This window comes from Lontra canadensis, unplaced genomic scaffold (genome assembly GCF_010015895.1).
Source record: "Lontra canadensis isolate GAN:19392208 unplaced genomic scaffold, GSC_riverotter_1.0 scaffold14, whole genome shotgun sequence".
In the NCBI taxonomy this organism is placed as follows: Eukaryota; Metazoa; Chordata; class Mammalia; order Carnivora; family Mustelidae; genus Lontra; species Lontra canadensis.
In genome coordinates, this window is record NW_022631008.1 from 7366921 (window position 1) to 7438764 (window position 71844).

Below are 71844 nucleotides of genomic sequence, written 5' to 3' on the forward strand. Positions count from 1 at the left end.
ACTGTGATATCATTCTATGCCTAAAGCCATAGTGACCGCTCAGAGCCCTTCAGGGAATGTGCTGGGATGAAAGAGGGGGGTGTTGATGTGGGGGTCCCCTCAGTGGCACTTTGTGGTCTGAGGGCTGAATGCAAAACACAAGGACTTCTTTCATCTGCCCAAAGCCACCCAACCGCTGGGTAACTCCAGCCTGCAGCTAAACGGTCCTGTGGCATTTACAAAACATTTTACCTCTGTGGTTCCATTTGGCCCCAAGACTCGGCCCCGGAAGTTGGCACAGCAGATTACTACGTCTACTTCATGGATGAGGAGGCTGAGGCCCCAACACATTCAGTTATTTTCCGCAGGACATGTGGTTAATAAACAGGAAAACTTGGGCTTCTGATCCCAAAGCCTGTGCTTTTCCATTGACTCTAACTCCTCCCTCTGCCTGAAATGGCTGGTGTGTGTGCGAAAAGATTTGTCACACAGTCTTCTTATCTAACATGTTGTCCAAGGCATTTTGAAGACATCTTAGATATTTTAGTTAATTAGTTCCAGATTATTCCCTGCTAATTAGGGGAAATGATCCATTTAAACGAAAGAAGGCTTTTTGGCCATGGTAAGAATGAATTCTTTGAATGAGAAGCCACATTTGGAGCTCTTCAACTCTTAAAGAAAAAGAATGTAATTTAATCTTATAAAATAAACAACAGGCATAGGCTGAATTCAGCAACAGAAAAAAAGGAAATAATAGTTGTGCAATGTAATGTATGACTATTGGACTTTTTTCAGCATGAGACTGTCTTGACTTACAGATTAACTTTGGTTGCATATAATTCCTTAAAAATAAGCTGACACAAATTCCACTCTCTTTGAATCTGTGGAAAAATCAAAACAAAATAGCCAGCCTCACCGTGTATTCCTTTGTTTCCACTTTTTCCAGTGACTTGGTTCTTTGCTTTAAGGAGAGAGAAAACACTGGGGATCCTTAAAAGTCAGTGAAATGAATGCTTTTTGTGGATTTGTGTCCACTTACTGTCCTCTGACTGTCAGGGTTGGCTTTCTTTAGGGCCTTCTTTTTTTTTTTTTTTTTAATTTTTTTTTTTAAGATTTTGTTTTTGAGAGAGAGAATGCACAATCAGGGGTAACAGCAGTCTCCCCACTGAGCGAGGAGCCCAATGCAGGGACTCGATCTCAGGACCCTGGGATCATGACCTGAGCCGAAGGCAGATGCTTAACCGACTGAGCCACCCAGGCACCCCACTTTAGGGGCTTCTGAAATCACCCTGGATCTTGCTCCACACCCTGCTATCCCACCAGGAGAACATCCAGGACAGCTCCAAGATGAATACAAAGGACAGGTTTGTAGAGTATTGTCGTCCCTAACTGTTGGTGGCATCTCCTAGAATCATGACTCTACCAGCTGGAGGAGGTGTTAGTGCTCTCCAAATTAATTTACTTCATTTAGGAACAGAAAACAGGTCCAGATGGGTAATTTGGTTTGGGTCGCTTTTCCCAAGTGGCTACAAAGTTGTAGGAGGTTCTTGCAGTCATTAGCTCCATTTCGGTACACCTGGTAATTTCCTGTTTTAGTCAATGCTGAAGATACGGCCAGCCAATCCCTGGTGATGTGGTTTTAGAGCCCATGACTCCTGCTTCTAATTATTCTGTAGAAAATGCTAAAGAAAGAAGCACAGGTGGTTTTCTCAGCAGGTTCTTCTAGAGTTGAATGTTCAGTTTCGGGAGTCGCTGAGTTAAGCTTCACCCAACTTTAGAACTTCCACAGCTCACACTCCGAAACCTCAGTGTTAGGGACATGTAATATTTTAGACAACCATGATAATTCTGCTTAAAAACTGAACTTTACTTTTGGGTCCATCTGAAGGTATCAGTTAGTATTAATTAACAATGTTATTGTATTTTATTTATTTTGTTTTATTTTATTTTTAAAGTTTTTATGTATTCATTCATTCATTTAAGTAATCTCTACACCCAACGTAGAGCTCAAACTCATGACCCTGAGATCAAGGGATCCATGTTCTTCGGACTGAGTCACCTAGGTGCCCCCCGCTTTTTAAAGAGTGGTCCCTGGTAATTTCAAAAGAAAAAAGAGAAAGAAATGCTGTGCTGCCCGCCCACGCACCTCCCCCGTCCCCACCCAGTCATGCAAGGAGCCTTCCAACTCAGTTATCCACAGCCTCAGATAAAAGAGGGTTTAACCTAAGGTGCAAGAGTGGTCTACGAGAAGCAAGGCCAAATGTCCAGGTGAGGACAGAGACATTCCAGTAAGTGACCAAAGGGCCTTGGACACGGGGATGCTTCCTTCTCAGCATTCAGGGCTACAGCGTGCTTCCCAGCTCAGATGTGTCCCGGGAAAGACGGCCTCAAGTAGGAGCTCCCAGGATCTGTTCTGTCCTGCGGGTGGCTCTGATTGTCTCATAGAGTATTTGCTGAGGGCGTGGCTGACCCGGCAGTCTCCCTGCAAACTCCAGAAAGACCAATATGGGAAATCCCTGAGATTTTAGGCAAGCTTTCAGCTTCCTTCTTGTATCTTATAGAGAGCAGGCCAACAAATCTGAATATAGCAGCCCTCCCACAAGGAAATAAAGGCTGTGGATGTAGACAATTACTGTAAAGTGAGCTGTAGGGAGGAGGTATAATGACATCTTTTTAGAAAGGCAGATGGTACAATAGTAACAGCTCAGATTCATGCCAGCTCTACGGATTAAAATCCCATGTATGCCATTTATACCCGTGTGGTCTCTGCGCCTCAAGCTCTTCATCTGGAAAATGGGAATGATAGCAATAGTATTTACCTCTTAGGAAGGTAAATGAGTTAATAAATTTAAAAAAAAAGCATAACACATGTGAAATACTCCACTGCCATCTTTTGAGGGAAACCTGTGTGATTGTGTCACCGACAACACTAGCACTTTGCACTCACACAAAGCTTTGAGCTGATAGATTCTTTGCATGCATTCTCTCATTTGCTTCTCAAAAAAACAAAAACAAAAAACTTGTGAGGGAGGAACTAGTGTCTCCATTTTACACATAAGAAAACTAAGGGTCCAAGAATTTTCTCCACTGTAAAATGGAGCCATTAATAGCCCATCAGGAGTGACTCGTCTCTAAATTATAAAATTCATTTTCAAGCCAAGCCTACATTCTTCATTTGATGGCAATTGGTAGATAACAACTTTTTTAAAGTGTGTGGATTGGTAATGTTTCGCTTTGTCCCACCATCTTCCGTGATTCCTCACTCAATCCCGAATCTACACGAGGCACAGTTCCGGTTGCGACTTTGCTACCTCTGAGCTTAACGGAGTATCTTTGAGGCACATGTTTCTGTGATAAGTCAGGCACATACTCACACATCTCTGTCAGCTCCTTTATTTATAAGTTATACATTTATTATTTATGCACTTAGTTAAATTATTATAACTATTATAAAAAGCTTTACTTCTCCAAACTGAAAATGACCTAAATGTCTATCAACAGGAGAATGGATCCAGAAATCACGGTTTATTCATACCATGGGATACCCCTCAGCAGTAGATAGGACTGAGCGGTCGATATTTGCCACACCATGAAGGAATCTCCAAAATGGCCGCTGAATGGAAAAAGCCAGACACAAAAGACAACATGCTTTATGATTCCATTTACACGAAGTTTTTGAATTGACAAAACAAATCTAATGGTGACAGATCCCAGAACAGTGGTTGTGAGGTCAGGGAAAGGCAGACGTGAGGGACTGACTGGAAAGAAGGCACTAGAGAATTCTCTGTGAGGTGTCAGAAATGTCTCCTGACAGGAAGTCAGGTTAGAGGGTATATGCGCTTGTTAAAACTCGCTGAACCGTTCTCACCTTAAGATGGGTGCATTCGTACTGCAGTGACCTCAATAAAAGCTGTGGGCCATAGGTAATTTATACAGTTATCTAATAATAAATACTTTATTAAAAGGTAGCTTTTTGAATTAAAATAAAAATTAAACAAACAATAAATAAATAAATAAAAGGTACCTTTTCCAGAAATACAGATACGACTAGCCATGCCCACCATTTAGCTACCCATATCCCCGTGGACTATTGGTTAACATGAAGGAGACAAAAACAGAAGAGTATTGTAGAAAACGAAAGATGCCTTTGTTTTTGGACATTATGACCTCAAGGTAGGCAGTAACTTGAACCACAGGCACACAAATGGTCCAGATTACTAAACTATTAACTAACAACACACTGCGAATCACATTATGTTGTTTTTAAATGTAGTCTTGTTTCTTTTATCAAGAAAGAGCCTCCAGGGGCTCCTGGGTGGCTCAGTAGGTTAAGTGTTTACCCAGTGGGCATGACCAGGGTCCTGGGAGGAGGCCCAGCATCATCGGGCTCCCTGCTCAGCAGGGAGCCTGCTTCTCCCTCTCCCTCTCCATCTGCCTGTTGCTCTGCCTACTTGTGCGCTCTCTCGATCTATCAAATAAATAAATTCAATTCAATTAAAAAAAGAGCCTCTGGAACAATAAGCCTCAGCTCCTCACCTCACTCTGACATTATTATTAATACATGTATGTCATATTTACTTATCGACTCAATGTCTAAAGCTATCCCAACTCAGAAGAAGCTCTCCTCTGTGTCCCCTTTACATCCTTTAGATCAGAGGGAGATCTCAAAACAATGTCCTACTGTTAACTAAGAGGATGGGGGTGACTCATGGCAAACCCTTCATTATTCCTGGGAAAACAACCCCAGAATAAGAATCACCTCAGAGGCTTTGTTTTGTTTTCTTGCCTCTAATAATCGAGGCCCCCTTAGAGTGTGGGGAGGGCAGGCCAGCACAGCCTCTGGAGAGAGAAGTCATGTGGTGGGGGGTGGGGGGTGGGAATGAGTGGCAGGAGGAGCTTGAGGCTTTTACCATCCAAGGAGAATTACCTTGGACTTGCAGACCCCGTTTGCTTGTCCCTAAAATCGGCAGTTGGGGTAAAGGAAAACTCCTGCCCTCTTTCAAAATAAATGATGGCAGGGACTCAGTGCCCAGGTCCTATTTCTAGGCATAGAAACATTCCAAGACTCTGAGCTCAGTAGTAACAGAAGCTTCTGGCATTAACACAATTCTTTAGAAAGACCCATGTATCTCTACCCTGCTTCACACTTGAGATAGGAACAAGAGTTATCTGGGTGAGGGGGGAGGGATGGAGCCAGGCAATGGCTGAACATTTTGTCCTTACTTATGACCTTCCTAACTCTTCTCAGCTGGGGCTTCATAGAAACAAGTGGGGGTGTTCTTGGGTGGTATGGCAGGAGCTGCTCTTTTCTACACTATATGTTTTTCCTTTTCTTCCAGAATTCCTTATTTTTAGCTAAGTATATGCTTATTCAGAGTAAATTTCCCAGCATTCTTTGCAGCTAGATGTGGCCATGGGACCAAGTTCTAGCCAAAGAGAAAGTGTGTGACAGCCTCCTGGAACTTTCCTTGAAAGATAGGTTTCATTGAAAGGATGCTCCATTTTTCCTTCTTCCTCCCCTTAAGCGTCCTGCTTCTTCAGTTGCAGAAACGACTGCTAGGATTCCTACCACCATCTTGGACCATGAGGTCAAAGGTCAGAGGGTCTCACTAAAAGCAAATGTATTGATCTGGATAATATTCAACAACATCAAGCAATTTTTTTTCAAAGGAGCTTTCCCGAGCCCAGAGCTATGCTCTAGGAAGCTCAGTGAAAAGCATGATTCAGTGAATTATGAGACGTGAGACGTGACCCATCTTATCATTCTAACTTCGTAGAAAATACATGAAGTCTGGGCACTCATAGGTGTCCCAAGGGGTCGGAAGGCTGAGAGGACGGAATCTCTGGCCAAAAGAGGTCTTAACCCAGGTCATATGCTGTTACAAATTCATGTCATTTGATGAATATTAACTAATTTAAATTCTGTACCTGGCAAAAGAGAGTATCTGGGTAAACATTTTTCCTCTAAAAACTATCTGTCTGCCATTATGCAAGCTACTCAACCTCCCTGGGTTTGTTCTTTCCGCGGCAAAATGAAGAACGAGTCCTCCTCTTGGAAAGATGGTACCCAAGAGCACCAACTGGTCCATGACAAAGTTTTCATCTGTCCTTGTGAGGAAAATGTGTGGGTAAAATGCAAACTGGGTTCTCTTGTGAGGAATTTTATATACTCTGAGATCAGGTCAGTGTTAAAATTTTTGTTGTTTTAGAAATTATTGCAATTACAGATGGAAGGGATAGTTTGGGCTGTAGGGCAATTTTAAATGTTTTCTTCCTTCCTCTCCTTTGCCTTCTTCACCTTCCTCCTCCTCATGCCCTCTCCTGTTCCTCTCCTTGTCTATCTCTGGGTTGGGCCCTGGACTGAGGACTTTGAACACATTAACTTACTCTTCATATCCAACCAAAGAGACCAGAATTACTGCCTTTTTTTTTTCCAGATGGAGAAACTAAAGCTCAGAGAGATCAAGTACAGTGTTCAATGTCACTCAGCTCGCAAAATGCATTCACTGAATCTCCAGACTCCTGCCTCCATACCGAGCATGAATAAGACATTTCCGTAGCTGACAGGAAATGACATTGTGCAAGTAAAGCAGCCAGCATGACATCAGGCACATAATGGGTACTTAACAAAGAGTAGTTAGTCATTCATTCCTTCCACCAATATTTGCTGAGCATCGACCATGTACCAAGCACCGTTAAATGCCCTAAGACACAGCAATTAAGAATACAGATGGAAACCCCTGTCCCTTGGAGCTTAATTCTGGGGCTTATTACATGTGTGATTCTGTCCTCTGTTGCAGCTTTCACCCGCACGCACTCTCTCTGCTCACAGGAGGAATGAAAAAGGGCTGTGGCCATGTTGCGCTTTCCAGCCCTACAATGGCAGAGCGGGCATCAGGGGAGAAAGGGGGCTATTGTGCCAGCTGCTGTCAGCTTCCAGAGGTGGAGCTGTGGTGTTCTCTTAGGGAAGAGGCAGGTGATTGGGACAGGGAGAAGAGGGTGAAGGCTGGCAGCCAGAAGACCAGGCACAAGGCTGGGCACTTCTTTAGGGGCAAATCTGAAGTCAGTTCAGAGGCCCAAAGTTCTGTGGGCCCTTGGTGCCTGCTTGTCCCTCCCAATCTCTAACCTCCTCCACCTGGGCCACCAGGAAGCCAGGTACCTTCTGGATTGATCCGAGCAGTGCTAATGGGAGAAGACTGAGGCTTCCCTGGGGGTCTTTGTTTCTTGGACCCCACAGCCTTCCTGCAGGGAACCATGAAAACTGAAAGGACTTGGGGTCAGTAGTCCTGATTCAGTCCTGGCCCTGTAACTTGCTATCTTTCCCTCTTATCTCCTCTGTGAACTGTACTTCATGGGGTTCTTGAAAGGATTAAAAGGGCACTTGCTCATAGTGGGTATTCTTTGTTGGGCTGGTTGGTTTACTCAAGAGCAGCATGAAAAAGTTGTTGGGAAAAGAGGAAAGGTGAGCTTCTCTTCCTTCCTCACTGTCCCCCCCATTCTGGCTGGGTCCATTGCCTTGTTCCAGGGGACCATTGCTTGGCCAAAGCTAGGAAAACATGGATTAAAGAGGATAATCACAATGTAAAGGAAATTTCTTAATGCTCAAATGCCCACAAAGTGCTTTGGGAGCACCAGTAACATAGTAATTGATTCTGCTTTGGGAAGGAAGATGTCAGGAAACCAACAGAGGGGAGGTGACATTTAAGCTCAACTTTAAAGGATGAGCAGAGGTCCCTAGGGTTTTGTCGTTTGAAGCGTGGCCTGCCGACCAGCAAAGTGAACATCTGCAAGGTGCTTGTTGGGAATGCACAATCCTGGGTGCCCCTCCCCCAACCATGTGTGTGTGTTTGTTCCTGAGACCCCTGGGGTATTCATATGGACAGCAGAGTTTGAGAGGCCTTAGACTAAATGGACAAGGTGGAGAAGAGCATTGTCACCATAAACCTGGTCAGTTTAGATTAAACAATGGTTTTCTACAGCCAAGGTTTATTTTTCATTTTCTCTTTTAAAATAAATCCCAAACCTAATGTTCTCAGTGGCTGACCCAAATGTCATTTCATAATGACATTGGAAGGTCTGAGGGTGAGGATTGAGTGCTTTATCCAATCTGCTAATGGGGAATGTTTTTATACTGCTGGTGCAGATGCTCACCCGTAGCTCTGGGGCTTGGACAAGCTAGGACATAGGACCCTCCTGGCACGGGATTTAGGTCTCTGTGCAAACAGGCCACTGCATCAGAGGGGTTGCGCGCTCAGCCTTCCTTGTGGGAACAATTTTGACTCATGTCACATTTCCTAGTGGTTGGTGTGGGGGTGGAAATGGGGGTTCCAGCTGCTTCCAGTCCAGTGTAAATCCCACAACCACAGGTGTCTGCTCTTTGACAATGGGAGGAAAAGGGGAAGAACTCTCCAGGGGTTGTGGTGGGGATATGAATTCTCCTGGTCTGTACCTTTTTTATTTTTTAATATATTTTTTTAAGATTTTATTTAAGAGAGAGAGAGAGAGCATGAGAAGTGGGAGGGTCAGAGGGAGAAGCAGACTCCCTGCCGAGCAGGGAGCCCTATGCGGGACTCCATCCCAGGACTCCAGGATCATGACCTGAGCCGAAGGCAGTCACTCAACTAACTGAGCCACCCAGGAGTCCCTGGTCTGTACCTTTTAAACAGGACACAAAATCCCCCCAATATAGCTTACTGACTATTTCAAGATTAAGGAATTTGAGAAGCGGTTTGTGCAGGAAGGAGTTTCCACCATCCCCTGAAGCAGGTCATATTATGAGACACCGTCCTCTCCACACCCAGAGGAAAGGAGCACTCTTATCTCCAAAGATGAAGGGACACAGAGAGAAATCTGAAGAAACAGGCCTTGCTAAGTCCCCCACACCCCCCAATTTACTACACTTACCTCATACCCTTTGTCCTATGACATCTTCCCACCACTCTTCACTCTTCATCAAATCAAGCACAAAAACACTCAGGTTTAACCATTTCCTTGGGTCTTCATGTCTTTACAAAGGTTCGGTGTCACATGAGACTTGTATTAGATATTAGTGGGGATGTAATAGGGGCAATCCTTCCCATCTTAGCGGGGTTTACATGAAAATCATATTGGGAATCATATATCCTATCCTCACCATGGTGCCAAGCACAAACAATACACTCAATACTTGGCCCTTTATACAACGAGGTTGCTTTAACATCTGCTCTATCTTCTGCAATAGAGGCAGTAGCCACACTGTCTCCTGGAGGTGTCCACCCCATGCATGCAGGGACAGAGGATGGTACAAGTCCTCAAGACTGTTCCTTGTCCACAGACCTGGTGACCAGGTTATAAACACTGTTTTTTCAGACCAGTCCCCTAAATTCCAATAGAATAGTTTAGAGAACCAACAACTGAGACCACAACCCTCAACCAGTCACCATGTTATTTTAAAATCCTCTAAGAAAACAAGTCCAGAATATTCTTTCCATCATAAATAGTCATAATCCTTGGAGCATTTCCCCTTCTATCTACAAAAATCAGGTAAGAGAAGGTACTTACTTACAGGTAAGAGAAGGGTCCCTCTTCTTTAACATGCAGCGTGTGCTTGATCCCACCGAACCTCTGGCCTCCATCTTGCCTTGTCTGTTCAGTCTTTACCCTTCTCAACTGTTATGGTTAATATTGCCCTCAGCTGAACTCTCCTCCATTTGAACATTTCTTCCATTTTCCATGACACAACAGTCTTCTTGTTCTCCTTCTACTTCCCTGATCAGTCCTTCTCTCCCTGCATAAATATATACTCCTAAGGTTTTGTCTGCAGACCTCCTCTCTTCTGCTTTGCTCCTGGAGTTTCATCCACTTGGATAGTTTCATATAGGAGGGCAGTCCCAAATGCTTACCTCCCTCCAGCCCCAGACTAACATTTATAACTTTCATTCACATCTATCTCTACCTGTCTGCAAGTCCCAAACTCCTCACCTTCCCCATGGAATAGCTATTTTCCCCTGGTTTCCCAGGCTCTGTTATGTCAGCACGTGGCCTGTAGCTCTCACACATAACTGAATTATCATTCTTTTTTGCCTTATTGGTTTCCTTAAACTCTGCAGCTTTCCATTTTTTGAATTCCCGGTTCTCCCTTCGACAGATGTTTACAAAGAGATGGAACCAAAATCTAATGTTTTTGAAAAGTTCTAACCTTCCTTTTTTTTTTTTTTAAGATTTTATTTATTTATTTGCCAGAGAGGGCTCGTGCGCACACACACAAGCAGGGAGAGCTGCTGGCAGAGCAGGCAGAGGAGAAGCAGACTCCCTATTGAGCAAAGAGCCTGATGCAGGACTCAATCCCAGGACCCTGGGATCATGACCTGAGCCGAAGGCAGATGCTTGATTGACTGAGCCACCCAGGAGTCCCAAGTTCTAACATTCTAAATGTACACAAAACACAGAACTCTCATCATCTTCAACATGTGTGACTCAGAATGGACCAGACAAATTTCTTCCCTGCGTTTATTCCTCCCCCGCCCCTTTTAAAAAAGATTTACTTAAGAGAGAAAGAGAGGCACAGAGGGACAAGGAGAGAAGCTCAAGCAGACTCCGTGCTGAGCACAGAGCCCAAAGTGGGGCTCAACCTCACAACCCCGAGATCACAACTTGAGCTGAAACCAAGAATTGGATGCTCAACCAACTGCATCACCCAGGCGCCCCAACTTTCCCAGGTTTATTCTAAGTGGAATGAACCTGAAAGGACCATTGATTCCAGGGTCAAGAACTAGGAGGATGAGAACATGAGACTTTTGTATATTTGGTAGGGTATCTGCCCATTGCCTTCTGAACACAGCTCAGCTTTCCTTCTGCCATGTTACCATCCCCTTCCCACCTTTTCCACTAGCTGAAATTATATCTATCCGTTGTTCAGAATTGACCACAAATAGGATCTATTCCTCAAAGCCTATGATCTCTTCCTCCTTTGAAATACACCCACTGTAAGCTTCTTAATCCCTGAAAGTGTTTCCTTTTTCTTTCTTTCTTTTTTTTTTTAAGATTTTATTTATTTATTAGAGAGAGAGAGAGAAGAGGGGAGGAGTAGAGGGAAAGGGAGAAGCGGCTCCCCAGTGAGCAGGGAGCCCGACGCAGGGCTCTGAGACCTAGAGATCATGACCTTAGCTGAAGGCAGATGCCTAACTGACTAAGCCACCGAGGTGCCCCTCCCATTTATTTCTTTATCTGCCATCACCCCATCCCTGACCTGGACACAAGACCCCAAAGACAAGAGCCTAGTAACTCTTGGCTCCATGGTGTCAAAGAAGTATGTCCAATCACCAGCTTTTGTATAATGCCTATTTCTTTTATTCTAACATGCATAATCTTTCACAATTCAACATTGGTAAAATCGGGACTCATAATCACTGGCATGCTACAATTTACTTAGTAGCATTTTTTCTTAATAATACATAAAATATAGGTGCATCGCACACTGATGGTACCATAGATTCAGTGAAATAAAGTATCATTCCAGCCTCCCTGATTACAATTATGTTTACTCCTGTCTTCCTGTCTCAAATCATTCCGTGTTCTCAACATTTCCTTAGTTCCTTTTTTTGTACTCCTACTATTGTCTCCTCTTTCCCTCCTTTAATTTTCTCCTTTTCTCAAATAGAGTCAGACTCTTTTACACTGCAATAAGGCAGTGCTAAATACAGTGGTTTCACTGTATCATGGTCCCCCATGAAAAAATGCTGTTTATGATCATGAATATGTTAATTGTATAAGCTAGTTATATATATATATATCTTTATTTTTTTGAAGTGTGAATGGGCCACCATATTATACGAGCCTCAATTTATGAAGACAATGTTGCCAGAAGCAGAGTAGTGTTGGAATTAAAGAAGACAACAATAGTAATAGAATATATTTAATAACAACATAATTATCATTCTTTGAGCTCCATTGTGGCCTAAGAGAGTCTATAGAGAGTAAAAACTTTTAAACAAGTCCAGATGCCCTGTACCATCCAATAATCTTTGTTTACATAGTTTCATTCTTCATCTGTGGACAAGGCTGGGAAATCCAGTGGTTTGGGGCCAGACAGCTCCATGGAGTGGAAGCTGTCCTCATTGGCACTGGCATTGGGGAACCTGCCATGATATCTAGTGTTGTGGAAAGGGCTAGTCTTTCACTTCCTCTTCTCATAGCCTAGGATCCAGTCAAAACGGGGATGACTTGTCCCACAAACCCTATACTCTGCAACACCAAACTTTCCTGCCTTTCTCATGTCTTTGCTCAGACCGAACTTTTCATCTACAATGTCATTATCTAATGACAACTGTCTGTGTTTATGGAAATATTCTATGGGTCTGCACTATCCAATACAACAGCCACTAGCCACATGTGGCTATCGAACAGAGCACTTGAAACATGGCCAGTGCAGTAGCAAGAACTGCACTTTTAATTTTACTTTAAATTTAAATAGCTACATGGCTAGTGGCTACCATATTGGACAGCACAGATCTAGAATGTATTTTCTTTTTTCTGTCCTTTTTTTTTTTTTTTAGAGAGGTGGGGAGAGAGAGCAGGGATGGGGGATGAGGGAGTGGGGAGGAGCAGAGGATGAGGGAAAGAAAGAATCTCCAGCAGACTCCCTGCTGAGCGCAGAGCCTGATGCAGGGCTCCATCTCACCACCCTGAGATCATGATCTGAGCTGAAATGAAAAGTTGGATAGCATGTACTTTTTCAATATGTATGTCTAGCATGTACATCTTCTAGAAATCTCCAGTCTTCAAGGGGTACCTCAGGGGCTGTTTTCTCCACAAGATCCTCTCTTCCCAGTGGAAATCATTCTTTCCCCAGAACTCCCACTACACTTTGAACCACTACAGTAGCGCTTAACCTTTTTACTTTGTAGGTATTTGTATACCCTGTTCTTTACCAGTCCCCTTTCCCACAGCTGGACTATCTCCTATTCTGGATCAGGACATCTGGTGCTGGGATGCTTTAAGATGTTAGTGCATGGATCTATAGTAGCAGCAAAGCAATCAACATCACCAATAAACAATTGTCAATAAACAATTGCTGTGCAGTGAACAATCAGCCTTGACTAAAGAAAAGATTCAGGCCATGGCCTCGGCTTCTGGGAGATCATTTCTAAGCCCTTAGAGGAGGCTCTAATAGGAGGGTCTTTGTTTAGCTGGAAGCCTTGGGCCATACCAGATAGTCTATACAGACGATGTGATTTATGGTTGAGACCTTAGGCTAAGAGTTGTCAGCTCAGCCTCTGGAAGGGCTGGAAACTAAGGCGAGCCAGGCAAGCAGTTAGATGGACCCATGTCCATACCTTGCTGGACGTGGGTATGTTCCCCGGTTGGCAGTACTCGGTGCATATTGTCACACATCACATCTGGGAGAAAGCAGCACTGACTGCACAGCTGTACTGGGTAAGAGTTGAAGTTTAAGTTCTCTGCCTGGTTTCTCCCATACCCTGCCGTAAAGGCTGCTTTCCTTTGCTGATTTTAATCTGTATCCTTTCACCATGTTAAACCATAACCTGAGTTTAATGGCTTTTCTGAGTTCTGAGAGTCCTCCCAGTTAAATATTAAAACCTGAGAGTGGTCTTGGGAACTTCCCAAACTGGCCACTGCCGAGATAACTTGTGCCATGCTGTTGCCTAGAGCCCATCCTCCTGAGAGTTGATCTCCTCAAATCCCTGCCCCGATCACACCAGCTCTGGGCCGGTGGGCTGCAGGCCACACTTCAGATCAGGGCTGGTAGCCAGAGAGCGGAGTCTGGCCCTCCACATGGGCGATGGAGTGGTGAAGCAAGGAGGTGTCTGGGACCAGGATCGCACAAGGTATGGGAACAGAGGTGTGTAGGGAGGCTGCTGAGAATAAAGAGTGGAAAAGCTGGGATGCATAGGGCAACTGGGTGGCAGTTGTGGTGAGCCGGGAGAGGATCAGGCATCTACGGGCCCCTGTCTTGAAACTTCTGGAGGCTCTTCTGCTCTAATCCTCAGGAACTAAAAAATCCCTGCCCCCCGGGGGGCAGGAGCTGTGGAGCAGACTGCACGGGCCAGAGCTCACCTGACCTAAGGCAGGGTTATCCTCTCTTTTGCTGCACCATTCGTACGCTCGTGACCAAAGAACCAGACCCCCAGACCCTGGGCAGGAAGGTGGAAGGGGCAGTAGGTAAGAGGGAAAGAGCAGAACAACCTCTTTTATTTAGCAAGACCTCTGAGCTGGACACCAAAACAGCCCTCTGATTCCAAGCGCTATAACGCAAACCGAAGGCCCCCTTCTCAAAATCATGTTCTTTATCTTTCCATAAATACTACCAATTGGGGGTTCGCTTGAGTTAACTAGCAAACACCTAAATTAGGGTTAAGAGAAATGGTCATTCACGACCTTCAGTAGTTTCAATTAATCAGATTGCTTTCCTAATCTGAGCTTAGCTACATTAGAGGAAAGTCACTACCTTGTGGAAGGGAGAAACCATTCGAGGATGTGGAGCATTTCTGGTTAGAGAGTTCCGGGGGTGGGGGCAGGGCTCAGACACAGGGACCATTAAGGACATCTGTCTGCTGGGGGAGAAGCTCAGAAAGAGAGGTAGGATGGCATACAGAACACAATTCAACAGCAGACCCAGGCTCCTTCCTCCCCAAGACGAAGTTCTGTTATTACCAATTCTCAAGCCCCTGGCCCTCTCCCCAGCACAGGACTTGTCTTACGTGGAGATTTCAGGAAAGAAGGATTAAGTTGGCTTCAGGAGGATCTCCTAAGAGACTGGAGGTGCTTTTCTAGACAGACCTAGGGAGTAAAAGCACCAGCAAACAGAATGGATCTGTGGGATCAGTGGGGGTTGAGGGAGAGAGAAGGGTGGAAGTACCCTCTGCCATACACAGAATGAGTGCAGGCTTAGAGAAGTTTCTCTAAGAAAAGAGACTTCTATTTGTTCATTTCCACAGGACCTGGCACAGGGTGGGTACTCAATATTTAATGAATGGTTGAATGGATTGCAAAATCACGAGAGTTGCCAGACTCACCCAGGACTCGTTTCCTATCTGGGATCTGAGCATGTTTTCCTTCCTAGGTAGGCACTTAATCTAGTGGTATGGGTTTACAGTTTTTTTTAAATTTCCTCTTTTGAATCCTATTTCTCATCTCCTATCCAGAAAACCTCTAAGTTTGCCCTTTATTCTTCCTTGTCCCTTCACAACTGAATTGTAGGCTTCATTAGGGTCTCAGAATATCTAGGAGGCATTTGAGTCATTTTATAGGGGTGGGGGCTCTTATGAACCTGTTTACACACAAGAACAGAAGAAGTCCCAGAAAGGTATTAATTAGGACACAGAACACAGCATTAATGAGGAGCAAACCCACGAGGTCAGGGGAAGGGCAGCTGGAGGGCCCCTAAGGAAGGGGGCGCTGCCATGGTGGCCCAGGAGCTACAGCTCCGTCTGCTGAGGGGAGCATGGTCAGCGGGTCCATTGCGGACGGCTGGCCAGGCCCCGTAGATATCTATGTCCTTTTCCAGGCAGGGCCTCGGGGCCCCTAGGAAAACACTGACCAATAAATTAAGTTGAAAAATATGTAGGAGGCAGGAAATATCAGCCTGGAGTATTTGTCAATGGCGTGTGTGTTCTGGAAGATGCGAAGACCCACGTGACCCTTCAGAAACCCCTTCTTCCTGGAGGAGTTGGATTCATTGCTCAGAGCCAGGTGGACCACTATTTTGTCTTGTCTTTCTTCCTCTGTCAGAATATGGCTTCTCGGATACCCGGCAAGGCTGTTGGCCTCAGACTCACTGTAGCTTCCGTCCAGCATCATGGTTCTTGAGGGAAGCATTCCAGACATGCACGGGAACTGCGGGCAGGAAACACAAGGAAGGTGTCAGTCATGGTTAGGCCTTGTGGAGGGGCTGAGGCAGTGGCCTGGGCCCAGATCAAAGCCCTTTGGCTACTCAGAACCATAGAAAGGCAGAACTAGAAGGATCTCCAGAGATCAGTCCAATGATTCTCTGCATATTAGAATCGCCCGGGAGCTCTTTAAAATGGCCACATTGAGGCTTCAGTCTCAGCTAATCAATTTGAAGCTCCCCAGGTGATTCTACCATTCATTTGAGGGCCCAGAATGACTGACTGAGTCTAAACGCCCTCAATTGCAGAAGCAAAAACTAAGAACCAGTGAGGCTATACAATTCTCCTGAGATTACACAGCTAGTGTCAGAGTCAGGAATTTAAACCCATGCCTTCTGGGGCACCTGGATGGATCAGTCAGTTGAGCCTCTAACTTGATTTCAGCTCAGGTCATGATCTCAGGGTCGCTGGATTGAGCCCCACATCAGGGTCCACACTCAGCTCAGAATCTGCTTGAGATTCTTCCTCTTCCTCTCCCTTAGCTCCTTCCCTGCTCGTTCTTTCTTTCTGTCTCTCAAATAAATAAATAAAATCTTTTAAAAATATATTTAAAAAAATAAGAAACCCATACATTCTGATTCCAGTTGTGGGTCTCCACGTCTTTGTGCATGAATCAAAAGATGACTAGGGAGGAGAGTGTCCTTATTCTAAAGAGTTACAGTCAAGCATTAAAGTTCCCGGTGCCAGCAATGCATTTCTAAATGGTTCAACTGCACAGACAAAAATACATTTATATGGAGAAAGAGCTCACAGAAAAAATGGCAAAACGGTAACAAGTGTTGAGTATAAGTGCAGAGTCTATGGACGTGCCTGCTTCTGCAAGTATGAAAATGTTTCTAAAGGGCACCTGGGTGGCTCAGTGAGTTAAAGCCTCTGCCTTCAGCTCAGGTCATGATCCCTGGGTCCTGGGATCGAGCCCCGAATCGGGCTCTCTGCTCTGCAGGGAGCCTGCTTCCCCCCACTCTCTCTCTCTGCCTGCCTCTCTGCCTACTTGTGATCTGTCTGTCAAATAAATAAATAAAATCTTTTAAAAAAATGTTTCTAAGAAATTATGAGTTGGGAGGAAGGAAATGGTTACCCTTCCCCTCACAATATGAGTCAGCAAAGAGTGGGCTTCCAGCTGGCACCGGCTTACAATTCATGGGCCCATACTTGTCAGGTGAAGGCTTGCTATTTTTCCAACAGCTCTAGACAGGAAAGTTCATTGGCTTATAAATCAAAATTTGTGTTTAAATATAATCCAAAAGTGCTTGACAATGACCAATGTGCAGATTATTGAAAATTTGAATGAATATTCAAATGCTAAAGTGAAAAAGGTTTGAATAGAATTTATTAAACAAATTCTTAAACAGTCTAGCCTATTTGGAGACAATGTAGAAATATTTAGAATATATGTAGAATATTTAGAACTATATATAGGTTTACTATAATATATTTAGGTATAATGTGGGCATTGAAAGACTGTTTTTGGAAAGGTAACACATCCTCTTTTCCGAAAATTTAAAGCTCCCTTATGTTAAGGAGCTACCAGCCACCTAGATGTGCATAAATGTGGGATTTTCATGTCCCCTGATTTTTATAACTTCTAGCTAAACACCCATTTTGATTAGCGCAATGGTGACCAATGATTTGGTAACAAGTTGGCATTTTATTTCTTACTGTGAAGAAGAAGAATCTGAATATGAATGGAACGGACTTTCCCTCCCTTTATCAAAGGCCCACACGCACTGCCCAAATTCCCCATTTGTATTCTCTCGCATAACTACCATAGGTTAATATAGGATAGTGCAGTATGGTATAGGTAGCATAGTATTTCCAAAGATTCTAAAGGCTAAAATTGTATGCGCCTGAGTTTTCACTGGGTCAGAGTACAGATAAATACAGGGGTTCTTAATTCTAGAACTCTCTCCTTGTCTGGTCATAGGATCTGCAGGTACCTTCCCTAAGCTTGTCCAATAGTAATAGTGATACCTTATGTCTGTCCAGAACCCCACAGTTCCAGGACAACTTTTGCATACATTACCTCCTGTGACCCTTACAACAACCCTGGGAGGAAGGTGAGCTGAGAGTTCCTCTGTACTTTTTTTTTTTTTTAATTTTATTTATTTATTTGACAGACAGAGATCACAAGTAGGCAGAGAGGCAGGCAGAGAGAGAGAGGAGGAAGCAGGCTCCCTGCCGAGCAAAGAGCCCGACGTGGGGCTCAATCCCAGGACCCTGGGATCACGACCTGAGCCGAAGGCAGAGGTTTCAACCCACTGAGCCACCCAGGCGCCCCCCACTGAGCCACCCAAGTGCCCCCCTCTCTACCTTTTTTACAGATGAGGAAACAGAGGCCCAGCGGAAGCGGCAGAGTTGGACCTGAGAACCCAAGTCTTCCTATCCCTAGTCTTGGTCTAAAGACTTTTTGCCTTGTGGGATCCTTAGTGGTAGAAGCTAGAACCTAGTCTAACAGAGATCCTCCCTCATTTTGCACAAACATGCCTTGCTCTACACATCCCCCTCCGCCCCCGCCACTCTCGTGGAACCAGCCTGGGCCCCCGCAGGAGGTGAATGAAGCTTGTCTCGCCTTCTCGCGCAGCTTGCGCTCCTTGCGCTCCTGCACGGTGGTCAGGTAGTTGACGGCTGCGTACTCCAGCACTGACAGGAACACGAACACGAAGCTGACCCACAGGTAGATGTCCACCGCCTTGATGTAGGAGACGCGGGGCATGGAGGCGTTCACACCCGTGATGATGGTGGACATGGTCAGCACGGTGGTGATACCTGCAACAGGCTGCGTTAGGTCAGCTGCTGACGAGGGTACACACTGTCCCCCACCATGTGTCACGCAGTCACCATTTTACATCCTCCCTAAAACCCAGCAAGAAATCCCCCGGGGCATGGAAACATCCAGGCTGCAGATCTGCTCCACTAGGGGCAGGCGGCTCCCCTCCTGGCCTGCTCCAGGCTGCTGGTCTCCTTTGCCTGTCAGCCCCCTCGGGGCCTTGGTGTTGGTGGTGTGGCTGATTGGATGAGCAAAGGACCCCGTCAGACGTGGAATGCGAAACAGTGACTGAAGGACACCTCTGAAGGAAACTGCCCACACCACAGGGAATGGCCTCATTCCCTCTCTGAGCCATATTTATTCAGTCTCTGAAGACTGTGGAAATTCCTGGAGTCCTGTCATGCTAGCTGCTTCATTGTGCCTTGCTCGGTTAAACCTTCACATTTCTCGGATCCCAGGCTGATTTCCTCCAAGTTGACAATGACAAGCTGTTACCGTTCCCTCTGGAATTTTGGGTCTGCAAGGACTAAAACCACAACTCCAGGGAGTACAGCCCTCTCCCTCCCCCAAATCCCCTAACCCCGCCCTACCTTCAGACTCTCAGTCTGTCCAACCAAGGCCAACAAACACAATTTTTGTATTTACAAAATAAGGTTTTGGCATTTGCAGAATTATCTTATTTATTGAAGTACTGGGCCCTGAGACTGCTGGTGGGGGAAGTCCATCCCCCAAACAGGCTTGATTTTTCTGAAGTCACTGGAGCAAAGCTGACAGAGTTTTAGCTCCCTGTGGTTTTCATGAAGGAGTCTAGGAAACAGAGAGCAGCGTGCAAATGGTGAAGGCGGCAGGCAGGAGGAACGTTTGCTCCTTCTGGCTCTGGCAGCCCATCAGTTAAGAACTCTGAATGATGATTTTACCTTTTCTCTTTATAGTGACCAGCTGAAGAAAGAAACCACCCTCCCACACCCCAACACATGCTTTTACCCAGAGAAACTCTGGCAGGCACAGCTCTGCGGTCGATCCAGAAGGACACCCAGGACAGCATGACCATCAGGGTGGCAGGGAAATAGGTTTGGAGCAAGAAGAAGAAGATGTGGCGTCGCAACGTGAAGTTAATGTACAGACGGTTGTACCAGCCTGGGGGACACAGGAAGAAGCCAGTGAGGTTCAGTTCGAGAGGCAAGAACAAACTGTTCCTTAGGAGACCCCAATCCCCCATTGCTCTGATCTTCAGGAGAAAGTTAATGATCCGTTGACTTACTCTACTACATCTCCTCCCTAATATCTAAGCCCTCTCTCCTATCAATAAGGATCTTGCCACTACCTAATGTGTGTTGTGTTTTATTCAACATTACCTAACCTCTTTTCTCTTCCCCTAACATTTTGGGGGAAGGTAGAGAGAGAGCTAGGGTTAGTTGCTTGTTTGGTATTTGTTATTTTCCACCCACAACCGTATTTCCTGAGGACTCACTACTCAGGAGGCTAAGAAGCGGGACTGGTTCCATTTTGTTGAAGCCAATACCACTGGGACAGGAGCCAGCAGAGCTGCCATATGACGGTCCCCTTTGTCATACGTTGTGTCAGCTCAGCCTGTCTCCACATGCGTCACCAGATGAATGGTTGTCAACAAGGACTAAAACGGTAAGGCGTCCAATGAGCCACAGGATCGATACCCAACCACTGGGACCAAAGATGGTGTCAAGGACAGTACAAATGTTGAAATTAGACTACAGCTGTGTGCACACACCCACCCCTCTCCAGCTCAGGGCAGCCTGGGATAATGACTCGGGCTGCCCCCCAGAAAAACGCTGCTGAGGGAACAAAGTCTACCTGACTGTCATGGAAGGTTACTACTGAGTCAGGTGAGGGGAGGGTTGGATCCATAGTGAGAGGCTGGAATGATAGGCTGGGTCCAGACAAGCTTGACACACGGTTACTCTGTAGGTCCCTCGGTGGTTTGAATGAGATAGGGGCTTTTAGTGGAGTGGGAAAAGAGACAGTGATCTGCAGATATGACAGAAACTCCTAATCATTCATTCATCCCACCACCTTTGCCCTGTCATCTCAGCATTATTTTCCCTACTTAAATTGGCACCCATGAAGCAAATCATATTGTTCCTTAGGTTTGTACAGAGTCTTTCTGGAAAGGCTGAGAGTTGCCTTCATTCTGTTAAGGACTATTCCACTATCCTTTCCTTGTAAGAAAACCAGGGAGAGTTGCCTTGGAAACAGTAAGAGGGAACCAAGAGCTTTAAAAATGTACACTCTGTGTTCCAAACAGAGCACTCTGTGGTGAGATCGCAGCCCCTGGTGGTTGGGGCGGGGGGTGGGGGGCAGGGATGATAAAGCTCCTTGTTGGTACATAATAAATAATGGGAGAAGAAGATGCATTTTAATCTGGACTCCAGAAAGGAGCGGGGACAAGATAAACAAACAAACCAGCTTCTCTTTCAATACAGAAAACATCCAAGAGGAGAGCACAGAGTGACTAAGGCAAATTGTCTGGCCACCTGCTAGCTGTGTGACTTCAATAAGCAACTTAATCCTTCTGAGTCTCAGTTTTCTCACCTATAAATCAGGCATAATAATAACTACATCATAGGTTTGTTGAGTAGAAATTATTAATTCATTTAAAGCACTCAAAACAATGACACATAGTAAAAAGTTATAGAAGACATTCTTAAGAATGGTTTTAGAAAGAGAGTAGGTTTGAACTTGCCAAGAAGAGATGAGAAAAGAAGATTGGGTGACAATAGGCACCAGCGGAGAAGGGAAGAGGGACGAGGACGAGCACTGTGGGCATAAAGTGAAGCCGGATTGCGTGGTTCGGAGACTCACACCACTTTGACTGAGGCTCGGTCTTTTTCAGGGCTTGATGTTGGGGGCACAGGGGTGTGCATGGGGACAGGGGAACGGGGAGATAGATGGCAGCCGTGCAGGGGCAAAAAAGCTCCGCATGGAAGGGCCTGGGCTTCTCGGCATGCGGGCAAGGGGGAATGAAGTGAGACGTCCTTAGAGTCCTGTAGCTACTGCAGGGTTGTCACGGGGTAAACTGTGTCCCTTAGATGTGCTGAAGTCCTAACTCCCACTTTCTGTGAATGTGACCTTATTCAGAAATAAGGTCTTTTCGCATGGAGCCAAGATGAGATGAGGGCATATTGGGTTAGGGTGGGCCATAATCCAATGACTGACTGGTAGCCTTACAGAGGAGGGAAATTCCGTGACACAGACATACAGGAATGGCAGCATTTGAAGACACAGAGAGGGACACAGGGAGAAGGCCACGTGACGACAGAGGCAGGCATTAGAGCAACGCAGCGCCACCAGAACCTAGTGAGAGACAAGGAAGGGTTCCTTCCTACAGCCTAAGCGGGGAGCGTGGTCTGCAGCTTCCTGGCCTCCAGAACTGTGGGCAAATATGTTCCTATTGCTTCAGGCCCCCACTTTGTGTTTATTATGACGGCCCTTGGAAATGACAGTGGGACTAGAGAACTGACAAGGGCATCTTCTCAAAACTTCAAACACGGCCCAGGGTCCAAGATGAGTTACATTAAACACTAAAAATAAATCTATAGGGGCTCCTGGGTGGCTCCTTCCGTGAAGCGTCCAACTCTTGATTTCAGCTCAAGTCATGATCTCAGGGTCGTGAGATGGAACCCCGCACCGGGCTCCGTGCTCAGCGGGGAGTCTGCTTGGGATGCTCTCTCTCCCTCTCCCTCTGCCTCTCCCCCCACTAAAGTTAAGTAAGCAAGTAAATAAATAAATAAGTTGACAGATCTAAAAATAGGTAAGAGATACATTTCCTCAGAAAGCCATCATCCTTGTCATTAAGTCAAACAAATCAGACTACAGAGTAGCAGGTAAAACAGGACCCCACTTCTGTACAATTACATCATGAAAATCAAAGTGTTCACAAGGATGTGTGCTGAATTGTGAGGAGTGGCTGCCTCTGGCCATGGGATTTCAGAGGAGAGCAACTTTTAAAATTTCTGCTTATCAATGTTTCCGCTTGTGTTTTGCAGAATTACGCATGACTTAGGAATACACATTCATTTTCATTGGCATGGGACAGTTCAAGGCTGGAGGGTTCTTTTTTTTTTAAAGATTTTATTTATTTATTTGACAGAGAGAGACACAGAAAGAGAGGGAACACAAGCAAGAGGAGTGGGAGAGGGAGAAGCAGGCTCCTCGCTGAGTAGGGAACCCGATGTGGGGACCCCAGGATCATGACCTGAGCCATAGGTAGATGCTTAACGATTGAGCCACCCAGGCGCCCCTAGGCTGGAGGGTTCTAATTTTCTTCCACATTTGGATCAGACCATGGCAAACATTAGCTACCAGTGCTGCTGTAGAAGGCCAGTCTGGAAGTGGTGTGAAATTTCTGAATCAGAAACTGGGACAGGGAGATCTTCTCATCAGTTTTCAGGGATTCATCCCCATTCTTCCAATACAGCATTAGATCTTCATCTGTATATGCATCTTTGGGGAGAGGAAAATAAGTTAATTCGACTCCTTTGCTTTGGAGGTGGCTGAAGCCACGGGGAAATCCTACACCAGCCTTGGAGTAAACAGCCCTTAACATTGGCAGGCAGTACTCAGTCTCACGGTTACAAAAATGGCACAAAGACTGGAGCAGGAACGAGGTGGAGATTTGTCTTCGGGAACACTGGTACTTACAGCTTTCCAGCTCCAAAGAGCAGGTCTGGGAGTCCAGGGGAAAGTGGCTGAAGTCCATGTTGCACATGGCAGTGACCGTAATCCTAGGCAACCCAAACAAGCATGTTGGCTCCTGCAGTGAGTTCTTGGCTCATATGCCTGCCCAGAGCAAGAAGAACACCGACACAACCAAGAGCGGCTGCCTTCTCACAGCTGCTTCAGAAGCTTGGAAACCCCAGTCTCTGCATGGCAAGACCCTAAGTTTTAGAGTCCCGTCTTCCGTGGGATGTGTTATCAGCGCTCTACTGCGTCCCCCAGCCACTGAGGGTGTTGGCTGTCAGGGCACACACCTGTACCCTCTCTGCTGGTGGCCCTCAGCCCATGGGCTGCCTCCCCCAGTGTTGCCTGGGAGGTTATCACGCCCCACCCACCACCCCAAGGCTATTAGCATCAGGTTCTGGTGAACCCTACCAGCAGGCCAAGATGTAGAATAAGCCTGCATCATCTCGTGTTAGCCTGGAAGCTGGCTGCAACAGCACTCAGTCAACAGCTGCTCTTGTCGCCTTTTTAAATCTTTATTACCAATAAAGTAGAACCATAGGCTGTCATGCCTGGAAGGTGCCTAGAAGGTCATTGGCTCCCTCAACTCACTCAGGCCTACCTAGTCTCCTAACCCGAGCTTAAGCACCCCAGTGACAGGGAAGTTGCTTGCTACTAGGGCGACCGTTTCATCCTCAGAGAGTTCTAACCGACATCAGGAGGCTCATACCGTAGAGACACAGGCCCAACCATGGTGACTGACTCTTCGCGGCCAACCAGGCTGACATACGTATGAGCATGGCGCTGGACCAAGAGCCCAGAGACCATTACCTCATGCTGTACAGCACATGCCCATCTGGAAACACCCGCAGCATAATGTTGTCGGTGGTGGTGTCGTGGATGAACGACCGTTTGGAGTGAACGAAGAAGACGTCGGGGACCCAGATCTGCTTTACCAGCCGGCCATCGAAGGTCATGCTCTTGTTGCTGGTGCTGGGAAAGGCCAGCCTCTCGTCCTTCCAGTAATGCCGCAGGTACAGGGTCATGGTGAAGTCCTGCGGAGCCGGAGGTGACACCAGACAGATGTATTTAGCAAGCTGCCTTTCTTACAACCCATCGTCATCAACCAAAGTAATGCACACCAGAGGCTCAGCCGCCGGACGGTGGCTGCCTGCCTCTGCAGTGCCACTAGGTTGGGCAAGAGAAGGACTCATTGTTGTGCAGGCAGGAGGTGGGGTGGGAGCCCAGTACAGAAAGCAGCCCTCCCTCAGGGGCTACGAGTGAAACCTGCAGCTGTGAACCTGCCATGGGGACCACAGAAAGAGATTGCCCCGGCGTCCTGCTCTCTCTCCCCAGACTTGAGCACACGGGGCTCCTTTCCTATTAGCTAAGCTTTCAGTGTCACGTGAGCGGGCATTGGGAGAAGCCCTCACAGCCCAGTGTCCCGTTTAAGAGAGTTTTGCGTGTTGGTCTCAAAGAATCTTTAAAGGCAGAATTGTGTTCTGCGTGCCATTGAGTCCCCAGGTCCTAACTCGGTGCCTGACAAGGCACACAGTAGGTGCTCAATAAATATTTGCAGGATGGAAAAATAGGGGAGTCAATTGACCCCCCAAAAATGGGGGGTCAATGAATGGATGAAGGCTTGGGCAGCTGCATATCTGCTATAATTTTAGCCTGAAAGCTCATTCTGTTAAATGGTGTCTCCTTGCCTGCATCAATGAGGCCTTGAACCAAGAGGCTGGCCCCTTGTCACAGCCAGTAGACATGAGTGCTAAGGTGCAAGTGTGAGTAAGTAAGGAAGTGCTCCCAAACACCTTTTTCTGGAGTGGAGGTGTTAGGATGCCTGCTGGTGGTGCTGGTCTCAGAGCCTAGGGCCCACTTCTGCTTTACCAGCACACCTCTACCCCTCCTGGCTGTCCTGCAGGGTCACTGGTGGGCAGGAGCACCCCCACCCGCCCAACCCTCCGCCCCCACCCCTTCCTCACTTTGTGCTACGATGTTTTAGTTTGTGCTTCTAGAACTCCTGTTTCTTCTGCCTCCGGGGCCCTTTCCCTGCTCTCCCTGTGGCCCTCTCCACGCTGTCTCCTTATCTGTCCTTCGCATCTCAACTGAAACAAGGCTTCTTCAAAAGCCTTCCCTGACTGCCTGATCTTCGCGGACCCCGGCAAGGACTGCGCAGGGGAGGCATGTTCAAGGCAGGCACTGGGCAGCAGTGAACGGCAGAGTTTCTGTCTGAGAACGTCCCCTCCCGGGCTCCTCCAAGTGAGGTTCATCTGACTGGTCCCATCACGTGAGAGCTGTGTCCAAAATGTAAGGGGCTGGGCCTCACCCCCCGGAGACTGATTCAGAAAGTCTCCGGTGGGGCGCAGAAATCTGCATTTAACCAACTTTCCAAGTTACTTTGACCCATATCATTGAGAACCCCTGTTCTAGTTTCACAGCACCTGATCCAACTTCCAGTCCCCAAGTCTATCCTCTGCAGCCCTGGCTCTGCCCACCCAGACACAGCCTGCCTGCCCCCCTCCACAGCTGCCCCGGCCACAGGCACTCTCAGAACCTTAACCTCAGAAGCCGCCCTGAGGCTGCCCCGCCAGCCGAGGGCGCTGCGTACCATGTCCACCTCCGAGATGCTGTCCAGGCTCTCCACCTGCACGTCCACGCCCACCGGGATAGCGGGGCCTGCAGAAGAGCAAAGCCAACTGGTGAAGGGCCCATTCTATCTACCACTGGGTCAGCAACCCCAGCCCCCTCCTCCTGGGGAAGAGACGGACTGGGGCAGAGTGAAGCAGTAGTCCAAATTCTATGAGGGTTTTCTTGCTATTTCCTGACATGCTGGGTTCCTGAACTTTCTTCCTGAGGTTGGAGACACCATCTGCCTTATGTGTCTTTCCTGGATCAACGTGAATGTTTAATCCATGTTTGTTGCATGAATCGATGAGCTGGGTTACTACTTCCTACATCCCCGCACTATCTCTGTAGGGTAGAGAGAATAATGCTCTAGTGTTTCAGTAGGGAACCTGGTCCACTGTCCTGCCTCCTGTGACATCTATAAAGGACAGATGAGCCCTAAGAGCCTCGGACCTGGGCCTGGAACACCTGCATGCCCGGGGCTGGGTTCATTCGGTCACTCATATACCTCCTGAATACCTAACAGATAACCGGAACCCTGCCTTCTGGAAGCCTTCCATCTGGTGTGAGAGAAGATCTCTGTGCAGTTGGATCACAGCCAAAGACAATACTGTACAAGAATTTTAAATCCTTTCAGGACATGTCAGAAGAGGAGTAGGAGAGTACATAGCACAAGAGCTTGACACTCAATTCCGCCTGGCCCGTGGCAAAATGTCCAAAACTGTGTTTAGCTGTGGATTTAGCTCTGGCATCTTGTTGTATTTCCTGGGCTGGATGATGGTTACATTCATTTTGTGATAACTTAATGGGCTCTCCACTTACAACTTGTATACTTTCTGTGTGTATGTTATACTTCTATAAATTGTTTTTTAGATTTTTTTTAAAGATTTTATTTATTTATTTGACAGAGAGCACAAGTAGGGAGACCAGCAGACAGAGGGAGAGAGAGAAGCAGGCTCTCCGCTGAGCAGGGAGCCCGATGTGGGGCTCCATCCCAGGACCCTGGGATCATGACCCAAGCTGAAGGCAGAGGCTTAACCCACTGAGCCACCCTGGCCCCCCAGTTTTTTAGATTTTAATTTTTTTAAAAAAGCTAGAATGGGTAAAACGACATACCTGTGTTTTCGAGCATATTAACACATGCTATTATACTCAGAGACAAAAAACTATCTCTGAGAGAGTCAGGTGGCAGCAGCACTGGGTTCCTGGGGTGAAGGCATTGTCTAGAAGCCTTCTCCACTGAACCTTGACCTCTGAATCCCACCAGGGAGTGTGGGACCAGGCCATTCTGACCCACTGTGGTCTGAGCAGGGAGAACCTTAATGTAGCCGAGGGAGTCTGGGTCTTAGGAATGAGAAGGTCTGGAACGTACTGAAACTTTGGTCATGGGCAGGGAAGGAGGATCAGGGACCTTAACATGGAGTAAGAACCAGAAGTCTCAGTCCTCAGTTCCAGCCCACACTGGGGGACCAGGGGTCCTCATGGAGGCACACCAGGACATTGGTGGGCTCACCGACTCCCCCCAAATCTCCCTGTATACCTGCTAATACTTACAATCACACCATTAAAGATTTGTTTTTTGTTTTTTTTACTGAGTCCAACAGAATGGAAGGATTTTATTGATTACCAGAGGGATGTAATGGCTATTTTCTGTGTTCTTAAACATCTAAGGAAATGAGTACAATGCTTTTATTGTTTTTCACTTTCCCCCTCTCAAATCAGGGTGTAAGCTGATCTTTTTATTTTCACATGTTTTTCAACTGATGGCTTAGGTCAGGGCCCATGAGAAGTCCCTGTTCTAACAGCTGTGTTCTCTTCTTATTCTAGGCTGCGGGGTGCTTTGAAGGTGCCAGAAGTGGAATGTTCGGTGTGGAGAGGAGTCCCCCTCCTTTGGGCTGACTAGTCTGCCTTTCTCCCCCAGTGGGGCTTGCAACACGAGGGGGGTCTGCAGGCAGCCTGGTCAGGGTTCTCTCCTGGTACCCAGACCCTGCTCCCCTGTCCCGGGGCCACGTGCTCCCAGCACAGCTCTTGGGGAAGTGGGGCTGGTTAATTTCCTCATCCTGTGGACCCTCTGTTAGCCAGAGATGTTACAATGGCCCAGAGTCCGAACTGCTAACTTTGGTAGCCCTGTATTTCACGGGGGTGTGCTGTGCATGATCCGCTCTGTTTTCCCCTCCTTTCCTTTCTCTAAAGTGCCACGTGATCTGCCACATCCAGTTGTCCCAAGAGCCAAAGGGGAAAAAAACAATACAACCATCACCTTCTTTGGACCTACCTCCCAGTGGCCTGGTTTTCAGATAATGGGCACAGTGTTTGAATAGGAGCTGGTTTTGGCAAAGGACGTGTTCAAGATAAACTATATCAGCTTGCTTCGAGTCTGAAACTGTGTCTCTCTGTTCTCAGGGCCTGGCCTGCTCTCCACAGCTCCAACTGCCCTTCTAAAAGAAATTTGATAATGCCTGTGAGGGTGGCGTCAGTGCTCTGGAGGTCCAGCCCATGTGGGAGGGCAGGTCAAGTTCTCCGGAGACCTGGATTGGTGGAGGTAAGCAATCTGGGTGTTCAGGAGGCTCTAAACCTGCCTTCTGGGGGACTCACACCTCAAGTTTGAACAGAACCTATGCCCTGTCCTCCTTGGCTGAGCGCAACGGGGTTGACCTTTGACCTTGACCTGCCCCACTGCCCAGGCTCTCCGGAACTCTCTATTCTGTGGCCTTTCCTAACCTGATTTTTGGGAGAAATTCTACCAAAGAACTGGTCTTTCTCCTTCTTCCCTGAACAATTTTACGTTTTGAGTAGGACTGGGTCCCCTAGGGTGTTAGAAAGAAAACAGTCTTTAACTAGACTAAGCAGGCATTCACACCTTGGCCTCTTCACACTGCTGTGGGTTTTTTTGCTGTGAGAGAGAGATCTGGTAAACCAAACAGAAGTCACTGGTGGGATTGCAGGCAGTATAGCCAATGAGGTGACAAATTCAAGGCAGCTTAAGGGAAATACATGTGTAGCCAAGGATTTTCTTGGTTCCTAGCCTTTCTGTCATTATTTCTCCTCACAGGGCCCTAAAAAGCACATATTAGGAATTTATCCATTTTTAAAATCAAGATATATGTCATTTCTTCCCCACTGACTCCAAGAATGAATGTGAAACAGAATTTTCAGACAAACTAAAACAGAGAATAAGCCGACATGTGTCCTGCCCTAAATGAAGATGTTTTTCAAGCTGAAAAACAAAGGGAAAGATGGAAATGCAAGAATGAAAAAAGAAAAACAAAAATGACAAACACATGCACAATTCTAAGTAAACATTGGCTATATAAGACAATATTAATAGTGTATTGTGGGGATGAAAAACCTAAACAGAAATATAAGCAAAAATAACATTTAAATGAGGAGGGATATAAGCCGAGTGCAAATGTTATGAGATCTTTGCATTGTCTTAGAGAGCAGTTAAAGTAGCTAATTAACGCGCTAGTATGATAAGCCAAGAGTTATGTTGTTTTCCGGGGAGCCATGGACAAATAGCAAAAATATGTGTGTTCAGACTAAAATCGGAAAGCCTAAATAGGAAAAACGAAAGTAACCAATCCAAAAGAAAAGATGTAAGGAAAGAAAAAAAGAACGACACCGAATTGGTTAGACAATAAAAAAGAGTAGGATGACAGATTTAAAACCAACATGTAAATTATTCCTAAATATAAATGGACCAAATGTTCCATTTAACAAACAAATATTGTTCAATTTGGTAATTCAGAAATGCTAAAAGTTTGTCAGACTGGATCAAGAAACAAACCAACTTTATGCCGTTTGTAGAGATGCACTGAAAATTTAAGATACAGGAAAGTTGAACATAAAAGGATGCAAATGATATCACATGCCAATACTAACCAAAAGAAAATGGGTATAGTTGTATTATATCAAATAAAGTAGACAAAGAGAGATAAAGAGGCTCATTTCGTAGTAACAAATGACTCAATTCACCAATAAAATATAAATATAAATTTGTGTGCATTTACTGATACAAACTCAAAAGGCAAAAATCAAAAGTGGACAGAATTGAAGGAGAAACAGGCAAATTTACATTCATAGTGGGAGATTTTAATCCTTCTTTCTCAGAATTTATAAAACAGGCCAAAAAATCCTATTAAGAACATATAAGATGAAAAACAAATCAACAAACTTGACGTAACAGACATGTTTAGGACAATGAGTGCAAAAATTATATAATAAAAATTCATTTCAAGCCTTTGTTGAACATCTACAAAAAGTTTACCATATATAGTGCTAAAGAGCCTTTTTGACAAACTTTAAAGGACTAGAATTGATATAACTATGAATTCAATAAACATTAGAGATAAGCATCAAAACTAAAACTAGAAAATCTCCGTACATTTGGAAATTCAGCAACGTACTTCTGGAAAAACTCATGGGTCAGTGAAGGCATCATAATGAAAATTAGAAAATTCTAGCAAAATTACTTAAAAAATAGTACACATCAAAATTCATGGAATGTAGGCCAAGCATTTCTTCTAGAGAAATTTATAACCTTAACCATCATCTCGGAAAGGAAGAAAAGCTTAAATTCAATTTACAAGGTAGGAAAATAAAAACAAATTAAAGTAGATGAAAGGAAATAATAGAGGTAAGTACAGAAAGCACTGATATAGAAAACAAACGTACAACTGAAAGGATAATTAAAGCCAGATATTGGTTCTTTGAAAAGACTGATAGAACCGATGGAACTCTAACAAGATTGATCTGGCAAAAAGGAAAGCAAAAATAACCACTATCAGGAATGAAAAAGCCATCACTGTATATGCTACAAACATAAAAAAATTAAAAGATGTTATTCTTTTTTATTATTATTAATACATAATATATTATTTGCCCCACAGATACAGGTCTGTGAATCATCAGGCTTACACAATTCACAGCACCATAGCACATACCCTCCCCAATGTCCATAACCCAGCCACCCCATCCCTACCCCTCTACCCTCCAGCAACCCTCAGTTTTTTTCGTGAGATTAAGAGTCTTTTATGGTTTGTCTCCCTCCCAATCCCATCTTGTTCCATTTTTTTCTTCCCGACTCCCCACCACCCCCCACCCTTCCTCCCAAATTCCTCGTATCAGAGAGATCATATGGTAATTGTTAAAAGATGTTATTCTGAACAACTTTTTGCCAATAACCTTTAAAATTTAGATGTCATGAACAAATTCCCAGAGATATACAACATATCAGTCAACACTGATAAGAGGAGAAATACAAAAACCTGAAAAGTCCTATAACTATTTTTTAAATGTTGCTTTTTTATTTTAAAAATTTTAATTTAAAAAATATTTAACTTAAATTTTCCCACAAAGAAAATGATAGGTCCAGATGTCTTCACCAGCAAATTCTAGCAAAGGTTTAGATGAAGATAGTACCAGTCTTACATAAATTCTTCTAGAGAATATCAAAAGAATATTTTAAAAAATCAAAATACATGTCAAAAGATACCAAGTTATTTTATGAAGTTAGCCTAAGAACTGCACAAGAAAGCAAAATTACAGGTCAATCTCACTCATGAACATAGAATCAACAATCCTAAACAGAATATAAAGCTGTATACCATCCAGCAATATGTTTTTTTAAAAAAAGGTAAATCACTTCTAAATCAGGTTTATTCCAGGAATGAAAGGTTGTTTTAACAATTGAAAAATCAATCAAGGACTTTCACGTTGAGTAATTGCAAGCTAAAGAATTCACAGTAATATTTCTACTGAAAACTACAAAGCTAGACAAAATATAAAAATTTCTTTCTGAAAACTTGGAAGTTAACAAGTTAAACCTGGATTAGGATGTGAGAGAGAAACAGAGGCCCAAGGAGACGTGTTCAAAATTTGGATCTACTTTTCCCGGGAGAATCTGCTAACTCGGGAAGCAAATGAGGAGCTGAAGGAAGCTCTTGATGGTTTCGGGAAGCTTCAGGGCTGGGACTAGAGACCAGGGCCCACCAAACAGGCTAACTCTGTATTAGGAAGCCCAAAAGTACACCCTAGCAATGAAGGTAGATAGGCCCTTGCAGGATGTGCAGCTCAACTTCAAATCACATCAGTCTCTACAAGTGGATTAGTTCTCTGGAGTGCTAGTAGCCTCAGGCAGCCCGGGCTATCAGTGCTACCAGGTACCTGGTAGAAATAAACAGAAATCCTCTCTGGAGGAAGGTATCACCCTGTGAGTTCTCCAGTTATTTCTATTCAAAATATTGTAAATATAATATATAGCTCATAATAAAGAAATAACCAGGCACACAAGAAAGTAAGACATGATAACCAGCAGAAAAAAAAGAGAATAGGAACAAGGGGCTTTAGATATTGAAATAGCATAATATCTTAGTGTACTAAGTGCAAAGAGATAGTGAAATATCTTAGTGTACTAAGTGCAAAGAGATAATAAAAATTAAGATTGAGAATTTCTGCATAAAATTCTAAACCATAAAAATAGAATCAGGCACCTGGGTGGCGCAGTTGGTTAGGCTGCCAACTCTTGGTTTCTGCTCAGGTTGTGATCTCAGGGCCATGAGATCGAAATCCACACAAGGCTCATGCTTAACAGAGTCAGGGTAGGTTTCTCTCTTCCTCTCCCTCGGTCCCTGCCCCTCAAACTCTCTCTTTCTCTCAAATAAATAAAAGAATTAAATAAATAAATAAATAAATCTTAAAAATAGAATCAATATAATTTTCGACATTAACAGAAAAAGCCTTTGCTAAAATCAGTGTCCATTTAGGACACTGAGGAATAGAGGACTAGAAGGGAGCTTACTGAATTTGAAAAGTGATAGCTACCAAAAAATAGCTACAGTAAATATTATATTTATTTGTTTTTAAAGATTTTATTTATTTATTTGTCAGAGAGAGAGAGAGCACAAGCAGGGGGTCAGCAGGCAGAGGGAGAAGCAGGCTCCCTACTGAGCAGAGACCCTGATGAGGGACTCGATCCCAGGATCCTGGGATCATGACCTGAGCCGAAAGCAGATGCTTAACTGACTGAGACACCTAGGCATCCCTTATTTATTTATTTATTCTAGAGAGAAATAGAGACAGCACGAGCAGGGAGAGGAGGAGGGGGAGAGGGAGAAGCCGACCCTGGGCTGAGTGTGTAGCCCTATACAGGGCTCAATCTCACTACCCTGAGAGCATGACCTCAGCCAAAATTGAGTTAGTCGCCTAACCAACTGAGCGTCGGGCACCCAAGTAAATATCATACTTAAAGGTAAAGTGTTGTAAGATTTCCTTTCATATTGAGAATGCCTGTGAATGCCACTTCTATTCAGTATTATTTCGAAAAGTCTAGGTAGTACAATAAGGAAGGAAATGAGAAAAATTATGACAACTGGATAAAAAGAAACAAAAATAAGATTGGGTATATAATTTTTTAATTAGCAGATTAACTACTAGAAATTAATAAGGAATTTTAACAGGATGTTGAATACAGAGTCAATATATAAAAATCAAAGTTAGAAAAGGAAATTTTTGCAAAAATGCTTTTAATGATAACATCAAATATGCCTAGGAATAAGTACCTAATATAAATCTAACAAAATATCTGGATGTCCTCTATGAAGTAAACTATGAAATATTACTGAAAGAAATTAAAGACCTACATAAATGGGAAAATAGATCCTGTTCCTGTATTGGGCGATTCAATCTTGTAAAAATCTGAATGATCCCATATTGGTCTACAGACTCAGTGCAATTCTAATCAAGATCTCATTATTTTCGTATGGAACTTGACAAAATGATCATTAGGAAATTCAAAGCAGTCCATCCTGAAGAAAAACAGGGTGGGAGGATGTGCTTTATCAGATATCAAGATTCATTATAGAACTAGTAAACAGGAGGTGAGGGACTGGCATAAAAATGGACAAACTGGAGGCGCCTGGGTGGCTCAATGGGTTAAAGCCTCTGCCTTCGGCTCAGGTCATGATCCCAGGGTCCTGGAATCGAGGCCTGCATCAGGCTCTCTGCTCAGCGGGGAGCCTGCTTCCTCCTCTCTCTCTCTCTGCCTGCCTCTCTGCCTACTTGTGATCTCTATCTGTCAAATAAATTAAACAAAAAAAAATCTTTAAAAATGGACAAACTGACAAATGGAACAGAGAGTCCAGAAACAGACACACATATTTAAGGACATTGACTTATTATAAAGATGTCACTACAGGTGATTGGAGAAGGAATAGTATTTTTAATAACTAATGCTGGGACAATTGGCAATATATATGCAAATCACACAATATGCAGAATAACTCCAAGTGGATTATAGATATGAAATGTGAGTTTCACAAAGGTGAAAAGCAAAACAACAAGCTCCAGAAGGTAACAGAGGGGAATATAGTCTTACCTCAGGAGAGCAATATTGGGACACAAAAAGCACTAACCATAAGAAAAGATCAATAGATTTACACTGAAATTAAGATTACCTAGCAAAGCGAATTATTTTGTGTTAGAAGTCAGGATGACGGTTGCCCACGTATCCATAGAAGGATAATGACAGGGCGAGGAGACTTCTGGAAATAACTGTTTCTTGATCTACATGCTCAGTAATGAAAGTGTTCACTTTTTGAGATTTTACTAAGCTGTACACTTAACGATTTGTGTATTTTTTCTGTATACGTGTTACAATTCTATAAAAAACTTTTCACTGAGGGGCGCCTGGGTGGCTCAGTCGGTTAACCATCTGCCTTTGGCTCAGGTCATGATCCCAGGGTCCTGGGATGGAGCCCTGTGTTGGGCTCCCTGCTCAGCAGGGTGCCTGCTTCTCTCTCTCCCTCTGCCACTCCTCCTACTTATGCTCTCTCATTCTCTCTCTCTGTCAAATAAATCAATAAAATCTTATGAAGAAATCAAGAACTCCTATTTACAAAAAATGCCACAGGCAAAGAGCTCATATGTTGAATATATATATAATTCCTAAGAGTCCCATTAAGAAAACATCATACAACCCAATACAAAAACAGGCAAGAGACTTGAATAAGCATTTCCAAAAAAGAGGAAATAAACAATAGACATATAAAAGAGACACAACTTCATTTGAAACACAAGATATTACTAGTCCAATTGACCAGAGTCTCCGCTTAAACCCCACCTTTCTTCTAGGAGGATTTCCCTGACCCCCTAAGTGAGGTTGCTGAAACACACAGTGTCCTGTTCTTTTCCTACCAGAACACACATCTACTTTCCCCATCAACCTGTGGAGAGGAGGGTTGTCTTTCTGCTTTGTCAGCTCGAAAATCTGCACTGGAGAAAGCCTCTGAAGCCCCCACCACTGCCCTGCTCCCCCACACCTTAGAGGAGGGTGGGGTAGTTTGCATGACAATAGACAAGAAGACCTCAGGATAATGGCAGAGGTTCCTCTGAAAATGTGGAAGCAGAGCAAGAGGGTGGGGGGGCGGGATGTTGCAGGCTCTCTGGTCCCACAGGTGGAGAAGAAAGTGGTCATTTACCAACTCGGGTTAAGGAAGCAGGTCCCTGAGTCCCCCACTCCCATCTGCTCCAACCTGTGCGTCAGTGGGTTGAGAAACCTCTCCTGTAGGAATGACTAAGGTAAGAACGTGGAAGAGAAGCCCAAGAAAGCCACCTGACCCTCCTAAGGGCCAGAAGACCGACCAGGCTCTGGAGGTGGATAGAGGGCCATTTCTCTGTCCCTCTGGTCTCCCACCTGGCCTTGTGTTCCCTCTTTTGCCCTCCCTAGGTATCCTTCATTCCAGCTCCCAGCTGCCCCGGCCTGCTTTGCTCATGTCTATGCTTTGTTGCTCCCCACTGATGTCATCCGGTGGAAATCATCTGTACAAGGCAGGCAGGGGTAGTTATCCTGAGCTCCTTGGGGCCGCTAGGGACAGGTGCAAGGATTCTGTGAACCTCCTGACGTCACATATAAAAGTGTGTGTGTTTGTGTGTGTGTGTGTGTGTGTGTGTGTAACAGAGAGATTATCACTATTCTGGCAAAAAAACAGATTTTCAAAGGACTCTGTGATTCCAAAATGTCAAAAATTAAGTCCGTTGTGTTAGATCGCCAGGAGCTGAGTTTTGGCTCTATCATTTACTAGCAGTGTCACCTTGGGCATACCTAAGGTCTCTGTGCCTCAGTTTCCTTACCTGTAAAATAGGTATAATATATTCCAACCTCATATTGTTGTCATGAGGACTGTGTTAATCTGTGCAAAGCCCCTGTGAGGTTTGGCATATAAGATATTCTATAAAGAGTTATACTATCACTGTCGTTATTACAGGGGCTTATCTTACCTAGAAGGTGGAGCCTGAAAGTTACTGGTGGCTATTTCCCTCAGCACTCACAGAACAGAGAGCCTGGCCTGAAGGAGGCTTAGTACACATGGGGACAGAAATGACCGCCACGATCTTAGCACGGGTGTCGTCACTGAGGGGCCATGCCGCAAATCCAGCTCCCCAGGGAAATTACAGGTGCCCTGGGTCCTCAGCCCGCCACACCAGCATAACTACGCACTGTCCCAGGACCCCCCGCGGCCAGACTCTCCTCCTGGACTGTCACCCAGCCTGAGCTGCAGGGGAAGCACAGGCTCACTCACCACCAGCAGTGTGAGCGGAAGGTGCCACAGAGTGAAACGGGGAAGCCGGCAACAGAAAAATCTCTTCAGGCCGCACTTGAAGAAGGGCTGGCAATGATTAGCTGTGCGTGCTCCCCGTTCCTAAGGAGTTACGACTTGCCATGCTAAAGGGAGAGAAGAACACCTCAACCTTTGTCAAAAGAGATGTTGTGATCAGTAGTGGATTAATGAGACTTGTCTGACAGTATCTTTTCAAAAAATTAATTAATTTTAAAATTATGTCCAATATAGTGTTATATTACTTTCAAGTGTCCAATATAGTCTTTCCACACTTCCGTACGTTACTCGGTGCTCATCGTGATAGTGCACTCTGTACCCCTGGTCACCTATTTCACCCACTCCCCCACCCACCGCCCCCGTGGTAACCATCCCTTTGTTCTCTAGAGTTAAGAGTCTCTTTTTAAAATTTTTCTCTTTTTTTCCCTTTGTTCATTTGTTTTTTTTTTAATTTCACAGATCAGTAAAGTAATATGGTATTTGTCTTTCTCTGATTTATTTCACCGAGCATGATACTCTCTAGATCCATCCATGTTGTTGCGAATGGCCAGATTTCATTCTTTTTTATGGCTCAGTAATACTCCATTCTGGCTTCATCCATTCCTCTATCAGTGGACATTTGGGCCGCTTCCATTTTTTGGCTATTGTAAACCATGCTGCAATAACATAGGGGTGCATATAGCTTTTTGAATTAGTGTTTTCAATTTTGTTAGGTAAATACCCAGTACTGGAATTACTGGATCACATAATAATTCTATTTTTAATTTTTTGAAGAACCTTCATAGTATTTTCCAAAGTTTGCATTCCCACCAACAGTACACAAGGGTCCCTTTTTACCCACATCCTCACCAACACTTGTTTCTTGTGTTGTTGATTTTAGCTGTTCTGACTGGTGTGAGGTAACACTCATAGTGTGATTTGCATTCCCCTGGTGACGAGTAATATTGAGCATCTTTTCGTGTATCTGTTGGCCATCCGTACGTCTTCTTTGTAGAAATATCTGTTCATGTCTTCTGTCATCTGGCAGTATCTTTTCAAAGATACTGTCTTTCCAAAGCCCCTTTTTATAACAAAATTTTCTCAAACTTGTAGTAAAATGAATTGAAACAAAAAACAAGACCTTAATAATGATTCTTCATTATTCTTCTTACTTCGATGTTTCGGGTGTCACAATCTTCCACAGATCCATTGCAGCTTACTCTCAACAAGACCTTCCATGTATGTGAGCTTTCTAAAGTCTCCACACCTTCACCGACTGCCTGTTCATTCTTTCAAACCTTCATTGCCCATTGCACGTCCGTTAGACCGTGCCCTGAGGGGTGCAGTTGGGAGTACGGAGACCAAGAAGACACAGTGGCTTTCTCCAGGTGACTAAAATCCGCTAAGGGGACAACGTGCTCTGTTTCAGGACACATCACAAAAGTGATATAATAGAAGCATCTGGGAGATACTACAGGAGGAAAGCTCTATTAATTCTAACCAAAGGCACTATAGAGAATTTTACAGAAGAGACAACTTCTGATTAATTCTGACAGGGGGCACTGGAGAAAGTGTCACCATAGAGACCGTGTTTGGGCTGGGCTTTGGAGCAGTGGTTACTTCTAACAAGTAGCGAAGGGAAGAAGGGCATTTCTGGTTGAATGAACAGTGTCAGGAGGTGTGAGGGGTAGCGAGGTAGATAATTAACCCACCACTTCTCAGATGTGGAAAAAAAAAAAGGCAGCTTCTCTGATCTTTCTTGCAAAAGCTTATGCTTCAACGTCTGAAAAATTTTCAATTACCAACTAATAGCAGCTGAGTCTAGTCTGATTTTTAAGGTGTTTCTGATTTCCTCTCACCTTGGGTGACCTTGCAGCCTGGAGGAGAAAAGGGCCCTCGCGTCCATGCTGGCTGGCCTCTGCCATGAAGTATGCGGCCTGGACCGACCCGCGGACTGGTGTCTGCTGAGATGGAACAGACTTCACGGGTCTTTTGACAAATCCACAGTCCTGGCTTTTGTCTCCGTAGCAAAATCCTCCCACCCGGTGGCCTCTGTGGGCAGACCTGAAGCCTGTGCTGGTCTGCTGGTCACTTCAGCACTCTGAATCAACTCACTAAGACCGCAAACACACACATGCACACACACGCGCACACACACACACACACACACATGCATGCACCCTCTCTCATGTTATCCCAGGGCAGTGAGCCATCAGCCTCCCTCCCCTACCACATCCGACATAGTTCTTGGGTTCCCTCAGAAAGACAGACTGGCACTCAGATGATGAAAAAACTCCATGCCATACAGTTCCAAAGAGGGACCAGGTTATTTCACAGCGTGTCATATGCTGTTGGATTCCATTTATAGGGCACTCAGGAATGAGCAAAACTAATTCATGTGACAGAGGGCAGCATAACGGTTATCCTTGGGAGACACCATCTGGAAGGGGGTATGAGGGAGCCATTTGAGGAACTGAAAATGTTCTATATCTTGATCTAGGTCGTGTTTTTAAGGATAAATATTCACATATGTAAAAATTCGAGCTATATATGAGATTTATGCACTTCACCTTACATACGTTTGGGGTAGGCAGAATAATGCCTCCCACGGAGATGTTTCTATCCTAACCCACAGAACCTGTGAATTTGTTAGGCACCACATGGCAAAGGGGAATGAAGGCAGCAAATAGAACTTAGGATGCTAATCAGCTTTCCTTAAAACAGGAAAAGCAGCCTTGATTATCCAGGCCGACCCAATGGAATCACAAGTGTCCTTAAATGTGGGAGAAAGAGACAGAAGGGATCAGAGTGATGCAATGTTTGAGGAACTCCCCCCGCTACTGCTGGCTTTAAAGACAGGGAAAAAGCCAGCAGCCAAGGAATCTGGGCAGCCTCTAGAAGCCAGAAAGGGCGAGAAAACAGATTCTTTCCGGAAGTTCCAGAAAGGAGCACAGCCCCGCTGACACTGTGAGTTTACCCCAGTAAACTTACAGTTTACCCATTTCGGACTTCTGACCAATAGAACCATAGATAATAGATCTGTGCGGGCCTAAATCTCTAAATGTGCTCAGGACGCTTCAGTTCTCGCCCTGCGGACCTCCTCATCTGGCTGCTCACCTGTCTCTTTCATAATACGCTGTATAATAAATCAGTAATAGCAAGCAAGTATTTCCCTGAGTTCTATGTGCCATTATAGCCGATTACTGAACCTGCGGGGGGGGGTGGTGGAAACCCCTGATTTTGTAGCCAAGTCAGACTTGCGCAGTGACTCAGGAACCCACTACTTGCCTTTGGTGTCTGAAGTGGAGGGGCGGTCTGGAGAGTGAAAGAAGGAATCTGCGAATCTTTCAAAGCAGAAAGTGCTAGCATTCAAAATAGCTGAGAGATGGCACGTGTTAGAAGAAAGGAATTAAACAGGGTTCTAGATGTGGACAGGCTGTTGATGAAGCAGGACAGCATGGAGCAGGGGCGACGTGGACAGATAGACGCTCACAGATGGGAACAGGATGTGCCGGGAAGGAGAGCCTTTTAGGAGGGAAGAGTCATGGTTAGGGGTAGGGGAAGACGGGAATGAGCTGGGCTGGACTGTGGAGTCCTCTGGAGCTAACAAGGAGAAGCAGGGGCTGCATTTCCTCTTGAAGAGTATGGGAAGCCTGCCCCTTGTGAGGGAACAGCACAGGGAAGAAAGGTTTCCAGAAGGTGAACCTGGCCATGGGGATGGTGGGGGGGGGGGGGCGGCATGAGGTGATGAGTCAGGATTGCACTAGGCAGTACTTCTAAACTTCTTATCTTTATTGCCCCTAAAGAGAAAATTCTAATGGAATTTAAGATTATCAATGAATTTAAATTTAAATGAAATACTAAGAGAAAAGACTTTGTCGGGGAGGACTGAGATTTGGAGGGCCACAAACCACTGTAAGCTGTGTCTTTTTCACCCTCCAAGAACATGTTGAGAATGTGTCGTGTAAGGGGGTGAGGCCTGGGAAAGTGGGAGCAGATCTGACTGACCGTTTGATGGATGAATTGATTCAAGCTGGTTGACTGGGAAGGGGAGGAGAGCAAACTCAGGAAGGGCTCCTGACCTTCCAGCCCAAATCGCCTGAGAAAGAGCTGACAGAAAATAGGCAGGCTCATGAAGTGAAGGCTGGAAGCGTTGGGGTTTGCCGTTATCACATGAGCCCACGCCGCCTGCCTTCCTTCCTGAATTCAGTCCTTTGCTGTGTGAGATTAGCACTAGAAGGTGTTCTCCTGTGTTCTAGAAGCTGATGTGGGAAAGGTGCTATTGGCCTAGACAGTGCCCCAACCTGCCCCTGTCACAGGCTGGGTTCAGTCCCTCAGTATCTCTGTGTCACTCAATCTCAACCCACCCAACGCTGACCTGTGGGTTTGCCCCTCCAGGCCCACTCTCCTCCCTGCCTGGTGCTGGGGAGCTGACATCTATGGACAGCAACAGCACTCACAGGCCCACCTACAGGCAAGAGTACAAGCAGAGACCCAGACGCCATATTGCTTGAATATCTGAAGGTTGTAAATCAAGCTAAAGTATGACAACATGACATAGAGCCTATCCTACCTTGTTGACAAATACACCTTCCCAACAAACCCAAAGGCCAAGTCCAACTTCAGAACTCTTAGACTCCTCAGAGTTCAAGGCTTGCATATGGCGGAGCAGGGAGAGGGGGCCCGAGCCTCTGAGCTTTCTTTCCCTCCCCCCTCAGCAGCACCCTGCGTGCAGAAGAGCCTGTTTTTTTTTTCTTTTTAAAATATTTTATTTATTTGACAGGGAGAGAGACAGAGAGGGAACACAAGCAGGGAGTGCGAGAGGGAGAAGCAGGCTTCTCACTGAGCAGAGAGCCCTATGCAGGTCTCGATCCTAGGACCCTGAGATCATGACATGAGCCGAAGGTAGATGCTTAACAACCGAGCCACCCAGGAGCCCCCAGAAGAGCCTCTCACGCATGCATGTGGACACCCCCACCCACGTATACTGAGCTCCATCCCACCCCCTTCCAACACAGCTCTGCCACCTCTCAGAAAGGGGTGCACACATGGGTGATGCAGTCCCCTTCAGGGCTTGTTTAGGGAAGAGGCCTGCGCAGCTCCTGGAAACAAGCTCAGGGTAGTGTGGACAGGTGAGTCCAAGCTCCTGTGCTCAGATGTGGCCGGGAGGGAGACCCCACGTGAGCACAGCCTCTTGGCCCTACAGCCTGGGGAGGGGTTTGGCCAGAGCAGGGCCTGTTGCCTGGGCCTAAGGCCGCTACTGACAACAACGGGTCAACTCCTGCCTCCTCTTACCCTTCAGGTCTCAGCCCGGTAATGGCTCCACTCCCAGCACATTACCCTCTCTCTTCTCCCCACTCTGAGCCACCCATCTCTTCCTGGCGGTTACTCTGTCTTCTCCCAATGGTTTTTCCCTGATGCCGCATCTCAGTGAATGGCCTCCCCCCTGGAAGATGCTTAGGTGTCCCCGGTTCCCTGATGGCATCGGAGACTGGCTCCCTTCTCAGCATCTCTCAGACCCCTCCATTCTCTCCAGGGCCTTAGTTTAATCTCTCATGGGCTCTGTTCTGGACCGGAAGTGGCCCGTCAGTGGCCAGTATCCATTTTAACTGTTCCAGCATCCTCCCACAAGCCCTCAGTGAGCCTCCTAAAACACACGTCCTCCCAGAGCTGCCCCTGCCTGGCCAGGCTGATGTCTCTGTGCCCTACCTCTCTCTCTCTCTCTCTCTCTCTCTCTCTCACACACACACACACACACACACACGATAGAGTCCAGCCATGAGGAGCTGCTCATATTCCCTGACACACTTCATCTTTACCCAAGAGCACCTTTCTCCCTGGCTTGTCCTTTGTCCTCTTTTTCCTGCCTACTGGGCTCACCCACTAAGCATCTTCCCAGGTTCATGGCAAGCATCGCTACCTGAGGGAAGTCATCTCTGGTCCTCTTTCTCACCATTACCTCAGTCCCCCTACTCCATCGGAAGAGACGTCCTACATTGCTCCATCATTTCTCTGTTCCCCAGTAGACTGTTAGCTTCTTGAGAACAATCTATCTTGTCAGGCAAAGTCACAGAATGTAAAGGACTCCAAGAGCGCATGCTTCCCAGGCAAGGGTGGCTCCTTGGTGTTCCTCCTCCCCGGCTCCTCAGGGCAGCAGTTGCCTGGTGCGTGTACCCAGCAGACGCTGCTGTGTGTACCCTGCGGCTCCCGTACTTTCCTTCCCGGCACAACTTGACATCCTGATCAACCCTGGTCTTCCTCACTAGAGCATAAAAACTCTAAGGACTGTGGCTATCTTGCTTACTCTTGGGTCTCCAGATAACACACACCCCACTGACACATAGTAACAGCTCAAAAAGTACAGGGATTCTTTTTTTAAATAGGCTCCACACCCAGCATGAGGCTTGAACTCATGACCCTGAGATCAAGAGTTGCATGGTCTACTGACTGAGCCAGTCAGGGGCCCTGCAGCTCAAGAAGTATGTATATGTCTTATGAACTGAAGTATTTTGGTTGGGAAACCTAAGCTACTTTGTTGCCACCATTCTTCTTGACCAGCCTGACAAAGTCCTTGGAGATAATTCAAGAGTTCCGTGATGACCCTCCCTCCCTCCTGGCCATCCCTGTGTACAGTGTGAATTAAAAATCAGCTTTGTGCAGGTGGGAATGTGAAATGTACAGCTGCCATAGAAGAGAACATGGAAGGTCCTCAAAAAACTAAACAGAATTACACAATGACCCAACGATTCCACTTTGGAATATAGCCCCTAAGAATTAAAAGCAGGGTCCCCGACAGCTATCCACACACCTGTGTTCATGGCAGCATTATCACAACAGCAGAAAGGTGGAAACAACCCAGTATCTGCTAACGGATGGATGGATAAACAAAAGGGGATCTATACACCCAGTGGAATATTACTTGGCTTTAAAAAGGAAGGACAGGGGCGCCTGGGTGGCTCAGTGGGTTAAAGCCTCTGCCTTCGGCTTGGGTCATGATCCCAGGGTCCTGGGATGGAGCCCCACATCAGACTCTGCTCAGCAGGGATCCTGCTTCCCCCCCACCCTCTGCCTACCTCTCTGCCTACTTGTGATCTCTATCTGTCAAATAAATAAATTTTTTAAAATATTAAAAATAAATAAAATAAAATAATAAAAAGGAAGTACATTCTGATAACATGGGTGAGCCTTGAGGACATTATGCTAAACGAAATAAGCCAGTCACAAAATTCAGTCAAAAACTGTCTGATTCCACTCACACAAGGTACCTAGAGTAGTCAAATTCATAAAGACAGAAAGTAGAATGGTGGTTGCCAGGGGCTGGGAAAACAGGAAGGAATAGGAATTAAGTGTTTAATGGGTACAGAGTTTCAGTTTGGGAGGATGAAAAAATTCTGGAGATGGGAGGTGGTGGTGGTTGAGGAAAAGGGCCACTGACCTGTACCCTTAGAAATGGTTAAAATGGTAAGAATTTATGTTCTATATATATTACCACAATTAAAAAAAAAAAAACTACAACTAAATTTAAAAAACAAAACTCACACACACAAAAAAACCCCACCAGCATTGCAACCCATCTCCTAACACACAGAGGAGACACCCCCACCCCCCCAGGTCTCTGGAGCTTCCTCTAACCAGGACACATACTGCATCTGCCAGCTGGCAGCTTAGGCAAGGTATTTTCGTTTCAACTGATCCCTGGGATTATTAGGAAGCTACTAGATTTTTAATCTTTTCTCCTTCCGGACTAAAAAGGTCACCCATGGGGTATCTAACCTCAGATAAATTCTTCTCTACTTCAACTACTTTTAAACATCAATCCACAAGGAAGCCCCTCTTAAGGAAATAAACGAGAAAGAGAAGACAGGAGTTAGACATCCCCCACAAAGAGCAACAGACATCTTTGTTCACATGACCTGCTTAGGGTGCGCGGGTGCTAAGGGGAGATAGGGGTCAGGATGGGCCCAGGCTCTGCTTCTCCCCGGGGGCCTGGCACAAGGAAGGAGTGCCTTCTTCTCTTGCCCAGAGTCACCTAGGTGCTATCCGCCAGCCTCCTTCCTCGGAGACCTGCCTGACACGCAGGGAGTGTCCCCCACCCAAGGATGAGGTGCTGGTGGGCTGGGACCCTCAGGAGCACCCACAGGGAAGGCTTCCTGGCTCTAAACCATCTCCAGATCCTCCACAGTCCTGTGATGACCACATCCCACCTGCTTGGCCTGGACTGAAGTCACTAGCCCTCTTATCTGTGGCCGGGTGAGAGTATGCAGCCTTGCCACCTCGCCATGAGCCCCCTGTCCCCCACTTCAGCCAGGTGATGTCTGGACACCCAGAAAAGCCCTGCACAGGATAAAAGGTGTCCAGAGGACCAAATGCCCTGGGGAGGGGGATTGGAAAGAGGGGGAAACAGACCCCACCCTGTGCTTTGGGAACTGAGATCTGATGGGTAGGAGCCTCAGGTCAGGGCCTTCCCAGCCTCAGAGGCTAGCTCCGGCAGGGGCAGGGGACCGTCCTGACCCCACACCCTGCACGGCCCCTTTGGTGGGCCCAGTGGTGGCAGGGATCGGGGCACAGGAAGTCCGACTTGCTACTCAGATGTGGCTGGATGAAGGGGCACCAGGACTGGGGCTGCAGCCTGCTGCTGGAAGATTGTGCTCTGAGCCAGGTTTTCTGGGAACATGGCAACACCTCACCCTGCCATTCCTGAGAGCCAGCTCCTGGCTTCCTGGCTTTCTCCTGGAGGAGGGGCCGTTTTTATGAGGCTCTCAGTTCTGCGGCTTATATCGCAAATGAAACCAAAGTTCTGTTCTGGCTGCTCTGTAGCTACCTCCTAAGCCCCCAGGGCCTCAGGCTCTTCTTTTTTACCCCAGGTAGTCTGAGGGTTTGGACCAGCTGCCTGCCCAGGCTCCTGCCAGCGGCCAACAGCCTCCGGTGGAAAGTTACTGCAAGTTCTTTGGGATAGTACCTGCCCCATACACACACACCTGCCCCACAACCCAGTGCACTGAGGCAGGCCACGGCATGACTTTGGGGAACCCTAGGCACTTTTGCTTTCATGGGCTCCTTCCTCCATAAAAAAGGTTAAAAAGCATATTTTATTTTTTTTAAAAAGCATATTTTATAACTCTATTGGTATGAGGTGAACATATAATTACATAATATATAAGATATAGATCTTAAAATATTTTCTCCTACCTAACATTGTATTTTTTCTTCTTCTGATTTTAAAATATATTAAAATATTTCCAGAGGCTTCTACGAGTATCACTGTGAGCATCTGACACTATGCCTACTTGCCTGCTGGATAGGTCAGCCCTGCGTTGAGGGATGTACAGCCTAACCTCAGCAGGAGTGTAACTGGAGCCAGTCCCTTCACCTCTTGGGCCTCAGTTTCCCCATCTGGGGAAAATAATAATATCTATCTCACGGAGCTGTTGTGAGGACTAAAATAAGATCCTGCACGTACATTCCTTGACTAGAATGGTGCCTGCCACAGAAAATCACTATAAATGTGTTAGCTGTCATGAATACTGTTGTGTGTTATTGTTCTCACTGCTTAGCCAACCCTCTGTATCTTAACTGAGGCTCTACGAGAAAGGCAACAGGAACCTTCCCGCTGACAGGGTCCTCTCAGACCTCCTGGAGCAGATATAGCAATTTCTGAGCTGCTCATTCAGGAGAAATTTGTTTTCCTAAAATTCCCTGTCAGCATGATTATGGTGAGCCCCGGGGGTGGGGGGAGGACGAGCAACTGCGGAGGCAGGGCAGAGAGAGGGCAGCCTCCTGACCTGAGCCCTGGGTGAGCAGAACTGGGGCAGGAAGAAGAGGCACTGGGCCGTAATCTGCCTGCTCCTTTCATCCTCCTGCTCAGTAGGTGTGAGAGCTCAGGGATGGAGGGAGAGGCTTTGAGGCCTTTTAAAATGCAAAGGCCTCTGGGATAAACGAATAATCCCTTAATAGGCCCACAGAGGAAGGCCTGACAGCTGGGTTTTTCTAAGGGGACGTGAACCCTTATGTGTCAAGGGCTTTACATACATTATCTCCTTTAATCCTGACAACCCCCCCCCACACACACACCCATGACAACGATGATGTAGGGATTACTATCCCCATTTTACAAACCAGCAAACAGAGGCTCAGAGAGGGTCTTTGACTTGCCCACAGATCACCCCTATAGCCCCAGGGACTTAAGATCTGGAGGGGCACCTGGATGGCTCAGTAGGTTAAAGCCTCTACCTTCAGCTCAGGTCATGATCTCAGGGTCCTGGGATGGAGCCCCACATCGGGCTCTCTCTGCTCAGCGGGGAGCCTGCTTCCTCTCCACCTCTGCCTGCCTCTCTGCCTACTTGTGATCTCTGTCAAATAAATAAAATCTTTTAAAAAATAAAAAAGAGGAGATCTGGAAAGGGAGATAAAGGGAGAGGGAAGCCAAATGACCCAGGCCTGCTTTGGCTGGGGCCCAGTGGCTGAAATGCTCTGGGCCTCAGTTTCCCGAATCCACAAGGTGGGGGCATTGGTCCTCCCAGCTAATGCATTCTGCTCTTCTCAGCCCACTCCCTGCCTGGTCAGAACAGATGGCTTTCCTGTCCTGCCTATGGCATTTCTCCAGTTCCTGGAAGGGACAGCCACCAGCCTCGCACGACGCCTCCCTGACTCCAAAGTAGCAACACCCCCCCTTGAGAGCGAGTCTAGAAGAGGACTTGTCGTGGGTTAAATTGTTGTTGCTGCAATTCCCAGCTAATCACAGGGAGGCTGAGCAGGGGAGCCATTCTGTGTCCAGACTCTCCAGGCTGGCTTGTAATTGAGGAAAATAGAGTTGACAGCTTAGTGGTCAGCAACACTTCCGTCGGCACCCCTCTCACTCACTTCCTTCCAGCTCTCCCCTCCTTGGGAAAATGAGGGACTCTGGAAGTCCACTTGGGCTTATCTGACTGTGAGTGCGGATCCAGGGGAGGGCTGTGCCTGAGAGAATGGGACAGAGCAGCAGCGGGCAGCCCTAGGGACCAGGCCCCTCGCCGGCCAAGGGAAGCGCTTGGTCCTACCTCCAAAGGCAGGCCTCATGGAGAAATCATGATCCTCCACTCTGAGAAGTGGCTGAGGTTTTCCTTTGCGGATTTTGGTCACGTCAAGGTTCTTCTTATATAGGTGACTGCAAAAACAAGCAAGAGACATTTTTCAGCGGCCCACAATGTAGGATTTACTTGTTAGGAAACGTTTCTCCATCGGCTGAAGGCTAGACACACACACACCCCTTCCCACCCACCCTGTCCCCCTCAGGTCGTCACAAGCAGGTCCTGAGGACCAGACCCTTCCAGAACCTTCCTAAGGTAAGTTACGATTGCATGACAGCCGTTGGGTTGAATGGTGGAGAATTAGAAATTTTTTGCTTTTTAAATGTTTCTCTTATGTTACTATAATATTGGTTTCATAATCAATAAAATTCGGACACAAATATAATGGAAGTTTTAAAATGCTGGTTTTAGCCTCACCAGACCTGACACTCCTTGTCTCAGTCCAGCTGGCAGCTGGCAGCAGAACCCACGCTCGAGCAGAGCCTCAACCCCAGGGGGAACAGACAAGGCACACGCAGTGGGGATCAAGACCCCGGTTGGGGACAGAGTTGTTCTAGCCACGCAGCCGGGTGGTGGACAGTGGAGCCAGCCAGGACTACAGACCCGGGTTCACTCTCTTTCTTCAACCCAGATGGCAAAGCAGTCATTTTCTAGTCTCTCTCACCCACACTCACTCTTTCCAGATCTTTATTTTTTTTCCCTTCACCCCAACCACACATAATCCAAAAACAATAAAATCCAAAATATTCTAAAGCAATATTCTACTGACATGATCATCACTAAACAAAAAACAAGGGAGAGAGGAGGGAGAAGAGTAAGGAGAGAGGGAGGAAGGATGGATTTGTGTCTGACAAGATATGAGATCTAATTCCTTTTTACTTTATTTTATTTATTTTAGAGAGAAAGAATGAGAGAAAGAGAGAGCATGAGAGGGAGGAGGGTCAGAGGGAGAAGCAGACTCCCTGCTGAACAGGGAGCCCAACGCGGGACTTGATCCCAGGACCTGGAGATCATGACCTGACTGAAGGTAGACGCTTAACCAACTGAGCCACCCACGCACCCGTGAGATCTAATTTTTGACAGAAGAAACAAAACAGCTGAATCAGAAGTCAGTGTTACCGTAAATTTTGTTCTGTGCAGGATGTGTAAGGACTCTAGTAAATGAAGAGATTTGGGGTTGAATGTTTGTTGCTCATTTATATATACATCCTTATTTTACTCTCAATGTTCTTATCATGCTTTCATTTTTCTTTTTTTTAGAGAAACAGGCATATTTCCTGTTTAAACTCTGTAAGAGGGAAGTAACATGTTTCCTCTCTCAAGGTCCTGTTCTTTGAGACATCTTCCTATGAAGTCTTTCTTAACTTTTATTCTCTGTAAGCTCTGCCCAGGTGGTGTAATTTGTTGGGAGGGCTAAAGCCGTGCTGATCAATAAAGTAGCCACTAGCTCCGTGTGGCTGTTGAAGTCAATTTAAATTAAATTAAATTAAATTGAAATTTAATTAATAAAATAAAGTCAATAATAAAATAAGATAATATTAATGTTATTTAATTACACTAGCCATACTTATATGCTTAATAGCCACATGAGGCTGGTGGCTACTATGTTGGATAGTACAGATCTGTAACATTTCCACAGTCTTCAAAAGTTTTATTTACACAGTGCTGGTCTAAAAGTTGGTCTGCCCACCTCCCTTCCCACCAAGAAGCAGATTCCCCTATAAGCTGGGCTTCCCACCTTATAGCCCTACTCTCAGAACCACCTGGAGCTCCAGACCTCCCAACCACTCTCCCTCTTCCTGTGATGGCTTTGGCCCCACCACTTCTCTTCTTATCCATCAACCTTGGGATGTCAGCATCCATAGGGACAGCCATCCTACACTCTGGTTGCACAATTCCTCAATTCTTAGACTCAAATCCACTTGGTAACCACATATCTATGGAGAACTGACTCTGTCCAGATGCGGTACTAGTCATGGGGAGGACATATACTCACTGCCCTCACTGGGCTGATAACCCGGTGGGGGAGACAGACAATAAGCAAGTGGACAGATAAGTAATGTAACTTCAGAAAGTGCTAAGTGCCATAAAAATGTAATCAAGCAGGATAAGAAATAAGAGGGAGATGGATTGGGGTGGAAGTGATCAGGGAAACCACCTGAGACCCAGATGGGATGAGGGACAGAGCAAGTCATGAGAAGATGTGAAGAAAGTGTACTCTGAGAGAACAGCAAGTGCAAATGTCCTGAAGTGAGTCTGGCTTGTGTGAGGAGAGCAAGGAGAAACAAAGCAATAAGAAAGAAGGTGGGAGATAAGGCCAGGGACAAGATCATGAGACCCTCATGAGTATAATAGTGACAGGGAAACCCATGAAATTCTGAACAGGAGAGTCACAAGGACTCATTTAGGACCTGAGACAATCTCCTGGCCACTGTGTAGAGAAGACTGAAGAGGGCACAGCAGACACAGGAGACCATTAGGAAACTTGCTGAGAACATGGTGCCTGGATCAGGGCTGTAGGGAAGGGAGGTGCAGAGAAGTGATCAGATCTAAGGAAGACAGAAAGGTCTAGCTGATGGATTATATATAGGGTGTGGCGGAAAGACAGGGGCAAGGATGACTCTGGTTTATGACTTGAGCACCTGGTGAATGGTGGGGGCATTCCCTGAGATGGCAAATGGCACGTTTGTGGTGAAGAGGGTGCATTTCATTCTTAGCCATCTTGATTTTGAGGTACCTGTAAGATATCCAGGGAGAAGGTCAAAACAGGGTGGGGGCACGGGCAGTAGGAGTATTTTCACTTCGGTCAGCCTTGCAGGTTCTTAGTTTCACTGGGGGCTTGGCAGAGGTGCCTGGTTCTCCTCCCAGAGCCCTTGACCTCTGCCCTCAAACATCCTCACTCCAGCTTCATCAGCATCTCCCTTTCCCACAGCTCCTCCTCGTCAGCCTTCAAACTGGATTCAAGTCTCTCCTCCCTTGAACCCAAACTAAGCAGAAGGTCTGACTAGACCACACATCTTCTTCACATAAAATTTATTGAAAAGTGGTAGCATTACAGGTGTGGTAGATATATTTGTCTTTAAACTTTCTCTTAAAAAAAAAAAAAAAGTCTCCCCCCTCCTCACAAATCCATAACCCTCCCAGAGACCTGTGCGCCACAGGCTGCAGCCGCCTTCTCACCCCCAAGCACTTCCTGCGTCCCTTGTGCGGGCCCCGAGGCCCTGATGAGTGCTGGCTTCTCTGCCACCTGGAGGACCTCTCCTAGAAATCTGGTCTTTCAGGACCAAGGACTGGGCTGTCCTCCCATCACCCGAGAGCTCGTTCTCAATTTCCATTGCCGCCTCCCTGCCCTCAGCTCACCCCTTCAACGCTAATATCCCCAGGGTCCTGTCCCAGCCACCTCCTCTTCTCCTTCTACACCCTCTTTGGCAGGCGAGCCTATGTCTGTGGCTTCAGTTGTCATTAGCCTGTGGATGATTCCGGCTTCTGTACCCCCTGCTCTAGATCTTTTATCCAACTGCCGACCTGATGATCCCCGGTGGATATCCTATAGCATTTAAACTCAACGCACCTCTAGTTTGAGGTGGTCTAGGCTGTAGGTTGAGAGGGGATTCAATAAAAAGGGGAAGGGGAGGAAGAGGTTGCGGGGTACGCGCAGGGACCGGGCCAGGCAGAGCCTTGAAGACCATGTTGAGACTTCTGTCTTTATCCAAAGGCAATGGGAAAACACTGAAGGCGTTAAGCAAGTTGGAGGAAGAAGTTGGAGTTGCTTTTAGACAAGCCCATTGGAGGGAAGTCTAATGTAACGTCTTCCTCCCAGTGAGCTGGAATATGGAACCCAAGTCTGGGTCCCTTGAAGCGTGGTGGTCACTGTCAGGGTACCTCCACCAAGCTTCCACTGTCATGGTCTCCACCCCAAGCCTGGCTCCAGAAGTCAGGAGGGACCAGGCCCGGTTCCCTGAACAGCAATTGCATGACAGGCCATATTGGACACCCAGCAATGGCACCGTTGAAAGGCAGAGGAAGAGCTCAGCCTAAGGGCTTAGCACATCACAGACATTAAATTGTGAGCTCAGCCAGCGCCCTACCCCTCTGCCTCATGGGGAGCAAATCCCGGCTGGCCAGCAGTGTCCCTCTCCATTTAGAGGGGAGGATTTGGTTGCGGAAGTCGCAGAATTCCAGCCCCACTGCAGGAGAGAGGAGATTGAAATGCCTGTGCCATTCCTGAGGGCCCAGAACTGGGTTTTGTTGTTGTTTTTAAAGGAACCAGTTACTTGATAACTCAGGCCACTAATATCTCCAGCCTTGGGTTTTTTGTGTGAGCCAGATGCCCTCAGTTCGTCCTTCCAGTGCCCGGATGCCTTGGCCCAAAGACCCTAGACTCCAGGGGCCATACTCTGAGTCCCAGCCCAATGCAGGGGAGCCAGAACCTCAACAGCCTTGGGTGGAGAGGGAGGAAAAATTTGCTCATGACTCCTTCGAGAGGCAGGGCTGGTGCCACCATGCTGAGGTTCATTTGGTAGGCATAATAGCAGGCATGACGACCATGCCTGTACGTATCACCCTCCCTCCGTGCAGGCCCTGAGCTGTGGTTAACCCCTCATCCCAGGGGAAAAGGTCTCACTAGCACTCTTTTCAGTTGGAGAAACGAGGTTCAGAAAGATTAGGAAACACGGCCATGGCCAGGGAGCCACAGAACCAGGGTCCAAACCTGGTTTCTCTGACTTCCTGGCCCCACCTCCTTCCCCAGGCCCCTGGGGAGGGTGAGGATCACTAGGCATCGGGAAAGCAAAGCTGCTCCCGGGCCTGGCACCACGTAAACCACGAGGCAGACCACGAGAAGGCTGGCCACGGGGGCTGCAAATGGGAGAGGAAATCTGGAAGGGGCCCCCAGGCTCTGGGACCAGGAGGAACCAGAGAGTATTATCTGGTGAGAGCCCAGACCCCCAGAGCCCAGAGCTAGGTTCATTTTCAGATCTTCAGGGAGAAGGGCCTCTCTTGCCGGGTGGGGAGCAATCACGGTGTCAGGAAACCAACTCACGTAGCGGGCAGGGAGGGACTGGAATAAAGCTGGAGAAAGAAAGGCGGGGAGAAGAGAAGAGAACAAATTGAATAGTCGGGAGAAAACAGGTTCAGGTGGCAGCAGTTCCATAAAGGGGGACACGAGGGGTGGGAAAACCAGAAGCAGGTCTGGAAAAAGCACCTTCTGAGCAGGATAATTGTTTTGTGAGAGTGCCTTGGGAAGATGATACGGAAAAGGGACGCCTGGGTGGCTCAGTGGGTGAAAGTCTCTGCCTTCAGCTCAGGTCATGATCTCAGGGTCCTGGGATCGAGCCCCACATTGGGCTCTCTGCTCAGCGGGGAGCCTGCTTCCTCCTCTCTCTCTGCCTGCCTCTCTGCCTGCTTGTGATCTCTGTCTGTCAAATAAATAAATAAAATATTAAAAAAAAAAGATGATACGGAAAGTACGTAGGTTAGAAAAGATCCTAACAGTGTGTGTGCGCGCGTGTGCGCTTGGGTGTGCGTGTGTGTGAGTGACTGGGTGAAATCCTGTGTACAGTGTATGGTATGTGTGTGTAAGACGGTATGATGTGGAAGGTGGGGACAGACTTCCAAGGAAAGAAGCTACCTTATAGAGATGAAGTGGTCTAAAAGTCACATCATTTTGTTCCTCTTTATTCGTACAGCTTAACTCTTGTGTGTCAATGAGGAAAGTAATATTTTAGTCTGACACTTGGCTGAAATTTTTCACAGACAGACAGAGCCTTATGACGGTCTAAGTCTGCATGTGCCCTGGTGGATTTAGAAAGGCCTAGAATCATGTTCCCTAAGGTGACATTTTCTCTATCCTCTCTCCTAGCCTCCCTTCAATAATTATTTTTTACTTCTTGAATGTGTGGGTTCATCTTTTCTTCCACTTTAACACCCCCTGGGATGGATTTCAAGAGACTCTCCTCACGCATCAGAGTCAGATTCAGTCTGTCCCCAGGCTCAAGCCAGTGCCTGGGAATGACTGTAGTCCTCTGAGGAGTGACACAGGTATGACAGCCCAGGCTGCCGAGCAGGATCCCCGAGGACCCCCAAGGGGTTCCTGTTGAACCCCAGAAATGTTCTCAGGGAATAGATAAGTCCATACAATGCTTTTCCTCCAGGCTGAGAAAATCAAGGAACCTACGTTCTAGCCCAGTGGGGTCACTAGGTAGCTGTATGAATTACTCCTGCCTTCCAACAGACTTCTCAGCATCCATAAAACTGAAACCGTGTTTCCCAATATGTGCTCTGTAAAATATGAATCCCACAAGATAGTCCCAAAAAAGCAGGGTTTTTTTTTTTGAGAAACTGTATATTTTCCTCTTCAAGATTCAGAATGTCTATTTGCATAATAAAGGTTCGAGAAGCTGTGCTGTAAAGACAGCTGTTCAAAATGATCTAACAGAGTTTCCCAAATTTCTTTGAGCCCGAGACCCCCTTTTCACCCAACACCTGTTCACCTTTCACAGTCTTAGGGCTCAGAGGAATTGCAGGATCACATGACCCCTGAGGCTCCTTCCAATTCAACATCCTCGAATTCTGGCAACATCCCCAGGAGGAGACTTGCAGTGAGTGCCTCCTTCCTGTCCTTCTGGACAAGTTTTATCTGTTGCTTTCTGCGTGACTAGGATTAGGTCCTGCAGAGCTTGGACCTCCCGGAGAGAGACTGCCGGCATATTCCTGGGAGCTTAAGATGGTCTACTGGGATGCAGAAAGTAGAGAATGTAACTCTCACTGATAGTTTTTATCTAAAAATAATGAAGCAATCGAGTTTTACTTTAATATACATATGTGTAATAGTCTATGTATATAACTTATAGGTAGATCTGTTGGAAGTACAATTTCAAAAAATTGTCACCAAGAGCGATGCCTGATTAGAAATAAAAGCCAGTGACCTAGAAAATGTGCCTCCATATATTAGTTTATATTCACAATCTCTAGTTCTCGCAATGCTTAGTAGAATGGGGAACAGATGTGTGACATCTTACACACACCCTCTACCTCTCAGCTGCTTGCTCTTTTCTTCATGCCAAACAGTTGTTGTTTCCATCAGGCCTGCGGTATCAGGCTTTGTCCATCGGTTCAAGCAAACTTACTAAGAAACTTCGATTTGTAATATGATTTTCAATGCACATTCCAGGCCGAACCAGTTATCTTGGAAATGTTTCTGTTACATCGTGCAATGGCAGTTACCTACACCTGTTGCCTACACATGTATTTTGGATAACCTAGCAAAATTCAAATATCTTTTTAAGATTGAAACAGTGAAATGATACCCGATACAGTTAGAAAGCTGTTCCCAGTCCAATAATTTAAAGAGGACAACTCTCAGTTACATTTTTTCTCAATAGTTCAAACTAAATTCCTATCTACCGGGGTCCACCTGCCCCTCCCCGCTCCTCCCCGCTCTTCCAAAATTCTTGAGTGCAATTACTCAGCAGGTCCCTCTGGTCCCTACAGGATGTCATCCTGAGGAACAAAGCAGCACAAGATGAGAAGCATGAGATGTTTTTACCCATGAAATCTTCAACCACCTGCCTGAAATCGAAATGCCTAGACAGAACACCGATGCCAGAACAAACTCCTCAGCCCGGTCTGGCTTTGCTCTCTCATAGCTTGTGACCCTAGAGAATATCTGTGCTCTGAGAGAGGCTGTTTTCAGTGAGGTGGTGGCCCCATCAACCTCTGGCTGGAAAATAGATTCCAGCGGGTCAGTGTAAGCCCCGGCCCTCCTGGGAGCTGGCGCGCTGAGCGCCCCTGCAGGTGACCTTCCTCTCCTCCCACCCAAGCCTTTACCTGGGCTTGGTCATTTCCAGCTGCCCAGTCGATCTCCTCCTCTTGGGCTTTCTGCTCTCCACAAGAGCCGTCAGGCAAAACAAGAACAAAATGAGTCTTGTGAAATCAGGCATTCTGGGAACGTCTACGATGCCACAGACTGCTCTCCAGTAACCTGCAGCGGGGCAGGACCCCGCGGGCTGCACCGTACATTCAGTCCGTCATCTTGTGGAGGTGCTTCTCGAAGGGTCTGTGAGAGCACGACTGGCCGGACTGGTTTTTCCGATTAAATATTTGATAGTGGTGCTCGTCCCACCCCACCTCCCACCGCACCCCCACCCCCACACCCCCAAGGCGTGACACAAACACCAAGGCTTGGCCCTCCCCGCCGCTTAGTGATTGGCCATTAGGCAACAAGTTTGTCCTCCTGTGAAATTCTGCTTCCGCTGAGCCCCAGAGCAGCTTTGGCTAAAACTGTTACATAAAAAAAATAAATAAATTAAAAAATTTAAACCTCTTGAACATGCCAGCTTTTTTTTTTTTTTTTTGCATTTGAACATGCCAGCTCTTTGCTGAGATCATTAATCCTTCCCTCTGGCTGCATAAAACCCGTCTGTCACATCCACTCGGGAGACAGCTTGGGTTCTGAGTGGATTTGCAGGGAAGTCCTGATGGGCAAGAGGAGTGCATGAACGTGCTCAGGAAATGCTGAGTAAACACACAAATGACCTGTTTTCAGCGGGTTGCTTTATTTCTCCATCTAAGAAAGCATATTTTGCTCATGGCCAAGGATGCTTGCTTTCCCCCCAAATACACGTTTTCTCAATGAAAAGACATCTTATCAAAGCATAAAATCCATTTTGATTTTGAAGGGATGTATAAACCAAAGGAGAATTCATGCTTATGTAAGCTCTTCTTCCTACCATGAGCATTAGATTAATTTGGGTCTTTAATCCTAAAATGTATAATATCACCATAAATTAGGCTTGATTCCTATCCTGGAACGTGGACTTGCGAACATTTGAAGTGTAAAGATACATGTGTTTATTTTAGTCTACTGAACAGAATAAAATGTTTAAAGATTACTTGTTTCTTGCCGGCTGTGTCTGAGATGGAGAGGAGTTTGGTGTGGTAAAGACATAGGGAGATGAGGCGGGAGGTCAAGAGAAGTGATAACCAGAAGTGAACAGAATTGGGGTTTTATTATGTAAGAAAGAAAGCAAAGTGGGACGACAAGATCCACTTTTTTTTTTTAAAGGAATTCCTGAGACCAGTTGGATCAGAGAAGTTATAATAACAAAGGAGGATGAGTTCCTACCCTAAAGGAAGGGCAGATAGAAGGTGAAGAGGAGAGAAGACAGAAGAATGAGAAGGTCAAGTTCTTTCTGAAGTAGAATACACTTGCTGACTGAATAGGGTGGGAGGTAAGAGGAGGCACCAGTGATGTCTACGATTCCAGTTTGGAGGTGGGACTGGTGGGTAACTGATATCCATTAGAGGTGGACAGGTTTGGTGGGGAGATGACATAGATTTTGACTTATGGAATTTGAGGTATCATGGGACTTCCAGATGCACAATAGGCAGCTAGAGTATAGATAAGCCTGAAGCTCAGGAGAAAGGTCTGGACTGGAGAATTAAGTCTGGAGCCGTCAATGTATGGTGGTAGTTTAACCATAGGAAAGGGTGAGACCTTCCAGGAAAACAGAAGTCCCAGTGTAAGCATAGAATCCTCAGGAACCTATACTTTCTTTTTTTAAAGATTTTATTTTTAAGTAATCTCTATACCCCATGTGGGGCTCAATTCTACAACCCTGAGATCAAGAGTTGCATGCTCTATTGATCGAGCCAGCCAAGTGTGCTGAAACCTATATTTCTAATGGATGGATGGGAAGCCTGAACAAAAGTATAGAACTAGCAAAGATGTTGACTATGAAAACCAAAGGAATCTCTGGGAGGGAGTAGTCGACAGTCAATGTTGTGAAGAAGTAACGGCAGGAAACAGGTTAACTAGCTCTGGCAACCAGCACACTGTTCCTAACTTCAGTTAACTGTAGTTTCAGTTGAAAGGTGTGGCAGAAAGCCAAAATACAGGAGTTAAATAAGAATTTGGGAGTGGGAATAATTCTGTATGGGGACTAACTCACTGGTTCCCCAATCTGGCCACTTCTCAGAATTATCCAGATAATTTGCTTAAAAGTCCCACTGCTCCTGAAGATTTACTAGGGAAGGAAAGATACCCATTAAAGTTCTTTTCCATAGATTTTGTTCAAAAGATGGTGCTTCTGACTAGAACCCTAGAACTATTCATGGATATTGTTGGTTTTCGAGAAATATTTGTTTTGGGGCTCCTGGATGGTTCAGTTGGCTAAGTGTCACACTCTTGGTTTCGGCTCAGGTCATGATCTCAGGGTCATGAGATGGAGCCCTGCATCAGGCTCCATACTCAGCAGGAGTCTGCTTGAAATGCCCTCCCTCTCCCCCAGCTCTCCCCTACCTTCTCTTCCTTTCTCTCTCTCTTTTTCTCTCCCTCAAATAAATACATCTTTAAAAAAAGAGAGAGAGAGAGAGAGAGAGAGAAAGAAAAAAATATTTATTTTGTTGCATTCTGGACATTTTAGGTCCTATCAATTTTTTTTTTCTTTTTTTTTCAAAGATTTTATTTATTTATTTGTCAAAGAGAGAGAAAGAGAGAGCATGCACAAGCGGGCAGAGTAGCAGTCAGAGGCAGAGAGAGAAGCAGGCTCCCTGCCAAGCAAGGAGCCCGATGCGGGACTTGATCCCAGGACCCCGGGATCACAACCTGAACAGAAGGCAGCGGCTTAACTGACTGAGCCACCCAGGCTGTCCCTATCAATTTTTTCTTTAAATCTTTCTTATTTTCGGTAGTTGAATTATTGTGATTATGGTATGGAGAAAAACTCAGTTGGAGATAAGTGTAATGTTTTAAGTAATGTCTTTTTTGAAGTATCATTCACATACCATAAATTTACCCTTTTTTTAAAACATTTTTTAAGATTTTATTTATTTGAGAGGAGAGAGAGAGAGAGAGCTTGAGTAGGGGCCCGGGGAGAGGGAAAGGGAGAAGCAGCCCACCAAGCTGGGAACCCGACATGAGGCTCAATCCCAGGACCCTGAGATCATGATGTGAGCCAAAGGCAGACACTTGACTGAGCCAATCAGGTGCCCCAAATTTACCCCTTTAAAGTGTGGTTTTTGTATAGAGTGTGCAACCATCCCCAGTATCTAATTTTAGATCATTTTCATTTCCCGCCAAAGAAGCCTATACCCATCAGCAGTCGCTGCCCCTTCCTTTCAGTTCCCTTCAGTCCCTAGCAATCACCAACCTACCTTCTGTCTCTACGGATTTGCCTAAGGCGGGTATTTCATATACACAGAATCATACCCTACGTAGCCTTCTGTGTCTGACTTCACTGGACTTGATCTCCGCACGCCCCACCCCCCAGGCATGATGTTTTCAAGATTCATTCATGTTGTCCTATGTATTAGAACTTCATTCCTCTTCATGGCCAGATACCATTCCATCATATAGACAGAGCACACCTTGTTTATCTTAGTCGATGGGATTTGAGTTTCCAGTTTGGGGCTATGAATAATAACACTGCTATGAATACTTCTGTTTAAGTTTGTGCGAATGTGTTTGCGTCTCTCTTGATAATATACGTGGGAGTGGAATGGCTGGGTCATACGGTAACTCTTCGCTTAACTTTTTGAGGACCTACCGGTTTTTCAAAGTGGTTGCCCCATTTTACATTCCCACCAACAATGGATGAGAATTCCAACTTCTCCACATCCTCACCAACACCTGTTTTATTCTAGCCATCATAGTGGATGTGAAGTAGCTTACTGGACTTTTGATGTGCGTTTTCCTAATGACTAATGATATTCGGGCATCTTTCCATGTTTATTGGTCATTTGTGCATCTTCTTTGTACAAATATCTATTCAAACCCTTTGCTGTTTTTAAGTCAGGTTAGCTTTTTCATTATTGTTATGAGTTCTCTAGATATTCTAGATACAAGCTTCTTATAAGATATTTTATCTGCAAATATTTTCTCCCACCCGGGATTGTCTTTTCACTTTTCACTTTATTAATGATGTTCTTTGAAACACGAAGGGTTTGTTTGATAAAATACTTGTGTATCTAAGAAACCACTGCCTCACTCATGGTCACAAAGATTTACTATGCTTTCTTCTAACAGTTTTATGGTTTTTGCTCTTAACATTGAGGTCTTGGGTCCATTTTGAGTTTTGCATATGGCGCAAGGCAGTGGATATATAACTAACATTTGCTTATTTCTCTCAGAACAGAGGATTGGCCCCAGTGGCTCAAGCTCAACGCTGTGGAAAGGCCCCAGGAGGCATCTGCTGTCAGATTAGGCCAGAGAGCTCAGTGGGAGTCTCACTACACACAGCCTTATTACCTGCATTAAGGATGGGAGCCTATTTTAGGAGACAGAATCAGACCTGCACACTGGAGAAGAATCTGGCGGAGGGGTGAGGAACAGGCAGGGCAAGACTGGAGACTTGTTAGAGGTTACTGCACTAATTCAGAGGAGATGAAGGCTCATTATGGTAATAGCAATGAACACAGAGAGAAGTGGTAAGACATGAGAGAATATTTAAGGAGGTAGAATGGACAGAAGACCGAATAACATAAAGAATACAACCTGTGGTCAGAACACGGTATGAATAAAGTCACTGGTTTTATTGAGCAGCTCAAACTAGGTCTGAAGGCAACTGTTCAAGAGGTGTTCCAAACAGCTTCTGAGCAATGTACAGCCTCCCACAAGGCTTAAACAGCACCCATGTTAATGCACACATTAGTCTTTAAGAGTCAGGTTCACTAAATGCATTCACTTATCATATACTTACTTGCAAATAATGCAACAGTACAGGCTTTTCAGTACTTCAGCTTAGAATTCTGCTCAAGTAAGTCCAAATGTGTGAGGTTTGCCTGTTTACAGATTGTGGTCTATAAAAATGGGAGGTCTCAAGATACCAGGTTTATTCATAGCCAAAAATAACAAGAAGATTTCTTATTCTCCTGAAATAGGAAATATTATATTGCTATAGTCAAAATGATAAACAATTTTAAAGGCTTTTTAAAAAATTCATTGAGAATTTTGATGAAATTCATTTATTTCAGTAGAATAAAACAATAAGCAGCATGAAAATGTAAAGTGCTACATAAAAGCCCCACAATACATAAAATTTGAAAGCTTTCATTGGCTGAAACAGTTACAGGTGAAAGAGACATTATGTTTTTTTCGAGCATGCTATTTTAACTACCTTGATATGTACTCATGTGCTTTGTTGGTCCAAGAAAAAGCCGTGAATTAACTTAAATCTGAGGACTGGGGGAAGGAGTCCTAAGCCTTTACTAACCAGATCACACACCTGGTTTTGTCCTTACACTCTAATTAAAGGGATAAACCGGGGCTTTAAAAATAAGTTTTCTGGTCTCTTCAGGTGGCATTCGAGTAAGAATAGCGCCAAAGATTGATTTTGCTCATCGGTTCCACGATGGGGATCCGACTGACAACTTAAGGATTTTTAGGTAGCATCTGTGAGCCGAAAGGGAAAGAACAAAGAATATGCCACTTTCAGATATGTATTATCAGGCGCTTAAAAAATGCCAACACAAACAAGAAGGTGGCCTGTCAGTTGACAGGGGAGGGAAGAGAAGTAAATCAGATAGAAAAGGACCTGCACAGTGCAAAATCATCTTGGCTTAATCAATCTTAAAGTATTGGTACACCCCATGGAAACATGTAAAAGATCACACAGATCCAGAGGCCGGCTCAGGTTTGACTGGAAGGAAGTGGAGGGAAGATTGTTCCTAGCACACGATTAATCTCAGCATAGGCTGAGAGCAGGGACACTTGCTTCTTCTCCGGTGGTAACATTATCTGGTCTTCCCAGGTGGGTCAGTGACCTCTTGCTAGGAGACCACTGAACCAGTATCTATAATATTTTGTGTTCCAAACCAAGACTTCAGAATGTGCTTTCTCATGGCAATAAAGTTATAAAATGGTCACCTATAATTTTCCTGACAGAGGAGGTCCTCATAAAGTCCTTGAGCTTTTTAAGACTTTACCAACTTTGGCTATAGATATAACAGAAACAATCTGTAAACACTTTTAAAATGCTAATTTTTTCAAGTTTAAGACAATTCTGTATTATATAATAGTATACAGTATGTTCTCACTTTAGATGTGGCCATAAAGGAAAAATGGCTATTAGATGAAAATAGAAATTGTGTCTGATAATTAACAGAACAAAAGTCCATCGCAGCAGTAAAAATTAAATTTGCTTTTAATACCATTTTACAAATTGTTTCTATCTTGTCTATAATTTCAGTTAGTTAAAACTACATTAAGGACTTTATGAACACCATCCCCCAAAGTATTCAAGATACATTATGGACTTTTTGGACTTGTCCAGAACCTGAACGCCATTTACAACACTGAGTTGTAAACAAAACAAAATAAATAACTCACAAATGCACTTTTAGAATATAACCTATTTGAAAGCAGGAGACTGCCTGTATTTAAAAATTAAATCTTATTTAACAAATACTCTCAAGAGGGCCCTCAATGCTATACTGAATGTGCTGAAGGCAATGTTTTTCTGTGATTATATGTTCTCACCAGGCATTATGATGATAAAATTATCTGCCAGAATCCGTGGAGCTAGCTAGCACTAACTTATATACTGATTTTGCACTGAAAATTATTTCTTGGGCTCTGATTAGATGGACAATTCTAAGGAAAGGTTTTTCTAATTTCTATCACTTTTACTTGGGCCCTGAGCTTTTCTATTAAAATGGTACATGAAATATTTCAACATTATACATATTCCTAGAATAATTAAATTTATAGTGATTACAAAGCTAGGCATATAATGCCTCCAAAAGAGATACAGTTCAAAGCAGAGCAAACAGTAAAATCTGTAGATCCTTCCATTTGACTTCTGGAAGGAAACCAAGTGATTTCCTGGCTTGGACCCTTCTTTCCTTAAAAAAAGATCTATGGAGGACCGTTTCCTTTCTTTCTTTGTAAATCTTGTGTGCATTTGGGAGAGAAGGGGATAACAGCATATCAAAGTGGTTACAAAGCATTATTCCTTCCAAATAACATCCAATAACAAAGATCTCATTTTCTCATAAATGTTTGACTGAAATAGTTACTTTCACTGAATGACATTTAGGACACAAAGTCACAGAATGGGCATCCCAGTAGATCTCCTATGAATGACATTCTCACCAAGCTATTTGAAGAGCCCTACTTTCCCTTTCCAACTCTTATCCCTATATCATTCTACATAAGTAGAAACAGAGTACTCAATAAATGGTATTGAGTAACCAGTTAGAAACAGAGTACTCAATAAATGGTATTGAGTAACCAGTAATACTCACTGAAACTTAAAACACCTTCTTTAATCCAAAAATTTCAAAAAGAGTCATACAGAAAAGTATCACAAATTTACATAAAAAGAAGCTGAGGCATGAGAAACAACAATAGGTTATTTCTCTGTAAAGCAGGTCATATGGTGAGACAAGGGACTTTGACTTCCAGTCCCTTAAACTAAGCAGACACAGTCTGAAAGTCTAACTATATCTATACTGAATTTATAAGGATCAAAAAAGGAATGAAGGGTAAATACAAAATAATCTTTTTGTAAACAATTCTTAGATTATACCCAATGCAGAATGTTTAATGAAGCAGTTGAGTCACAGCTCTTAAGACACAAAACAATATTATAACTCAAAGTCAAATATGTACTCATTGGCCAGATATATTCGTCGGAATATAAGAGCTGCCAATGCCAAAGTCAAGATGACAATCAGAACCGCGGATCCGCCATGATCGGTGTGGTTGTCTCTTGGCTGCTGGCCCTGGATCACATCTGGGGAAGTAGACGACCTTCTTTGACTCTGCTGCTGGGCTCGGCGTTGTCGAGGGCTCATGGAGGTATTCTTAACTACAGGCTGAGCAGGTTGTTGAAGAGATGCTGCTGAGGGGTTCTGGGCTCCATACTAGGAAATTTTAGGAAACTTTGTTTGAAACTGGCAAAGAAAACTTGTATATATACCTGTTATCTATTCAAGAGTACAAAGAATCTCAGAGCACTAGAATATGACTAAAGGCAAAACTACCCAGAATGATCTGAATGCTGTAACTACTCATTCTCCCAAATAAGCCAACAACACAACTTATTCTGAGAATGCATCAAGCAGAGGAGGACTTTATCAGGAACAAACAAGATGAGGACAGAGTTCAGCCATCTGCTCTAGAGATGGCTTTCTACTCTCCCTTCAGGTGTAACTCCAGCAATATCTGTTAAACATCCAGGCCCCTCACTTCCTGCAGGAGAGCCAAGGAAAGAAGCAATCTGATTTCTTTTCAGCTTGAAAGTTTGCCAAACTAAATGGCAAGGAGTTTCACTCTCAACAGTGAGTGCTGACCTCTCATGAACCAGGTCTCTTCCAACATTATCTAACTGCATCAACATGCTGCCACCAACAATCATACAGCATAGGGAAGAATTTCAAACCATACGTTCTCCACAGCAGTACAGTTATAAAAATTAGATGTGGTTTCCAAGCCACGATTATCTTTTCTTTTAACTCCTGCCAAATGAATTAAGCCCAAGTCTAGAAGAACCTTTTACTGTCTATTTGAATTGTGTTACTTTATGTTTGTAAAGCATACTTTGGCACACTAGTTGGCCCCACAAAGCACAAGATACCAACTGCTTTCTATTCTTACAATGACTGCTTGGTCAAGGATAACCACAATGTGGTACCACGTGATTCAAAATCTTAAATACGGTTTATAGATAAGAAAGCTCTACAAAAATACGAATTCCAGATAAACCATAAGTGACTCTTAATCTCACAAAACAAACTGAGGGTTGCTGGAGGGAAGGGGGGTTGGGAGAGGGGGGGTGGGGTTATGGACATTGGGGAGGGTATGTGCTATGGTGAGTGCTGTGAAGTGTGTAAACCTGGCGATTCACAGACCTGTACCCCTGGGGAAAAAATATATGTTTATAAAAAATAAAATAAAAAAAAATACGAATTCCATTTTATTTATATAGACCCCTTAACTCTACCTCTAATAACCTGATGGCCTTTAATTCTTTTACTGAAAACACCTTGAGCTGGTTATATTAGTGCCAATACCCTTTCAAATAAAAAATAAGAATGCATGTTTTCGTCAGAACAACTTTAAAAAGTGAGTAAATATAAAACATTTAAACTACTTTCCGTTAGAGAAAATTTGACTATCTAGAAGGGGAAAAAAATCAAATAATGTAATTCAAATAATTTTTTTAAAAGATTTTATTATTTATTGGAGAGAGAGAAAGTACAAGCAGGCGGGGACAGGGAGAAGGAGAAGCAGATTCCCCACTGAGCAGGAAGCCTAACACAGAGCCTCAATACCAGTACCCTGAGATCTGACCTGAGCCGAAGATAGCGCCTTACCCAACTGAGCCACCCAGGCGCCCCTCAAAGTTTAAAAAAAGGAAGAGGATGGGCTTTGTCCTGGCAACAGCTATAAACATTAGGGAAGAAACTGCTGATCTAAGTTACCTACAGAAGAAATTGCACTTTATGGGGCACCTGGGTGGCTCAGTGGGTTAAGCCGCTGCCTTCGGCTCGGGTCATGATCTCAGGGTCCTGGGATCGAGCCCCGTGTCGGGCTCTCTGCTCAGCGGGGAGCCTGCTTCCTCCTCTCTCTCTGCCTGCCTCTCTGCCTGCTTTGTGATCTCTCTCTGTCAAATAAATAAACTCTTTAAAAAAAAAAAAAAAGAAGAAATTGCACTTTAAATCTGATATTCATTTCAACACTAAAATGTGTGAGTAATCTGAGTTTCTTAAAACTGTCCTTTGGAAGTACTCAAATGTAGTGACCCATAAAAACAGAGATAAAAAAGGAACTACTGACTTTAAGTAAAAGTCAATGCCGATACTGAATTAGAGCTGCGTGAACTTGGGACTTCAAAGTCCAAGACTGCCAGCAACACGGAGCTCTGAAGGGAGCAGATCCACACAGCAGCAGCATTTTAGGAGGTCTCACACGGTCACAGACATGATACGGGATCTTAATAAGCACTCACTGGGAAGAGCTGAATTCTATAGCAGCTGATACAGCAACATTCCATTTGAAATCTCCCATTCTTCTAACTGCTTTGCCAAGAAACCAGAAGTGTCTGATTCAGCAAAAGTGCTAAAGGCTTACAGGGAAGGCTCTTAAGGCAAAACATGAAGGTGCTCTAAGTCCAGGAACCAGCACAAGAGATTGATTCTATTTTAGATTTTATTTTATATGTGTTATTTTCTCCATTAGTTTGAGGGGAGAATACAATGCCCATATGCGTGACTAAAACGGGGAGCCTTCGCGTTATTCGGCTGGCTCTGTCACTTTGGAGATGCAGGACCTTGAGCAAATTACTCAGCCTGAGAGTCAGCTCCTTCATCTGTATGGCAAGGATAATACCCAATTCTGTAGGGTAAGGATTAAAAGGAGTAACGATATAAGGTGCTTAGGGCACGCAACTGTTGATTAAATGCTAGTCATTATTAATACTGTTACTCTTAATATGCCCCTTTGGAGACACTACATTTAGGTTTTGTTTTTTGTGTTTTTTTAAGATTTTATTTATTTATTTGAGAGAGTGAGAGAGAGCATGAGAGGGAGAAGGTCAGAGGGAGAAGCAGACTCCCCATGGAGCTGGGAGCCCGATGTGGGACTCGATCCTGGGGACTCCGGGATCATGACCTGAGCTGAAGGCAGTCACTCAACCAACTGAGCCACCCAGGTGCCCCTGGTTTTGTTATTGTTTTTTTAAGATTTATTTATTTATTTGAGAGAGAGAGAGTGCATGCAGACGCAGGGTGGAGGGGCAGAGGGAGAGAATCCCAAGCAGACTCTGGCTGAGCTCTGGGGGCCCATTCTTACGACCCTGAGGTCAGGACCTGAGCAGAAACCCAGAGTCCACTGCTTAACCCACTGTGCCACCCAGGCACACCACAGATTAAGATTTTTAAAAAGTCATTACTTAGGAGAGTTCTGCAGACCCCTGTTGGTATGATTAATACATTTTAGGGGCACCTGGGTGGCTCAGGCAGTTGAGGGGCTAACTCTTGGTTGCAGTTTAGCTCATAATCTCAGGGTCTGAGATCCACCAACCCAACGGGCTCTGACCTTAGGGAGGAGTCTGCTTCAGATTCTCTGCCTTTCCCTCTCTCTATCCCTCCCCCACCACTCCCCTCATGCATACCCACTCCCTCTCTCTAAAATAAATGAAATCTTTCAAAAAAAAATTTTAGAACAATCCATTAAAACATTGACTTTAGATGATATTTTAGTACATGCACTTAATGGAAATACTTTATAGACATACTGCTTTAATTAGATTCCCATATTTAGGATCCTTCTGGCTATATTACTATTACTGACTAGCGCTGAGACACCATAAAATTCTAAAATTTTTCCCATTTAAAACAATCCCCCCAAAAAACCAATCCCATCAAGGGAAAATGATAACACCCGAAGGTTACAGACCCAGAGGAAGCTAGATTGCTTGGACTTTAAGGACTAATTGGACAAAATTTTGGCAGTTCAGATGAAGTTGGCTTTAGCATTTTCAAAACGCTGTGTACAATTGGTGGTAGAACTTCTAAATTTTTGCTGTTGACCTAAACTTGTCCAAATATACCTATCACTGAATAAAGACTTAAGTCATACCAGTTTCTGTTTCCTTAGTTAAGATGAAGTGACCATTTGGGGGAAGGTAGAAGTATATGACGTGTATTTAACTGAATTAATTTAAAAAACCATCAATCACAAATAATTCCCTTGTAATACATAAATGTTTCTATAATGATCTAGAATAACCAGCATCTGTGGAGAAGTTTTGTGTTTGCTTTTTAATACAAAATGGAATGGCTTATTCAGAACTTCAATACCTAGGAAGAGGGAAAAAAATCTGACAGACTGGAATAACATAAAACTACCATCAGTAATTTCCTCAATTCTACACAGCTAAAAAAATCTGCATCAAGAATCAACAGATGGCCTGATATTATCTGCTGTATTTAGACTTTGGGCAATCTCTCGCCCCCTCAAGGCTAAAAAAACATAGCTTATCTGGGATTTGATGTATAACATTTTAGTGAATTTATATTACACTTGCATGTAAAGCAGCCACCCCTAGCCAAAACCAAGTTTCAATTACGTCCATGGTGATCAAATTATATAATTATACTCTGAGATAATCTGTATGTGAATGTAACTAAAAGCTTAACATGCAACTATAGCAATTGATTACTTCTCAGTGTTTTAACCAGAATTGGTATCAGTAACCTGTATCTATGAAAAAGAATTCTAAGTTTTATGTACTTTAATATCAAAATGCACACCTGAAACTAGTATAACACTGTACATCAACTATACTGCAATAATAAACACTAAAACAAAAATCAAATCAAACCAAATCAAAATGGAAAATATCACTGTAATAATATTGGTTGTGCAATGTAATTTACTTAAACTTCTTAATTTCTTTGCCTGTATTTCTAGTATTTTTTTAAAAGTGCCAATCCTAAGATTCATTTATTCAATCAACAAATACGTATTGACCCACCAATTATATACAAGGCACAAGGCCAGGCACTGGGATACAGTGCAGTAAAAAGAGAGCTCTGAGCCTCAAGAAACTAACATTCTGGGAAGACAGACAATAAATAATAATAAAATAAATTACAAGTAGAATAAGTATAACTGCAGTATACGAAATACAATATAACTTGACACAGATATAAGAGACTGAAGACAGATTTAAACACACCATAAATACCAGGAAACTGTCCTTTTAGATGAGAAAAGATAACCACCCTTCCCTCTCTGAAATGAGATGGTTCCATTTTTAACTAAAAACTAAAAGTAGGAGCGCCTGGGGGGCTCAGTGGGTTAAGCCTCTGCCTTCGGCTCAGGTCATGATCTCAGGGTCCTGGGATGGAGCCCCACATCAGGCTCTCTGCTCAGCGGGGAGCCTTTTCCCCCATCCCCGCCTGCCTCTCTGCCTACTTGTGATCTCTCTCTGTCAAATAAATAAATACAATCTTTAAAAAAAAAAAAAAAACTAAACTAAAAGTAATCTCAATTTTTTAATACTTCAAAATTAATTTATAATATCCCTCTGCAATTCGTAATTACATGGGGATCATGTAAAAATGATTTAACTCTCAGCATCCGCTTTTTCCTCATACCCCCTCATCTCCAGTCCTCCAAGTACTTCCTCCCGTGCACCTCTCCCCTTCTCTCTCCAACCTACTTCTCTCTGCCCATCTCACTCTCTGAAAAGGAGAGAACAGCCACTCAAGACCATTCAGTCCCACATTATACTAACTTATTCCTGGGGAAAAGGCAAATTTGTATTTGCCAGCTTCTATTTCAATTTTCCTGACCCTTTAAAATACTCTCTAAAACTGTAGAGGGGAAAAAAAGATGTAGCTACTCAACCAAACAATGTTACCAAAAAGGTATTTCTTTTAATATATGTAAAGAAAATCAATATTTTTCCCCCATAATCCTACTTATTTAGCAACTATCCAGTCAAATTTTCTTAATCAATCTCTGATGACCTATACCCACCAATATCTGGATAATAGGTCAGGGCAGAACTAACAAGACACATAGTATTCATTTAACCTTTCATTCAACAATTATTTACTGGGCACTTAACTACGTGCAAGGCAGCACTGTCCAACATAACTTTCTGAGATGATAATGTCTGATACCTATGCTGTCCAATATGGCAGCCACCAGCCACAGGTGGCTACTGATTACTTGAAATGTGTTACTGTGACTGAGGAACTGAATTTTAAATTAATTCTGAATAATTTAAATATAAATTTAAATAGCTACATGTGGCTAGTGGCTACAGTACTGGGCAGAGCAGGTCTGAGGCAAATCTTTGGCTCTAGTCCTTTATTAACTGAGAGTTAATGCAGCTTAACAAACCTGCTAAAGAAACAGTGCCTATTTAGAAAGTGGCTAATGGGGTGCCTGGGTGGCTCAGGGGGTTAAAGCCTCTGCCTTCACTCCAGGTCATGATCCCAGGGATCCTGGGATAAAGCCCCGCACCGGGCTCTCTGCTGGGCGGGGAGCCTGCTTCCTCCTCTCTCTCCGCCTGCTTCTCTGCCTACTTGTGATCTCTGTCAAATGAATAAATAAAATCTTAAAAAAAAAAGGGGGGGGGGCTAATGTATGTATATTTTGTTTTATTCAAAGTGTAGTGCTATACTGTGACTAACTTTTCAGAGAAATCACAGAATTCCAGAGAGATGACAGGACCTAAAAATTATTTAGCCCAACCTCATTTAATAAGAAAAAAGACCCCAAAAGTATGAATAATTTGCTTAAGATAATCTGACTCATTAGAGGGAGAGGTGGTCAGGAGAATCAAAATATTCAGGTATTTCATCTAGAAGTCTCCTCCTATTGCAAATAATAATGATACAGACATATATATATTTAAAAGAGAAGAGCCATACCGAGGTACTGGCCGTAGCACCCTGGAATGTTGTAGGTATATCATCCTGTAAATCATTCAGTGAAAAAGAGTGGTTTAAGTCCGGGTCAGCAATAGTCTTTCCAGATGAATTGACTTCTGCCTATAAAAAAGGTATACCCAAGAGCAATGTTAGACCAGGAAACCTACAGAATAAGCCACACCTACTAATCCTCTGTTGGACTTATTTTAATTGCTAATTTAATATCAACTATCAATCAGTTAAACCTCAAGCACTCCTGTGTCTGAGACTGTGCTAGGTATTTCAGGAAGAAGCACAGACAAAACCTGTTCTCAAAGGAGCTGTTACTTGGTGAAAGACAAAACTAACACCCCTGGTTCATAATCCACAATTCCAAATTAAGTTGTTTGCAACTTCCAGGTGAAGTCTGACATGTGAGGTTATTTTTATCCCACATTACTGTAGACATTCCCAGGTTTGCTGAGGGAATGTTAATAGATTTGATTATGGGGTACTGCCCCAGATCCCACTGCAGGTACTAAAATATGATGTATGTTTGGTATTTTCTAAAATCCGAAATTCTGATGTACAAAATACATCTGGCTCTATGATTTTCAGAAAAGCAATTTAAGTACAGAAGGAATCCTCAGAAGGAAGAAAATAACCAACACTTATTAAGCACCTCCTCTTCTAGCCAACACAATGAACAGAAGGAAAAATTTCTTTCAAGAACCAGATATGAAAGGACAGACGGGATGTAAGAGAGGCGAATAGGGAGTAAGCAGCATGCTACCTGATGCAGATTGACATTTTTTAATAGGGCTAATTAAAATCCAGAAGCAATTCTATGTTTGAGTAAAACATATGTAGAAAAAAAGGACATAAGGGAGATATACCAAAATATTCACAGCAGTTATTTCTTGGGGATGGGTTTATATATAATTGTTATTTTCTTCTAAATTACTCTATCTTCTAAATAATAGTTAAAATTTATTAAGTATCAGGGCCAGTTCTAAATACAATACACTTATGTGAGTACTATATTAAGTGAGTATTGTATCTCTTAATCCTTATAAAAATCCTACAAGTAGCATCATTATTTACAGATAAGAAAAAGGTACAGAGTGGCCAAGTAACATGTCTGATATCCAATACCAATAAAGAGCAAATCTAGGATCCAAACCCCAGCACTGTGGACCAGAGTCCAAGCCCTTCACCACTGTGCTGGACTCCTTTGTGAATGTATATTATTAGTTTTGGAATAAGAAAAACTTATTTGTAAAACATTATTGCAACAGAACTATATTGCTTTACTTTCTATCCAGAATTTGGCAGTAAATAAAAGGGTCACATAGTTAGAATTTGTTCACGAATTTAGAGTACCTTAAAACTGATTTGTCTAGCTAGTTCCTTGGCTTCTTGGTCAGCTTGGCTTGAATCACTTCCAGATTTTAAAGGCAACAGGACATCCTTCATGGCACAGCCACATCCCTCACAACAGAAATCTTGTGATCTGGTAGGAAATAATTTTTTTGATGGGTATAAATCAAATACCTGAATGTCAATTCAAGATACTCAAATATTCAATAATTCAATTTAAAATAAAAGAACGCTGAATAATTCCATATCATATTCATCTACATACATACTTCTATAGTTATGGCACTATTACAGTTCTGAGACAAATACATAAGTTAGGTTGGTGTTAAAAAAATTTTTTTAAAAAACTCATGTTGGGGCGCCTGGCTGGCTCAGTCAGAAAAGCATGCAACTCTTGATTTCAGGGTCATGAGTTCAAGCCTCATGGTGGATGTGGAGATTACTTAAATAAATAAAACTTTCAAAAAAACAAAATCAAA

General features: G+C 44.6%; 2 protein-coding genes across 3 annotated transcripts in view; both read right to left on the minus strand.

Annotated features, from left to right (window-relative positions):
- Positions 1–15476: 15476 nt before the first annotated feature.
- GABRR2 (gamma-aminobutyric acid type A receptor subunit rho2) lies at positions 15477–55637 on the minus strand. The gene is made up of 9 exons (XM_032858103.1): positions 55442–55637; positions 47585–47691; positions 25940–26007; positions 24160–24383; positions 23311–23393; positions 22972–23112; positions 19618–19770; positions 18436–18632; positions 15477–15813 (listed from the first exon to the last, which is right to left on the minus strand). The coding sequence occupies exons 1-9, from the start codon at positions 55552–55554 to the stop codon at positions 15502–15504; spliced, it is 1398 nt and encodes a 465-aa protein (XP_032713994.1). The 5' UTR covers positions 55555–55637; the 3' UTR covers positions 15477–15501.
- Positions 55638–62857: 7220 nt separating this feature from the next.
- The window catches only part of UBE2J1 (ubiquitin conjugating enzyme E2 J1), a 22655-nt gene continuing 13668 nt past the window's right edge, over positions 62858–71844 (minus strand). For both annotated transcript variants that reach the window (XM_032858104.1, XM_032858105.1), the window contains exons 6-8: positions 71369–71498; positions 70007–70126; positions 62858–63478 (exon numbers count right to left, since the gene is read on the minus strand). In XM_032858104.1, the coding sequence (XP_032713995.1) occupies positions 63200–63478; positions 70007–70126; positions 71369–71498 (529 nt within the window). In that variant the 3' untranslated portion in view covers positions 62858–63199. The remainder of the gene's footprint in view (positions 63479–70006; positions 70127–71368; positions 71499–71844) is intronic.

Bases quoted from the DNA above. Each gene is read 5' to 3' on its own strand.
- GABRR2 (XM_032858103.1), bottom strand. From the start codon at position 55,554: ATGCCTGATTTCACAAGACTCATTTTGTTCTTGTTTTGCCTGACGGCT. The intron at 47,692-55,441 runs GTAAAGGCTTGG...TTGTTTTTGCAG, and splicing joins CTGGAAATGACCAAGCCCAG to TCACCTATATAAGAAGAACC. The intron at 19,771-22,971 runs GTAGCTAATGTT...TGTGTCCCCCAG, and splicing joins GGCCTTCTACAGCAGCACTG to GCTGGTACAACCGTCTGTAC.